At 60.1% G+C, this 51,038-nt stretch overlaps 2 protein-coding genes across 3 annotated transcripts in view; one reads left to right on the plus strand and one right to left on the minus strand.

The window, feature by feature from the left end:
• BRAT1 (BRCA1 associated ATM activator 1) overlaps window positions 1-7,379 on the minus strand; it is an 11,509-nt gene extending 4,130 nt beyond the window's left edge. Inside the window, exons 1-6 of one of the 2 annotated variants that reach the window (XM_087817028.1) lie at window positions 6,489-7,379; window positions 3,156-3,310; window positions 2,499-2,649; window positions 1,645-2,017; window positions 1,252-1,368; window positions 68-156 (exon numbers count right to left, since the gene is read on the minus strand). In XM_087817028.1, the coding sequence (XP_087673154.1) occupies window positions 68-156; window positions 1,252-1,368; window positions 1,645-2,017; window positions 2,499-2,649; window positions 3,156-3,310; window positions 6,489-6,663 (1,060 nt within the window). In that variant the 5' untranslated portion in view covers window positions 6,664-7,379. Of the gene's footprint in view, window positions 1-67; window positions 157-1,251; window positions 1,369-1,644; window positions 2,018-2,498; window positions 2,653-3,155; window positions 3,311-6,488 lie in introns of both variants that reach the window. The other variant, XM_016212986.2, reaches the window with a different exon arrangement.
• Window positions 7,380-10,718: 3,339 nt separating this feature from the next.
• IQCE (IQ motif containing E) lies at window positions 10,719-40,583 on the plus strand. The gene is made up of 23 exons (XM_087817029.1): window positions 10,719-10,794; window positions 13,534-13,581; window positions 14,847-14,892; window positions 16,525-16,653; window positions 17,197-17,331; window positions 18,054-18,124; window positions 19,728-19,841; window positions 19,935-19,985; window positions 21,645-21,715; window positions 22,717-22,789; window positions 23,026-23,078; window positions 24,270-24,433; window positions 25,700-25,755; window positions 26,648-26,865; window positions 27,801-27,905; window positions 28,922-29,012; window positions 32,294-32,464; window positions 32,925-32,948; window positions 35,444-35,554; window positions 35,978-36,099; window positions 36,931-37,025; window positions 38,031-38,096; window positions 39,559-40,583. The coding sequence occupies exons 1-23, from the start codon at window positions 10,759-10,761 to the stop codon at window positions 39,738-39,740; spliced, it is 2,232 nt and encodes a 743-aa protein (XP_087673155.1). The 5' UTR covers window positions 10,719-10,758; the 3' UTR covers window positions 39,741-40,583.
• Window positions 40,584-51,038: the final 10,455 nt, after the last annotated feature.

Raw genomic sequence — 51,038 nt, forward strand, 5'->3', positions numbered from 1 at the left:
CCACCAGCCGGCCCTGACCCAAGAGTCCCGCCCTCCGGTGCCATTCTGCTCCTCCCAAGTGGCATACCTGGGGACCCGGGGGCCTGAGCAGCCTTCAGGACACAGGCCAGGGGCTGCAGGAGAACATCGAAGGCCTGTGTCCTCAGTGCCTGCGGACTAAGGACAGAGGACGTGGTGAGCCCTGCTCCCTAACCCCAGGCAAGCTGGCTGCCCTCCTAATAGCTCAGCAAGTCGGACAGAGGAGCCGGTGGCAGCAGCTGGACCCTCCTGAGGAACAGCTTCCCTTTCCCTGCAGGCACCTAGACGGGTACCAGGCCACGGGCGTGGGACCATGGGAGCTGCTCGGAAACGCCCAGGACAGCCTGGCCACACCCACCCCGATGGCCAGTGCCGCTCAGGGCCATGGGGACAGGAGGCCCCACCTCCGGGAGCTCCCAGAGGCTTCACCTCCGCTCAGCCCAGTGTCCCTTCCTGCGCTCTGGACGACGGTCTGGCCCGCGTGCCTGGCCCAGGGTAGGTGTGGGGCTAAGCGGGCAGAGCTTCCGTCTAGGCCGGCTGCCTGGCCCTCTAACCTCGTACACCTCCCTCTCTGGGCATCCAGAGACCCTGGAGCCCAGAGCTGGGCTCTCAGTTTCCTCCACGCCCCTGGTGAGTGGGTCCTGAGACCACCTTCACCCTGGCCTGGGCCGGTGTAACCAGTTCTCATCTGCCTGGACACTGAAATGACCCTCATCTTCCCTGCCTCTCCGGACCCCACGCCCGCTACCAGGTGGACGCACATCCCTCTCCTGCCCGAAAGCTGTCCTGTCCCTCCTGCCTACTGGATCCTGTCCACCGCCCACGGCCCCTGGTACCCACCCAGGGTGTGCACATGATGGTGGTCTGGCACCCACAAGCTGGGGCCACTAGGAGGGGCAGAGGTCAGCGGAGTACATGGGTCTTGGGGACAAACCCAGCCCAACTCTGGCACAGAGCCTCCAAGTCTGTTTGTCTCTGCAGAGCCTGCAAAGCATCTGCTGGAGAAAGTGACTCTGTCTCTAAAGAGGACAGAAGCTGTGGCCTGTGCCACCGCCTCGGCAATGGCCCAGGCCGCCCCACCACGCACTGCCCAGCGACTCCCACAGGCCGCCCCACAGGCTTAGGCGGTGGCCTCTGACTGTCCGCTGACTTCTGGAGCTCCTTGGATTCCCTGACCACGAGGTCCAGGCTCTAGACCCCCGCCTGCTCCAACACCAGGAACCCCGTGCTCACCAGTCCTGCAGTTTCAGGACCCCCAGGGCCAGAGGCCCTGCTTGAGCGGGGCTCAGATGGCCCAGGGTCTGTGCCAACGTCTCCCACAGGCTGCAGTCAGCACTCAGCGCAGGAGAGCTGCAGGGAAGGACCCCAGAAAGAGTGTTATTCCTGTCCTGCCACCAAAGCCCACACAGCACTCAGCGGGACTGCTACGCGCCGCAGCTGGCATGCCCAACGGACTGGGCAGGTCTCTCCCAGGTGCCCAGGTGCTCGGCTTTCAGACCCCTCCAGTGTTCCCTCCGCTCGAGGCAATGAGACGTGGCCCCAGGTATAACAGCTGCCCTGAGGCTTCCCAGGGAAACAAGCACCCACTTCTGCCCTCCCCCCAGCTGCGCCCCGGGGGGACCTGACCGGGCCACGCTGAGGAGGAGATCCACCAGCGAGTGTGCGGCTGGGACAGGGTCTTTCTCGAGCAGACAGGCCACGAGGGGACTCAGCCGCACCCAAAGGACTTGCGTCCAAGGGCTCTGGCAGTGCCCAAATGTGGTGGTCAGGACGTTCAGGGCCTGCGTGACCTGCGGGGTGGTGGTGGAACGCAGGGACTCCTCGACATGGCCCAAAATCCTCTGGGCACTTGCCGGCCAGTCACAGGCCTGAGGGCTGGGGTGTCCCTCGGCCTGGTCTCGCATAGACAGAGCCAGGGTGTGTGCCAGGAGCTGCCCAGCTGCTGAGGCCACAAACAAGCTGGAATCTCCCTGCAGAGAGAAGATGGTGTCCAGGGCACCTGAGGAGGGGGAGGAAGACTGTTCAGCGGGGACAGGAGGTGGGGGGCAGAGACCCCAGAGACGCCACAGCACCGAGTGGCTCCATCAACAGAGTCCAGCACCTCTGGGAAGAGCCTGACACCACTAACTGCCGGAGGGGCCATCAGAGGCCCAGCTGTCCTGGCTGAGAAGCCGAAGAACCCGAGCTGGACCTTCACAGGGTGATCAGCACTGTTTCCTACCAGGCTTTCAACCCACGGAAGCCCGGACTCTTCCTAATTAGTTCTAAAGCCATCCAGCTGCTGGGTCTCACCGGCCAGTAAAAGGACGCTCTCACACTCTCGAGGGGCCTCTAACCCCCTAGGCAACCCAGAGTGTTCCTCACAACAGCTCGGGGCCTCACAAAGAGGCCCAGCAAGGTGCAGAGATCTCCCTGGGGCCACACAGCACCAGGACAGCAAGGCCACAGGGGGAAGGCGGGCAGGTGGGCAGGGCACTCACCGGAGTCAGAGTCGGCCAGGAAGTGCAGGGCGCTGGGGTGCTGGGCCAGGGAGCGCAGGCCCTGGATCCAGCCGCTGCGCACCGTGGGCACTGTCCAGGCTGCTCCGCCAAGGGGACCTGCCTCTCCGAAGAGCCCGGGCAGCAACTCGCCCTGCTGGAGGTGGAGAAGGAAGTGGGGCCCTGGCCGTGCTCCCAGGGACAGGCAGATGAGACAGGGCTCTCCTGCGGTGTGGACCCTGGGGCGGCGGTGCTCCTGGGAGGTGGCAGGTGGCCCCCAGGGCCAGGTTTTAAATAAGGGTTCATCGACCCTGTCACAGTCTACTTCAGAAACCCTCCCCCAAGGCAGCACCACCAGCGTCACCTCCAAAGGCCCACCTCGGACCATGACACACTGTGCTCAAGGACCCCAAGGGGTCTCCACCACCTACTGACCTCCTGACCCTGGCCTGTGGGGTCCACTAGGGCACCACCCACCTCCAGGTGTCCCCCACGACCGGTGGGTCAGGCCTCTCCCCCACCCCTGTGCAAACCCTTTACAGGACAAGCAACATTTCAGAAACTTAGGGGTGGTAACAGCCACTCTTCCTTTCTATACCTGCAGGAGGAGAAAGCCCCGTACCTCTCAGTGGCCACTCGGGTGGGAGGACCCGGGCTCACCTGAAGATACTGGAAGCAGTCTTCCTGGGCGGCAAATATGCCCGCAAGGCGGAGAGAGAAGGAGAGGACTCCGGGACTCAGGTCCTGGGACTTCAGCACCTGGAGCAGCAGCTCCACCAGGCAAGGGCTGTCCTGCAGCAGCAGCAGACTGGACCCTGGACACAGGCCCAGCCAGGGGGGCATCACCAGGGGCACAGCGCTACGTGTCCCCCAGAGGACCGCTCTTGCGGCAACTCCCGGGCCCCTTTTTCTCAAGCCTTTAAACTTAGCAGTCTAATGGGGAGAATATATTTGCAAAGTTGCAACCAAGGATTCATTGCTTAATGCAACAAGGGGAACAAAGTAGAAAGCCCACGCCTCAGACAGGAAGCACAAATGGCAAGAAACCGGAGATGCTCTGTCTTGCTGATTACCAAAAGGAAACGCAAGCTCAAGCGAGGGACCATCTTGCCCTCTCCAACGGGCACTTTTTTCTTAAACTGAGCGTCCTCGATGCAGGGAAGCCCAGTAGAAAGGCCGTTCTCACCTACACTCACCTACGCTGCCGTTTGCCGACGGGGGAAAGGCAACCAGGCTGAAGGCGGGGAGGGTCCTGGCTGCGAGGACTTCCCAACACTAAGCTTAGGGAAGAAGGCAACGGACGGAGCGCGAAAGAGGCAGAGGCAAGAAGCAGAGGCCAACGGCCGGGGCAAATCTGACTTTAAAAGTCAGGGAAAACTTCGGAAGGGTTTTAAAACAAGACGGGCTCAAAATACCAGACAACGACAGCAGGGAGGCTCGTGCTGGGCTGGAGGCACCGCGGTTTGAGCAGAGGACAGAGACTGTGATAAACTTGCAGCTCTTTTATCCAGCTTGGCGGGAGGATAGCCGCTAAGGAACACACGTGGGCCGTGCAACGCCAAAGCCAGGAGAAAGAGCTGAAAACGCCGAAAGCTCATCAGTCCAGTGGAGGGCCGAAAACCGAGGGAACGGGAACAAAGGCAGACGTGGGGAAGCACAAAAGAGTAGGGTGAAAACAGGTCCCAATGTAACAGTCAACTCAACAAGTGCGGCAGAATAACCGGTGTTAGAAGAGCTGCTCGGGGCCCCGGCCGGCAGCGTGAGTGGTCAGAGCACCCGCCCCACGCGCCAAGGCTGCAGACTCAGTCCCTGCCCAGGGCACATACGAGAAGCAACCGATGAATGCATAAACACGTGGAACAACAGAGCGGTGCTTCTCTCTCTCCCCCCCTTCCACTCTCTCTAATACCAATAAATAAATAAATAATAATTTTTTTTAAACCCTCACCCAAGGATATTTTTCCCATTGCTTTTCAGAGAGAGCAGAAGGGGGCTGGGGGGAGAGAAACATCAATGTGAGAGAGGCATTGATTCGGTGCCTCCCGCACAAGCCCCAACCAGGGCTAGGGATCGAACGAACCTGCAACCGAGGTACATGCCCTTGGCCGGGATCGAACCCAGGACCCTTCAGTCCACGGGCCGACGCTCTAACCACTGAGCCAAAACGGAAATTTTTAAGGAGCTGTTCAGATTAAATTTAGAGCCAGCACTGTACTGTTTACAGAAGACGGTGAAGTATGGCACAGGGACCGGCCCAGGCTGAGCAGTGAAAGAGAAAGTAGGCATATTCTAAATTTAATAAAGCTGGTACAGCAGGAGTAAAGTCAGACAAAACAGCTTCAACACAAAAAGCATTCTCAGCGCACCAGGAAAAGTCACTGTTCAAAGAGACGAGCCCCAGGAGATGTAACATCTAGGCCTGCTCATACCTAACACTTCAAGGTATATGCAAAAAAAATTTTTTTCCCAAAGGAAAATGTTGAATCCTTAATCTTAGTGTAAGATTTTTATATACTTCGCAGAAACAACCAAGCAAAATGAGCTGAACAACAGAAACCTGAACTCAGGAGCAAGTGTGGGACCATGTAGACAGAAGACTTGGGAAAACGGAGCACCGGCCGGCCAGGGGAGGGCCGGGGAGGGGCTGCCACGGGCACCCGGCTTCTTTTGGGAGATAAAAATGCTGCAAAATCAGATCGTGGCGATGGCTGCACAGCCCTATACATTTACTAAAAGCCATGGAATCGTACATTTTAAATGGATCAACTGCATGGTATGTAAAATTTTTTTATACTTCATAATGGAATATAAAGATGTAATACAAAAATTATCTCAATAAGGCTGTTCAAAAGTGTTTTTTTTAAATCTGACTACAAACTAGGCCACCATCGAGGACTCTGCAAATACCAAAAAACAGTGCCCTACAGCAAAATCTACAGGACACTTGCAAAAACTGCCTGTGTGGCGCCTTCCTCAAACCTCAACAGACTGAAAGAACTGAAGTGCCGATATTTTCTAATTCCGATGAAATAAATTAGAAATCAACAGGAAAGACCAAAAAGGAACCCATGTTTTGACTCTAAAAGATATCTTTTTAAATAATTTGTGGGTGAAGAAAAAAACTGGAAAGTATGAAATACCTGGAACTAAATGAGAACAGAAGGACTGCACAGGGAAGCTCGCCGGGCGCTGCTAACGCGGGCCTCTCAGGGAGGCGTGCAGCCTTGAACCCAAGGTGGGAGGGCAGTGAAGACCCAGCTATTCAGCCCGACAGAGGAAAGGTGAGCCAGAGTGAGTGCCCAACAGCAGAAACCGGTGCCGGGGAATTATTTACGGCACTATTTATAATAGTGACACATCAGCGACGGCATCATCTTACAACAGTGACGTAACTACATGAAACATTGTGAATGACACGGTCAATAAATCAGCGTGTTCCACGCAGAAAACACCCGCCGCGCCGGTGAGAGAGAAAAAGCGAGACACCAAACTGTATTACGGCGCCGTCTCGTTTTTATAAGAAAACACAGCTTCACGCTGCATTGGCAGAAAGGGCTGGCGGGAATTAAAAAGTTGATAGTGGTTTAATTTTCCTCTTTATTCCTCTGTGTTCCTGAAGTTTTACGTAAAGAATTCGTATTATTTTCATAACCAGAGAGAAAACAAAACCATAATAAAGAAAGAAACAACAACAACAAAAATGCACTGAGAACAAAAAAATAAGTGTGTCCACACCCTCTGCAGCCACCTCGCTGGTACTGAACCACGGGAGGCCGGAATCGTGGCCGGAATCGGAAGACCACCAAGCCGCAGCTCCCGCTCCCCGATCACCCCCTCAGGCTTCGGCCTGACGTGTCCCCAAGTCGCCAAGGGACATCTATCAGGATGTGAAGGAAAGACACTAACCAGATGGACACCCCTCCCTCAGCACAGGGGACCCCTGTGCACCCTCTAGCCTCTGGGGGAAGGCAAGAGCGGCACCCTCACCCTTACCAGCTTCAGTTACAGTTTTAAACCAGTCCAGCAGCTTCTCCAAACAGGTGTCATCTGCCACCGGCTGCCTGGGGTCGGCCAGGGCTGCGCAGAGGGCTGGCAGGAGCTGGGCGCACTCGGAGTCCATGGCCAGGCCAGGGGTTCCTGCAAAGAAAATGTCAGGGTCAGACCCCATCGGCCCCAGTCACAAGCAGCCCCCCGCCCGCTCAGGCCCCAGGACTGCTGTCCGGACGGCTGGACAGCAGGACGATCGCAGTCCTCGGGGCGCGATGCGGGGATGGGCGCAGAGCCGCAGCCTGGGTGGGGCCTGGACGGAGGCGTCAGGGGCACCGCGGCCCTGACGCCTGGCCACGGGGCAGGGAAGGGGTCAGTCCGGTGTAAAGCTCAAGGCCTTAGGAGCTCAAAGCTGCCAGCCTTGGACTCTGGTGGGAGCCTAAGAGCATGACGCTCCCCTGGGCTGCGGGGGGCCGGAGTCAGGGGTGCGGGTAGTCTGGGGGCAGCCACGTGCACGGGCGCGTCCGAGTCCCGGCTGGTGGTGTGAGTCCGGGGTCAGCGGGCCTGCATCCCACAACCCTGAGGCCAGCGGTGTGCACCTGCGTGTCCGCCTGCGCGGGGGGCCTGGGCAGGGCTGGGGCGCCCTCCAGGAAACGCACTAACAGGCGCCCCAAGTGCAATAAATGACCTATAAACAGCCCTGGGTCGGGGAGGGCTCTGGGGCAGGGGGTGGGGGTGGGGAGTGGCCAGTAGCTCCGTCGGGGTCAGAAGGTCAGCCTGAGCCTGGGTGTCCGTCCGTCCAGCCGCACGAGACTGGGTCCCTGCGGAAGAGCCGTCCCCGCAGTTCGGGGTCGGTCTTGGGCCTGTGGACCCCGCCGCGGGCGCCGGGCCCGGGCAGCGCGGAAGATCCACAGGATCGGGGCCGGCGGCCGGCGCGCGGAGCCCAGGCTGCCCCCCGCCCTCGCCCCGCGCCCAGATCGCGCCCCGCCGGCCGGAGACCGAGACCCCAGCTCCGCGCGCGTCTCACCAGCTCCGCGTCCGTCCCCGCCGAGGCCCCGCCCCCGCCCGCGGCCCCGCCCCGGCCGCGCCACCCGCCGGGCCTGGGGGTGCGGCGGCGGGGACGGCGGGCGCGGGGCGCGGCGGGGCTCCCTGGGGCCCGCTCTGGGGGCGCATGGCCGCGCGTGGGGGGAGCTCAGCCTGAAGGGCGAGGGGACAGCGCGGCCCCAAGCGGATCGCCCCGACCGAGGACCCCCCCGGGCGCTCGGTGGTACGTGCCTGCGCCCCGGCCGGCCCTGCGCCAGGGGGCGGGGCTTCCAGGGGCGGGGCTATTCCCGGAAGGGGCGTGGTCCCCCCGCTCGCAGACCCCGGGTTTGGGCTGGGGGGGCACCTGCCAGAAAGGGGCGGCGTCGCGGAGGCAGAGTCCGCGGTCGTTTGGCCTCCAAACTGGGTCCTCGGGGCCCTCGCTGCGCGCCTGGGGCTCTGGGGCCAGTGGGTGAAAACAAGGCGCGTCTTTACAGAGAACCCGTTTTTCGGTAACATTTTGGGGGGAGACAGGTACACGGAAATGGAAAGCAGAATTCATATGGGTATTAAAATAAAGGGGGAGCCCAGCTGGGCGTGGCTCAGCGGTTGAGCATCGACCTAGGATCCAGGAGATCGAGGTTCGATTCCGTCAGGGCACATGCCCGGGTTGCGGGCTCCATCCCCAATGACTCTCTCATCATTGGTGTTTCTGTATCTCTCTCTCTCTGCTGCCCTCTCTCTGAAATCAATAAAGATATATTAAAAAAAAAATTTTTTTTAAATAAAATAAAATAAAAATAAAGGGGGAGCTTTACAAACATTGATTTTGATGGGGGAGCCGCTTGGCACAGCCTCGCCCTCCTGGCGCCTTGGAACCAGCTGGGCGAAGAGGCTTGAGCTGCGCCCTCAGCGCCCTGCGCTGGGACCCCTTGTGCAGTGAGGACCCCAATGTTCGCCCGCCTCGGTGTGGGGGGACCTCACCCCGGGGATTGTGCAGCCACCCCAGGAGGGTGGGTACTAGGGCCATCCCCCCAGGTGGGGAAACTGAGGCACAGAGAGGCTCAGTGCTAGCGCCTCACAGCCAGTGAGTTGGCACCCCTGGACCCGGCCCCAGGCCGTCTGGCCCAAGGGCTGAAGACTCTAAGGCCCACAGTTCCTTACGAGAACTTTGGGGGAGATGGTTCAGATTTTAGGGAAGGTACGTGGCTGTGTGTGAGGTTACAGTCCCCGAAGGGCCTGGCGCTGCCCCCCACTCCAGGCATTCCCAGCTCCGAGGGGAACACAGGGCACACGCTCCTGCAGAATGAACACCAGGTAGCCACGGCGCAGACTTTTGTCGGCAAGTGAGCTGAGGTCAGGACGGGCTTTGCCAACATATGAATTACGGAAGTTTTCAGGTCGTAGACATGTACTGACTCTAATTAAACAAGAGAAAGTAAGCGAAACGGCAGATACCGGGAGGGCAGGGGGTTTGCTCAGCCCCAGGAGGATAGAGAAGCCCTGGTCCGCCACGTAGACGACACCCCAAGGAAGCAAATGGAAGTTGTTGAGCCGGTGAGTGGCCTGGTAAGATTCGCCATTTTTATTAATTTTGGAGACAAAGGGAGAGGAATAGACAGACAGAAACATTGATCGGCTGCCTCCTGCACACCCCCTGCTGGGGACTGAGCCTGCAGCCTGGGCATGTGCCCTGACCGGGGAATTGAACTCTTGGTCTATAGGTCCACACTCATGCCACTGAGCCACGCCTGCGGGGCAAGATTTGCCTTTTATAAACCACTCCGGTGGCAGCTGGGAGGAGAGCATGGGGTTTCTTTTCCCTTAGGATACATCGGAGAGCATACATCTAAATAAGGAACCAGAGCTTGGGGTGCAGCTCCTTCCGGACACCACTCAGGAAACAGGGCCTCAGAGAGTGGAGGAGGGGTGCCACTGAGTGAGATGGGTAATGCAGAACAAATGAAAGTTTACTGTCTAAATACCACGCAAGTAGTTGGGACTAGCTGCCAAGTGTCACCTGGTAGCTTCCGTTTTTGGAGGTGCTCGCCATGTGCCAGGCACTGTGCTAATGAGTTTCACTTCTGTTGTCTCCTTGGGTCTCCACTTGACAGACAGAGACCAGGGCAAGACCGCAAGACCTGGGCTCCTGCCCACTAGCCAGCTCAGTCTTGCCCACGCGTGGGGATTCCACCCCGCGGGTTAGGTGAGGAAACTGAGGCTGAGAGGGCCATGGGCCCGTGCCAGGTGGTGGTGCGGGCATGGGAGCTGTGCTAACCCCCCCAGGCATCCCTTCTGCCAGCTGCACGCCCTGCCCGGCGGGAGGACTCTCCTTCGGCCACCACTCCTCCTACCAGCCACTCTGCAGGACTGGCTGTCCTTCCAAGCACTTTACAGATACTGGCCCGTCGGGTCCTCACAACAGCCCTTCTGTCCACTTTACAGCCGAGGGAACAGGCACGGGGAAGTCAGGCGTCTCGCTGGACATCCAGGACCTGTTGACCGAGCACCTGCTGCGCGCCAGGCCCTGTCCCAACAGAGGGGACGCAGCAGCGAAGGAACAGAGCCCCCGCCCCACAGAGCGGCCGCCGGGCGTGGGGTGTCCCTGTGGGGAGCAAGCGTCAGGCAGCTGGAAAAGCCAGGCGGGGGGCGGGGGGTGCCCGCGGACACCTGCGCGGAGACAGAGCGAGGCGTGCTCGCTGAGGACCACCGGGGGAGGGCGCAGCGCGGCCCATCGCACGGTCCCGTCCGGTGCCCGGGGCAGAACGCCGGGGCCCAAGACGGGCCAGGAGGAGGCCTTTCTGGGCGCCAGGCGGAGCTGGCAGCGCGGGGCACGCTCGGACCCCGGCGCCCTTCGCGTTAACCTACCGAGTGCGCATCCTGCCCGGCCCTGGAGACAGGCGCACCGGCGGGTCGCGGAGCCCGCGCGGGGAGGCCCAGGGCGCGCGGTGCGCTCCGCTCAGCCAGGCGGCCGCGCGGATGCAGCTGCGCCGGCGCCCCGCCCCCGACTCGCCCCGCCCCCGACTCGCCCCGCCCTCCCCTTGGCCCCAGGGGCGCAGGCGCGCGGCCCGCCCAGGTTCCCGCGCACGCGCACAGCCGGCCGGCTCCGCGCGCGCCACATCCGGGGCTCGGCTGGCCCGCGCGGTTGCCATGGCAGCGGGGTCGCGGCCGGCGCGCGGACGGGCCGGGAGGCTGCGGGCTGCGGCGCGGCCAGCGGAGCCCGGGACCGGACGCCCGCGCCCGCCGTGCGGCCGCCATGTCGCTGGGTACCGGGGACCCGGCCTCGGAGACGGTGAGTGCGCGCGGGCCGCCTCCCTCCGCGCTGCCCGGCGCGCCGGGCCTGCGGGCCGGGTCTGCGGGCCGGGGCGGGGCGCACGGCCGGGCGCGGTGACAGCTGCCGGGATTGTTACCGCACAAGAGCGGCCCCGCAGCCCCCGTGCGTCCGGCCGGGTCGCCACCCCCCGCCTCGCCCCCGGCGCCGCTGGACCCCGCCCGCCCGTGCACAGGCCGCCGCCTCCAGGGAGCCCTCCTGGGCGCAGCGCGGCGCCTGCGAGGCCCAGCGAGCGCGGAGTCGGAGCTCACAGTGTAGGTGCCCGCGCACCCCGCGCCTCCAGGGCCGGGGCCACGGAACGGGCAAGGGGGGGCCCAGGCTCCGGACTGCGCCCTGCCCCGTGCCCATCAGAGGAGGCTTCCAGGAGGAGGTGCCCCTCAGCTTCCCCCAGGGGTCAGGACAGGCGGCCCTGAGCCCCCCGCTTTTTACCCAGGGCTTTGGCCCAGGACTGCCTGTTGGGTGTGTGTGCAGGAGCCGCCTCGCAGCAGGGGGAGGGCGAGGTGACAGAAAGGGGACGTGCCACAGGCTGAGGACCGGCAGGTGAGGGAGGGCGGTTCCGGCTGGGTGTGGGGGACAGTTGCTCTGAGGGGTTCGCAGGTGCCCTGGGAGATCCGGAGCAGAGGCCCAGCCAGTGCAAAGGCCCTGAGATGCGAAGCCGCAGCTGCCCCAGGGCCTGAAGGGAAGCCTCTGGGTCTGTTGTGGGGGGGGCGTGGGACGTGTGCCTGGGGCCTGGCCACGGAGAGCCTTGCAGACCATGCCGGGAGTTTGAATTTTTCTCAGGGCCCAGTGGGACGCTTCTGGAGGGTTCCAGGCAAAGGGACCTTTGCTCCCTTTGACAGTGCTCAGTGGCGCTGGCAGAGCTCACCCAGAGGAGGGCTGAGGGCCGCTGGCCCCAGAGCAGCTGCAGTTCCCTGCTGGTCCCTAAGGCCCAGGGTCCTGCCCCATCTGGAAGGCCTGCCCGGCCGTCTACACGGCTTCCGCTACTGCTCCTTCTTCCCTGAAAAGTAACCTCTTATACTGGGCTGACAAAAACGATGCCTGCCCGGTAGGGAGAATTCGAAGGACTTAGGACCCGCAACCTGCCTGCCACGGAAAACTGGGGAATGCTTGGTGTGTTTCCTTCTGATGTTTTTTCAGTGCCTCTTTTTTTTCCACGCCGGTTTAAAAAGTGAGAGATTGATATTGTCTGTAACCTTTGCCATCTGACGTGTTGTTGGCGTTTTCCCCGTGTCCACACGTGTTCAAGAACGTGATTTTAAATACTCTCACCTGTGGGCTCCTCCACTTTAGTGACCCGTTTTCCGGCTTTTGCTCTTTGGTGTGTTCTGTTGTTGTTTTGTGGGGTTTTGTGTGTTTTGTTTTTGTTGTCCCTCACCGGAGGATATTTTTTACGTTGCTTTTCAGAGAGAGAGTGGAAGGGAGGGAAGGGGGTAGAGAGAGAGGGAGAGACATCGATGTGAGAGAGGCACATTGATTGGTTCCTCCTGCGCTTGCCCTGACCTGGGGCGGGGAGTGAACCAGAAACCCAGCTGCATGCCCCCAACCAGGAATCGAACCCTCAACCCTTTGGTTCACAGGCCGACCCCCTAACCTCTAAGCCGCACTGGCCAGGGCTTTCAATTTCATTTCATTTTTTGGTATTAGAGTTGGCCTTTCACATGCGTTTACTAAGCCCCTTACACTTGCCAGGCTCTGAGGGCAGAGACATAATCCAGTCTGTGCCGAGCTCCCCGGGGACTTAGGAGGCGCAGTCCCCGGCCCAGGCTCACTGTGGCTTCTCGCTGAGCTGGGCTCTGTCTCACCAGACAGGAACCTCAGCAGGGCAGGCTCTGGCCAGTCTGTCCAGTCCCTCACGTTTCTCGGCACAGCCTTGCTCGTGAACCTCACACAGTGCCGACCACGTGGGGGGTGGGTGCTGCTCACCTTGCCAGGGCTGTGACAGGCCCCACAGGGCAGAGCCGCAGCATGAAGGGGAGCCTGCGGTGACCACCAGTGATCGAAGAGCCAGCACCTGTAAAAGGGCTTCAGTCTTTTAGCCTAACTACTGGGGTCCCCCATGGGTCAGCAGAAGCCACTCATTGGTCAAAAGCTGTGGCTAAGGCTCCTGGCCAGTCCGATTTCTGCCCTTTGCCATTGTGCGCACACGCGTGTGTGGCTCGCGGAGGCCGCTGTCACCGTCAGGAGCTGACGGTTTTCCCACCGTGCCGCAGGGACCAGCAGCCTGGTACTGGCATAAGCCAGTCAGATCTACGTCACTCGCTGGGCTGGGGCAGGCACTGGAACAGGAAGGCAGGGCCTTTATCAGCCCCCAACGCAGGTGTTCGTGGGTTTCCACATGAGTCTGACTTGTCGCCGGGAGACTGTCACAGGTTCCTTGGGCTTTGCTGTGACAGTGAATCTGAGGGCGTTTAGACCAGGTGGAAATGAAATACTTGTCAGGAGCTGATTCTTGATCAGAAGTCCCCAGCGACTCTGGAAATTTCACTGCCGGTTGACAGACGGAGGAGGGTTTGTTCTGTGTCTCCACCGGTCCCTCCTGAGGCAGCCGAGCGGCCTGCTGCCAGCTTCCAGTGCCCGCAGTTACTCCCGCGGGTGTTTGGGTTTCTGCCTCAGCGGCGTGGACGTGGACAGGCTGTGAGTGTGACTGTTGGGGGCCACGCCGGTGCCTTGAAGTTTCAATGTCTGCATCTCTTCCCGCAGGGAGATGACAGTCTGTCTGCGATCTCCTTGGACTCCGACCTCGAGACGGTGAGTGTCATCAGGAGGCCACCGCGCGTCCCGGTGCCGGTGACTTCCCTTACACACGTCACTCATGTGTGCGGCAGGCGCCCCTCGCACGGCTGGGTTTAGACCTGGAACACAGATTCCGGGTGCTGCTCCGCGTTTGAGCAGTAGCAAGACTTTAGTTGGAGTTGAATAACTGACCGTTCAAAGTTTTCATTCACAAGTTAGTCCTGGCAGAGTACATGAGGCCGTCAACAAGGACCTGCCTGCATTGGGTTTTGGCCCTGCCTCCAGCCCCCCAGTTCTGACACGTGAGGGGAGGGAGCGGGGCTCAGGGCAAGGTCCTCCGAGCGGCCGTGGGAGGAGGGATGCTCTCTGCAGCTGCTCAGCAATGTCCTGGCCGGCCCGGTCCCCACGCGAAGCATTGACAGCAGGCTGGGCAGGTCTGGGGTCCAGGGGCACACTGTGGCCCCCCTCGGCCCTCCCTCAGGGCTTGCTAGTGAGAGGAGGGAGCTGTCCTCCCAGCTGGGAGGATTCCAGCCGACGTGCGGTCTGCCCACCCGAGGGTGTCTGACACCCGGAAACCTCCACTCCCCCAGCTGTGCCATCCATTGTCTGAAGTGAGGGCCACTGCAGGGTTCAGAATTGTCCCTCAGCCCCACTGAGGACATGGGCCCAAGCCGTCCCTGGTGAAGTCCAGCCTGCCTGGGGCAAAGCCAGTGCCTCCACTGGAAGCCGAGTGAGGGGAAGGCCCCACCTGATGTGGAGCCGGTGAGGAAACGGTGGAGGGAGTGTCATTCCCGGCCACACGGCCCCATGACCTCGAGGTGGGGCATCTCCTTGGTGCCCGCTCTGGGCTTGGCATCCTGCTTGTCCCCAATGGTCCTCCAGACAGCCTCGCTCCTCTGCGGGCCCCTCCTCCTTGCTCTGTGTACGAGGTTTCAGCTGCTCAGTCTGCCCTCGGGGATAGTCACACCCAGTGCTCCAGGCCTGGGGACAGCCAGGGTGGATAGGTTCACCATTTGTGCAGTGTCTCCAGCTGAATTTAAGTTTCCGCACCCTCTGTGTCTGTGACATGACTGGTGCCACCAGGACTTGAGGGAACTCTGCTCAGCCCGGGCTCAGCCGTGGGCCCCGTGTTCCTGGCATTGCTCAGACCGGACTGTCTCCGTGGGTCAGTCCCCTCCCTCGTTGCCCTCACACCCTGGCCACTCTGAACACACCAGTGCTGGTGACGAGGCCACGGCTGCTCAGAAGGCTCAGCTGCTTTCCCTCGGTTCTCCTTTCAGAAAACAAAGAGGAAGAGTTTCCACAAACCTTCGCCCACATCACCGAGTAAGTATGATGAGCCGCCCGCCCGGGCCTCTCCAGTTCAGGTGGAAAGTGGTTGTTGGAGCTGCGCTTCCCGGTGTCCGGGGAGGGAGACCCAGAATGCTCTGTTCCTTGAACACGGAGGGCCACTGAGGCACGACGCTGCGGCCGCGTGGCCTCTGTGTGTGGACCTGGGGAGTGCGCGCTCCTGGGGTCACCGCCTTCCTGGTGGTCCCAGTGAGAGGAGGTCCAGCCAAGCGGGCTCCTGAGCTGTCACCGTCCCACGGAGCCTCCCGCAGACACTGGGCTCCTTGGCCGTTAGTTTGGTTTCTCCTTTGCTCGTAGCTCTGCTTTTACTATTTACTGACGAATCACATGCATTGAAGAGGGAATATCATTTGTGGGGTCTCCTGATCACTAATTTACTTTTAAAAATGAGCACTTGAGTGGATATTTGACATTTGGAAGGCCTTTAGGATATCCGGGAGGTGCAGTACGTGGTCCTGGTGAGTGGGACGCGGCAGGGGGGGTCTGATGTGTCCTTAGTCCCTCGTTCTGAGTGACAATGGGAACTTCTCCATGATCTTGAAGCCCTGGGAGAAACTTGGAAATTAAAAAATTAAATACATTAGACTTAGATTTTCAGGACCTTCTACAGATATGAATTTCTTGGCTATTTGATAGTAGCATGTTTTATAAATAATGTAGTTTTTGCATAGATTTGTCATATTTTACAAAATTAAAGATAAAACCCCAGACTAAAAAATATTTTTGAAATGTTTCCCCCATCTTCACGATAAACTCAGAAATACCCTGGAAAGGCATAATAATTATTATTATTTTGATGGTTGCTAATCCTCACCTGCAGATATTTTTCCATTGATTTTTAGAGAAAGTAGAAGGGGGGAGAGAGAGAGACACATTGATCAGTTGCCTCCCAGATGCGCCTGCCGGGGACCAGGGATCGATCCCTCAACCCTCTGCTGCTCGGACTGACACCCTAACCACCGAGCGAAAGTATAATTATTTTTATTTTCTCTAGATATTTTACATATTAAGTTCTAAGTGTTATTACTTACTATGTAGGGACATGAAAAAATGTTTACATTGTTAAGTATAAAGGTTACAAAATTTCTTTCGCTATGATAGCAACTAGTGAAAGTATATATTAATTGAATGAGAAATTCAATTAAAAAATTGAATGGAAATTAAATATTGAAATATTGGCAGAATTAAGGATTTATTTTTTTATTTTTTTAAAAAATATATCTTTATTGATTTCAGAGAGAGGAAAGGAGAGGGAGAGAGAGAGATAGAAACATCAATGATGAGAGAGTCATTGATCAAGCCCGCAACCTGGGCATGTGCCCTGACCGGGAATCAAACCCTAATCGCCTGGATCCCAGGTCGACGCTCAACCGCTGAGCCACGCCTGGCCGGGCAGGATTTATTTTTAAATAAATTTTCCTTTATGATATTTCTTTATAACCAAATTTAAACAAAGGTAAGCATGTGTGCCTGTCATCACTGTAGCTTTTGTGTTTGTCGGGCAGATTTTATTGGAGCCTTTGTGAATATGTTGTGTCACTTTGTCTTTCCAAAGTGCATGGGTGAGGGACGTGGGCACTTGGTCTAAAACCCTGCGTTGGCTTTTAGAGTCACCGTATTACTGTAAGCCGAGGACAGCGGTGTGCTGGAGGTCCCTGCGGACGGCCCCCAGCATGCCTCTTGGAAACCGAATGTCCTTGACGCCTCAGAAGCTGTGGCTGGGAAGCTCGAAGCAAGGTACGTGGGTCTCCACGGCGACCCTCCCGCCAAGGGGCTGTAGGCGGGCGGGCAGTGACTCAAGGTGGAGTTTTCAACATGACTTCTTTGGGTGATTCCTAGGACGCTTCTGAAAGATGTTGAGCCTCCTTGCTTTTACGTCACACATGGCATGGTTTCTGATGGTTGGCGCTTGTGACTCTGTTGTTTGGTTCCCTGGTTGTCAGTGCTGCTGGTGGCTCTGTGGAGTCGCTCCCGCCGCCTGCAGAGCTGTAGGTTGTCAGGGGTTTTGTGAGCTGGTGATAGCACACTGACTGGCGGCTTGAAGCCGCTCGTGGCAGGAACACGTGTACCACGGGAACGTGTACCGTGGGAACAGCAAAGGCTGCAAGGCGGGGCTTTCCTCTTTTTTGAGCGGCAGCTGCTAAGCGTCTCTAGCTCGCCACCAGTGCGGCGTCTGCTGGCTGCCAAGCCTCCTTCACGCCAGGAAGATAGAGGTGAAGCCTCCATTGCACTTGCTCGTAGCTCGTACCTGTCATATTAACCCGTGCACGTTCCAAGCAGGAGGTGTGGCCCACCCCCCGAAGCCAGGCCTCACCTTGGAGCATGCCTGGACCCACCCCCCCAGCAGCACCCCCGACTATCTGACGGAGGCACTGAGAGTGAAGAGGTCAGACCTCAGGCGTTCTGCCAGCAGTGGTGAGCACGTGGGCGACAGGCGAGACTGAGCAGGAGCAGGAAGGGGGCGGGTCAGGGCTTCCTGTACGAGCGTCCCGGGGACAGGGACCCTGAGTGTCCGTTCTGCCCCCCCAGGAAGCGGCACTCGTGATGAGACCGTGACATCGCCCAGGCTTCCCTTGCCCCTCCCTCCCGAATGTAGAGTCGTATCTACATCAATAGTTTAAATAATACTAGAAACGTAAATTGCAAATAGCACTGAAAAGCCCCAACCTCACCAGAAAGGATGGGTTTGCTCTCACGACTCTGCCTTCCTGTCTGGCGTTTCCCCACCTGTCCCCCTCCGCTCTCCCTGGCGACACCTCACTGCCCCGTGCGTCACCTTACACATTTGCTGGCCTGTCCTAGAGTCCTGGCCCGTGGGTGTCGGTGACCCCAGTGCTCTCCACAGCTTGGACATCCGGAGGGCGTTTGTTGTGCTTCTGTTGAATTGTAAACGTCGCAGCTCCTTTGACGCCTCCGCCAACCCCTCCCGGTTCGTCCCTCACACCTCCATCCTGCCCCGCCCTCCACAGCATGGCCGGTCTCCGAAGGGACAGCATCGTGATCAGACTAAAACCATTGAAATGTTTCTACTCTTTTTGTTTCAAGGACAATTATATTAACTTCCCTGTTTTTCTTAAGATAGAGCCGAGAAGTCTTTCTCCTTCCAGGTCCCTTAAGGGGCTTGTGTCTTCCCCCAGGTCACGTCCCGGGGACGCCGGTCTACAGAGAGAAGGAGGAGATGTACGACGAGATCATGGGCCTGAAGAAGGTAGCGTTTCCCCTGCTCTCGTGGGCTTTGAACAGTGGCCGCCTTCCCGCCGTGGATGGAAAATGAGGGCTGTGCTGGGGCGCAGCTGCGTGGAGAGCGTGAGCTTTAGGGTGACCCAAGCGGAACCCCGGCGGGTGACCTGGCTGAAGGTGGGCCCGGCGCCCGCTGTCTGTCTGCGCTCTGCCGGAGGACGGGTGGCCGTCAGAGGCCCGTGCGTCGCGGGCGGGCGTGACGATGCGGCCGTCCGGTGTTTTATTGTCAGTACCCGCCTGTCTGTGGAATCTCCGCGTGTCGCCCCCGGAATCCCGAGGCCCCAGGTAGCCTGCCTTCTCCCCACAACGCCCAAAGCTGCACAAAGCAGGAGCGAGGGGAAAGCGAGAGGGCTCTATGCTTCCGGGAGCAGAATTCCCACTGTCCGCTTCCTCACCTTGCCCAGCGCGTGTGCATCGACTGACTTGCCCACTGGACGCTCGTCCACGTGGGCTGACCTGCCGGCCCCCTCAGTGGGGTGTGCACTGGGCGGCGTCCTTCCAGGGTGGCTGGGCTGTTCAGACACTGTCCCTCCTCTGAGCCCAAGAACGCCTTGGGGGCAGAAGGTTGTTCCCTAGATAACTGGTGGCTCAGAAACAGGCTGGTGCTGGCGGCCAGGCCCTGTGGCATTGGCGACCTGTGGGCATCAAGTGGCGAGGCCTGGGCGCTGGGTGCACCTCGCACTTTTAGGAAAAGCCTTTTTCAAGAGAGACCATTGAAACACATCCCAGGCGCCCGACCGTCTCGTGTCATAAGAGGGTTGTGGGAGTTCAAAATAGTAGGAAGACTGTAACGTCAAAGTTCAGGACAGTCACCCTGGCCGGCGGTGCTCAGTGGTTAGAGCGTCGGGCCGCGAACCAGAGGGTCGTGGGCTCGATTCCGGTCAAGAGCATGTACCTGGTTGCAGGTTCCGTCCCCAGCCCTGGTCAGGGTGCACGTGGGCTGCAGCCAGTCGATGTGTGTCCCTGACGTCGATGTTTCTCTCTCCCTCCCCCTTCCACCCTCTCTGAAAAGCAACGGGAAGAATATCCCCAGCGCGAAGATTAACAAAAACAAAAACAGGACAGTTTTAGAAATCAAATAAGCTCCTGTGAAAAACTCTCGGTTCACCACAGATTGGTGAAAATTCCATCCGCAGATAAAGCCCCCGAGCCTTCGTTGAGAATAAGGATCTTAAATGGACGTGAGCCTTTGATGAGTCAGCAATGGGCTGACAGTGGCTTTCTCACCGGGACGCAGGGCACGGGACCCTGGCACCGGCCGGAAGTGCTGTGGGCCGCGGGCGTGCGGAGCCGCGCTTCCCCGGGGGGCTGCGTGGCGCTTCGGGTGGGAGAGTTCTTAGTTGCGTGGGGCGGTCCTGCACCTAGCTGGCCCTTACCCCAGTCTCCACCCACGAATGGCAGCGGCGCCCTCGGCGCTCCTTCCTGTGACGTCCGACTCCACCCTGCACCACGCGCAGCCCTGAGGGAGCCAGGCAGCTGTGAGCTTGGCGCCCGGGCGTCTCTGCGTGGTGTGCACCCGGGGGAGGTGTGTGCAAGGGTGTGTGCAGCGTGCGCGCCCTTCCTCTCTCCAGTTGTTGCACATGCAGAAAAGCGACTTGGATCTGCTGAGGACGAAGCTGCGGCGCCTGGAGGAGGAAAACGGACGGAAGGACCGGCAGATCGAGCAGCTGCTGGACCCGACCCGGGTACGTGCCCACCCGCGGGGGTGCCCGGCTGGAGGATGGACGGGCAGGGCTGAGCCTGACTGGCGTGTTTTCACGTCTCCCCCTCTCTCACAGGGCCCGGATTTTGTGTGGACTCTGGGAGAGAAAAGGCCTGACGCTGGCTGGGTAAGTAAAGCTGCAGCCTGACAGGTAACCTTTCTGCTGAAATCTGACTTTAGAAACAGCCTACAGTGCGACGCCTTTTCTCTAAAGCACCTGTACCCGTGTAGCAGGTACAGAGGAGGGGCCAGAGCTCCCTAACCGTCTCCCCGAGCCTCAGGGATCCCCGGACGTGGCTGTGGGGGACTGAGGGGGACGTGGGGGCCGAGCCGCTTCCACAGGCGGAACATCTTGTAGGAAACGCAGCCACACGGGGCTTCCCCACCACCCCAGGCAGACACGTCAGACCTGCCTGGTGACACTGGTGCAGAGCGAGCAAAGCAGGAGTGAACTCAGCACACACGCCTCCTGTTCTAATAACCGTACAGACCGAAGGAGACGGCAAGGTGGGCGCAGAGCCGTTGTGTGGCCAGCGCTGGGCAGTAAACTAACAGCCGGAGAAAATGCCCCTCAGTAGACAGATGCGGTCAAGGAAGTACGTTTTTTAAACTGAAATTCTGCAAGGAAACGGAAGGGACGCGGTTTGAGATTCTTGAACACAAAGAATGAAATGGTGCCAATGGTGTGATTGATGGTTTGATGACAGATTTGTCGTAAAAACCCCTAAGACTGCGGCGGAAAGGATCCAGACAGTGGGCAGGGGAGGACCGCGTTCAGTTTGGTCCATGCAGTAGTTTCTCCAGAGCCACGGAGACTGCGCTGCCCTGGGAAGAAGACGCCGGGTGGTCAGCCGGCTCCCTGAGCACAGCACCAGGAACTACCACACAGCGCCCAGGAGAGCCGCGAGTGCCCGGGAAGGCGGAGTCTGCGAGCAGGACTCACTTGGGCGAGTTTGTGCAGGTGCAGGATCTCGTCTGGCTTTCGTGACAGGGATGTCACCCCCCATTTTTAAAACCAGGAAGCTGAGAGATTGGCCCAAATTAGGTTTGCAGGGAATGACCTTGAGGCTGGGCCAGGGTCCCCCTCGGTCCCCAGCAGTGAGTCCTGGAGGGAAGACACTGTCCTAAGATGCCGAGTGTGAAGCCTCAGCCGTGAAGTAGCCGTGTAGACACAGACGATGGAAACTAGCACCACAGGGCCGGGAGGCACCACGTGCTTGGAGTAGGATGTGCACAGGGTGGCCTGGGACGCCAGGCCCCTCTCGTCCACTGCGCTCATTCTGGGACTGTCCCAAAGACCCAAGAGAAAAGGCTCTGCACTTACAGCTGCCGACTGGGGAGAAGCTTTTCAGATTGGGTCCCGCTTCATCAGAACTTCAGGAGGAGTTTTAAAGAATGTAAGAGGGTCCAGACGTGTTCCGAAACACGGGCGTGATCTGGGCGAGGATGTGGAGTCCTGACAGTAACGGGCACTTTTAGGGAGGAACCAAGAGGTCCCTGGTTCAAATCCCAGTCGGGCACGGACCCGGGTTCAGGCTCGATCCCGGGTCCTGCTGTTTGAGAGCAAGAGAGGCCTGCAGGAGGCAGCTGACCGTGGCTCGCTCGTCATTGGTGTTTCTCTCCCTCCTTCTCTCAAAGTCAGTAAAAACTTTTTTTTTTAAAGAAATTCTAGCTCATAGGGTGTGTGCAGATTATAAACAGGGAGGACAGTTAGCGGTGACCGTGCTGGGGGTGCTGCCTCCTCAGGGCCAGGGCGGGAGGCACCTGACGCGTGTCCTGCTGGCAGGTCATCAACGGGCTGAAGCAGAGGGTCCTGCGGCTGGAGCAGCAGTGCAAGGACAAGGACAGCACCATCAGGTAGGGGGCCGGGGCCGCAGACGCCGCAGGTGCCCCGTCCCTCCTGGGGCTGCGGCTCGGCGGGATCCTGCCTCATTTCCACCCAGTGCTGGCTCCGTGTCCCCGACGGCAGCTTTAGTCCCACCCGCCACCCTCTGTTCCATGTCCCTGGTCCCAACTTCATCTTTCTGCCAAAAAGAGAGTCAATATTAGCTGCCTTTTGCAGGCGTCAGTAAGGAACAGTGTTTTCCTTGCGCCTTTACGTTGCTGCCACATGTAAGACGGGCTCTCTCCTTAGCCCCCGTGGCTCCCTCTTCACCTCCAGCATGAACCTTGTGGGCCTTGGCACAGAAGCACTAACGCTTGGCTTGCCCCCCAGCCGCCCCTCGGCCTGCACGGCCTGCTGCCCTGGCGCGGCCGCCTGGCCACTGTCCTGCTGTCTGGGAGCAGAGGGGCCTCCCGGCTGCGCTTGAGCCGATTTACGGAAATCTCAGCTCCCACTTTCTGTTGCCCACCTTCTGCTTTACACAATAGTTTCCTGGCTCCTTGTTTCTTGCTGAAATTGTCAACTTAAAATTTTGTATTTGCTGATTTCTTGTTTCCATATCCTGAACTCTAACTTTCATTTCTCTGTCAGTCCCTTTATTTAAAGTCTGTTAACAGTTAAGAACAGATAATTATACTGACGGTAGAAAGAAAGACAATCCTCTGTCCTGCATACAACTTCCACCCACCCCAAAGGTGTCCAGCTTTAAGGACAGCCTCTTACTAGCCAAGATCATCATCAGGGAGTCTGTCACCCCTGGGACGTAGCCAGTCCACCTGGAAGGGCCCCCGTGGGTGTGAGCAGTTCTCCCATCAGTCGGGGGATCTCGTGTGAGGCCTGCAGCAGCTCTGGCGGCTCATCCCTTCCCTCCCAGCCCAGCTCCCCAGAGCATGTCCCGCCCTGAGGTCCAGGGGACAGGCCTCTGTCCCTGCCCGGGAATGCTGGCTCCGCGCACTAACTCGACGTGGGTTTTCAGCAAACTGCAGGCTGATATGAAGACCACGAGCTTGGAAGAGATGCGGATTATCATGGAGACGTACTACGAGGAGGTGGGTGCCCGCTGCCTGGAGCAAGCACAGGGCCGGAGGAGAGGGAGCGGGTCACGGCTCGTGGGGTGGCCACCGGCAGCACTGTGGGGACCCTGCCCTGTGTCAGCGTGAACGAGTCACAGCACCCAGCAGTTACCTCTCCCTGCGGGCAGACGTTGGCATCTGACTGCAGCTGTCAGAGGAGAGCGGCCGTGTGCTCGCTGGTACCTTGACACCCCTCACCTTGGTCTCTGCAGATCCATCGTCTCCAGACGCTGCTGGCGAGCTCGGAACCGACAGGAAGGACACGGTACGGTGGTCTCGGTAATCTCGGGCCGCAGCGAGCGCTGTCTCTGTGTTAAGCTCACTCCTTAGTGGTGTCTGCTGTGTTCCCGTTGCCATGGCTGTGGAGGCGCCTCACAGCCACTCATGCTCACCAGCAGCACGTGCCCCGTGCGGTCATTGTCCAAACACCTGCAGCCCCAGCTTACAGTCGGCAAGCACTGGCTTCCAGACTCCACGTGTTAGGGGGACATCGAGGTGTCCCTGTCACACAGGTTCCCCTTACCCCTCCCAGACGGTACAGGCCGTCAGCAGACTGTGGAAGCCTTGGTCCCTTCAGACGCGGCCTTGCTGCTCACTGCCTCTGTAGGTGACGCACGTCCCAGAGCAGCTGCACTGCCAGGCCGGCTTCCCTGTGCCCAGCTGGCACAGCGGGGCTGGCACAGTTTCTGTGAAGGGCGGGCGGTGCTGCCGTCGGCTGTCACTCGCAGCAGCTCTGCGCCTGGTCTGCAGAGCGCTGGGCCGTCAGATGCTAAGCGTGTGGCCCTGGGGACGGCGGGTGATTTCCTGCAGCCTCTGCCCACTGGGTGTGTGTTTAGGTGTTGCTGTTCAGGGCGCCCTCCTTGCTGTACATCGTTGCTGCGGTAACACTGACCCCAGGGCCCTCGAGGCTGTGTCGTCTCCAGCGAGAGCACTGGACGTGCTGCGCTGAGGGGCTGCTTGACACGGTGGCTCGCTGACGCCCAAAGCGTGAAAAGCGGGCCCTGGGCAGACTGTGAATGACACGCGGTGACATGAGGGCTGAGGCCCGGAGTTGGCCGTGGCCATGGCAACTGCACACCTGCCATGCATCAGCCGGGGTCACTGATGAACGGTGGCGAGCAGCAGACTTGGAGACACAGAGCCCGAGGGACGAGGGGGCCTGTGCTTTAGGCTCGGGAATGGGAGGCGACTCAGCCCTGGTTACAGGTGCTGATGGAGCAGGAGGTCCACACTGGCGACAGCACCATGGAGACCTGGGCATGGTGCTGGTCATACGGTCACTAACTGCAAAGACGGAATTCTGTTGGGGTGACAGCTTGCTTACGGGGTCAGAGCTCATGTTCCGTGTGACTCCCACACTCACCCGTGGCACCCCCGGGGCCGAGAGCCCTCCTGCCCCCACGCACACAGTTGCTAGGCCGGTGTGAACTCGGTGGCCTGGTTCTGTGGTCTCTAGGCCTGTGGTGGAGAAGAGAGCTGGTCTCAGGAGGCAGAAGAAGCTGAGCAGTGCCCTGCTGAGCCTGTCCCGGAGTGTGCAGGAGCTCACAGAGGAGAACCAGAGCCTGAAGGAGGACCTGGACCGCGTGCTGAGCAGCTCGCCCACCGTCTCCCGGACAAAGGGTACCTTCCCTTGGCCACCCCGGGGGACCCGCAGGGAGGGGCCACGCCCCTGCTTCTCTGAGGGAGACATAGGCCCTTTCTCCCCACCGCAAGGCCCCCCTAGTGCAGCCTCGCACCACTGAGCCATGCTGCGCTGAATGTGTCCCGGAAATTAGTGGGCACCTGCTGTGTGCCCAGCTCTGTTCTGGGTGCCAGACAGAGTAGTAAACAGAGGCACGCAGACGTCCCTCATGAAGGTCAGGGAGGGAGAGGAGCCAGCAGGTCGGGTGCGGGCCAGGTGGGGTGAGTGCCAGGGGCAGGATGAAGGAGTGAAGGAGGCGGCAGGTGGGGGCAGGTGTGCACCTGTGGTAGGGTCATCAGGGAGGGCCCACCGCGGCAGGCCCAGCCGAGCACAGGCCTGCAAGCTGAGGGGCAGCTGTGCGGGTCACCGGGAGGGCATTTGAGGCAGGAGGGTGTGAGCACAGAGGCCCCGTGTGTCCTGGCACATTTTGGGACCAGTCAGCGGCCAGCAGGAAGCAGAGGAGATGGTGGTGCTGAGGACGGAGGCAGTGAGGCCACGTGGAGCACAAGGGCTGGGAGGCCACTCAGACCGGGCGACGGGCTGAGCAGGCGTGGAAAGTGTCTGACCCGCTTCCTGAGGCCCCAGCTGCCGTGCTGAGCAGACCGTGGTGGAAGGGGGCCCAGAGGACCAAGCCCCAGTGTCCTCACAGGGGCTGCTGGTGTCCTGGACCGGGCGGCGCACAGTGCAGAGAGGAGCAGGTTTGGGGGAGGGGCGCCGGTGAGCTCGGGGCCGAGGCCTTGGCGGGACTGAGCGTGGTGGCCGCCAGGGAGCAGGTGACCCGGGCTTCATCAGGGCACCTGTGAGTGGTGGGGGGCAGGAGTGAGCGGTGGCCTGAGGGCAGGTGCAGGACACGAGGGCTGACCCAGGAGGCTGTGACGGGGGCTGGGCTGTGGGGCTGGCGCAGGGAGACCCTGGTGACCTGGAAGAGTCGTGTTGATGGGCAGGTGGGGCGAGAGCCTGATGAGGGCAGAATCGGGAAAGAATGTCCAATGGAGGCCTGAGGAGACTCTACAGTGGGAGGGATACAGACTCCACATGGAGAAGCCCTTTGGAGCAAGGGGTCTGCTGGCCTCACGGGCCCCACGGCGGAGCCAGCCTGGGAGGGGAGCTGCAGGCCGTCAGGCCACTGAAGACAGTGGTCTGGCCAAAGGGGCCTGTTGGGGGGTCGCAGGAAGTGTCTTTTATAAGCCCGTTGCTCCCACTAGGGTACATGGAGTGGAGTAAGGCCCGGCTGCTGAGACGGATCGCAGAGCTGGAGAAGGTGAGCGTCGCCTGCCTTGTCCAGGACCTGCCCGTGCTCGAGGAGTATGGGTGGCTGATAAAGACAGGGAGAGGTGCGGGGCTTTGCTCCTGGACTTAGGGGCTGAGTGAGGTGGCCCTGCAGATGGGCACGGCAGACCAGAGTGGGGCGGGACCTGAGCCACACCATGCCAGCCAGGACAGTGGTGGGTGCAAAGGGCCCGCGCCCTCAGGAACCCAGCCTCACCTGCACACCTGGGCTCCTGCTGCCCATCGCTTCCCAGGTGGTTGCCTCACCCACGTGCGCTACTCGAGCTCACAGAGAACTGCTTGTCCATGCCGTGGACTTTCCTCAGGTCCGAGCATGGATTTGCAGACTAAGCAGTCTGACTGGCGCAGTCAGAGCGCCGGCACCTCTGAGCAGAGGGTGAAATACTCAGCACTGCTGTATTGTTTGGCTGAGAGAGTAAACCTGGAGGGAAACACTTTAAAAATACAACTTCGCATATTTAAAAGCAGAAAACATAATAACTTCATAATTTGTGGGCAATTTTATTTATTATTTTAAATATGTCTATTGATTTCAGAAAGGGGAAGGGAGAGGGAGAGAAACATCAATGATGAGAGTCATTGATCGGCTGCCTCCTGCCCGCCCCTACTGGGGATCAAGCCCGCAACCTGGGCCTGTGCCCTGACCTGGAACCGAACTGCAATCTCCTGGATCCTAGGTTGATGCTCAACTGCTGAGCCACGCCCGGCCGGGCTTTTGTGGGCAATTTTAAATCAAGCTTGTTAGGAAAGGAAGGCCCCGGAGGAGGTCAGGGGCACAGTGGGCGAGCTTTCCCAGGCGGGGCGGGGCTGACGCCCGTGGGGTCTCTAGCAGTGACGTCTAACAAGCGCCCGTGTTGCCCCAGAAGATCAGCTCAGTGGAAAGCCCAGAACCTCAGGCTTTGGACGTGGTTCGGTCAGACCCGCTGGCTCTCCCCGCATCCAGCGCCTGGGCCCACAGGCAGCCCCAACCCGAGTGCCAGGAGGACAACAAGCGCCACGAGGACAGTGAGCGTCTCCGGGGCACAGTGCGGAGCCTGAAGGGCGAGCGGAAGGCCCTGCAGGCCCAGCTGCAGGAGAGAGAGTATGTGGTCCCCCCCCCCCCCGGCGCCCCAAGTTCCTGTTGGAATGTATTCTTGCCAGTCTTAAACCGGCCTCGTGAATTGGGGAGAGAGCTCAGCCCACAGCAGTAACTGCACAAATGTTTTAGGTGATTCTAAAACTTACATTTTGGTTGTGAAATACAGGCAGCTTGAGCGGTAAAACGAAGGCATTAATTGGCCATATTACATCATTGAAAGAGGGGTCATTTAAATCTCTCTACATCAGACCCTAGGGGGATTCCCAGATTCTCTTTTAGATCTATGCAGAGTGGCCTAGACTCAGTAATGTGTTCGTGACACCTCGTGTGTCAAATGGGACGTGCACTGTGAAATGCTTGTGGCGACCATGAGAGCGCTTACTCCCTGGCCTCTGCGTCCTGGCCTGCAGCCACCTGACATGCACCGCCCCCTGCACTTGGGGCTTCTCTAGTCTCGGTTCTGCTGAGAGTAATCTAAAGCCTCCTGAGACCCAGTATCTCCCTCAGACCCTGCTCCTCAGGGTGGCCTGGGAGGCCAGCAGCCCCGCACCACCTGGGGGCTGGTTAGAGGTGCGGCCCCTCGAGTCTGTGCCGGGCTCTGTCTGCTTCCTTCTGCCCCGCGTCCATCCACAGTCATGAGTGACGGGGTTGGGCAGCTGCTTCTTTTTCTTTTTTAGTTTTTTTTTTTAAAATTGATTTCAGAGAGAGGAAGGGAGAGGGAGAGAGAGAACCATCAATGATGAGAGAGTCATTGATGGGCTGCCTCCTGCAGCCCCCACCTGGGGATTAAGCCCACAGTCCAGGCGTGTCCCCTGACCGGGAATCAAACCTCCATCCCCTGGATCCCAGGTCAATGCTCAAGCGCTGAGCCTCGCTGGCCTGGCAATTACTGTGACCTTTGTTTCATAAACGCTGAATGTCTCTGGTTCTCTGTTCAGCTTGGAGGTAAAGCAGCTGCTCCAGACCAAGGCCGACCTGGAGAGGGAGCTGGAAGAGGTGCGGGAAGGCGAGGAGGCGAGGAGAGCGAGAGAGGAGGCTTTGAGGTGAGCGAGCCAGGCGTCAGAGTTACGAGTGGCCAGGACCCCGCTCTTCCTGCTGGGAGCGGCCCCTCCCCCTCCAGGCCAGTTAGCGAGCTGGCCGGGCACCTCCCGCGCCCCCAGCCCTCACCCCAGCGGCGCCCAGCCCACCGCTGGCTCAGAGCTGGCCCAGGTGTCCGTTCTTCTCGGACAGTGCCCCCCACACACCTTCACATCATTGTCCACCTCAGCCCCAAATCGGAAATAGCCCAGATGTCCATCCGCTGATGGGTCAGACACTGAAGTGTATCTGTACAAAGGGCTGCAGCTCTGACGCGGGACAGTGGGTGCGCCTCAAGCCGTGACCGAGGGAAGCCGCACGTCCTGTAATTCGGAAATGTCCAGGGCAGAGACAGAGAGGAGATTGGTGGTTGCGAGGGCTGGGGGAGGGGCAGTGACTGACTGCGGGGCTCCTGGGGGTCATGGAAGCCCCGGGGGTGCCAGAACCAGGCAGAGGATGGCGGCACAGCGCCGTGAACTTACTGAACACCCTGAATTGTACAAAATAGTCTTTTATGTCAATAAAAAATGCCCCCAAAAGTAGGTTAGAAATCTGAGCAGAACTACTTAGCACTCAGAATAACTAGTAAGACAATTGCTAAAATTCATGAACATTTTTGTTTTCAGAAGAAATGTGACTAGATGTGGCCAGAGGTCAGAACTGGACCAAAAGGGCAGGTGCACGTGAAGAGCTGTTTTTCCTTGGCCTTTAATTCTGTAGCAAGGACGAGCTTCCTTCTGTTCACGTTTCCTTAACACCCCACTGAGCACCTGCTGGGCTCCGTCACTGTCGCTGCGCAGTCAGCCTTTTTTCGGTTCTCAGGTGCCAGGAGTGGTGCCGGGGGACCCTCGTCCCAGCCCCCACGCCGCTCCGCCCCACGGGGTGCCGACAGTCGACGCCCCGTCGCGCCCCTGTGCTGTGGGTGGCGGCTGGGCCCACACGGTGTTGGCAGGTACGGTGTCACCTTCTCCCTTTCCCACAGGGAGGAAGTTCAAGCTCTGACCACAAAGTGTCAAGACCTGGAAGCAGTTAGGAAGGGAGAGGGAGACGACCCCACGGAAGTGACCCCTGAGGTATGGCCTGGGCGCGGGGACTCAGACGAGAGGGGACGGCCCCGGCTGCCTCCATCCCGTTTCCCGCCTCCGGCACCGACACTCATTTCTATACATGTGCCTGCTGAACCCCAAGGTTCTGGGCTAACTGGTCGTCAGCACTGACGTGAGTGGCAGGTCCCCTCTGCAGAGCCTGAGGGCAGGAAGGGGGTGAGTGTGGGCAGAGCCTGCCTGTCCCCTACCCTGGCTCCCTCCACTTACACGGACCAGGTGGTCTTTGTGGCCAGGAGGGTCCCTGCTGGCACAGTGCCACCTGCACTCGGACTCCTGGTGGCAGGGATGCGTCGCTCGCCCTGCCCTGCACTCTGGATTCTGGTGGCGGGGGCGAGCTGGTGTCTTTCACCATCAGTCGCGAGGCTGGAAATCCTGCCTGCTGTTCCCTGCAAGAGGGGCCTGTCCAGTAACTGGGACAGATGGAGCCACGTGGTCTGGTGCCCAGAAAGAGCTCACGTTAGAGCTGGCAGAGGGCGTGGGCAGCCCTGCGCGCGCTCTACCTGCTGAGGTCTGAGCAGTTCCGGACACCCGCCAGCATGGGGCCTCTTTACCTGGGGTACGTTTTAGCCAAGAAGTTCTGTTGCTTCTGAAAGTGACGTACTGTTTCAGTAGCAGTGGCCTGGCGGAGATTGGCACTGGCCACCAGAAGGGAGGCATGGCCGGCTGCTCACGGCTGACCAACGATTTGTTTTCTAATTCTGCTCTGGCTTCCTCCCCGGGGCGGCTCCGTAGCCGAGCCTGAGTGTTCAGGCCTCGTCCGTGAGCACGTGAACTGCGTGTGCTTGAGACGGAGTCAGGGCCCGGAAAGGGGCCGTCCTCGCGGCATATGCTCCGTGCTCGCTGCCCCCCCAGAGGCTGTGCACGGCCTGGCCCCCGTGTGTCCTGCCGGCCGGCGGCGAGGGGTGGACATGGCAAGTCCATCTCTTCCCTTCTGGAGCTGTTCTGTTTGATCAGTAGAGAGCAGTCTGTGTTACTGTGTGGGTGCATGTCAGTGGTGGCTTCCATCTGTGGGTGATGTTCTGAGGCCTGCAGAACCCCTATCCCGTGTCCAGGACACGGGCCCCTCTGCGTGATGGCCACTTCCCAGGAGGCCCTGCTTACCCGACGCCCATGCCGTCTGCCCCCGGTGGCTGTGACGCAGGGCGAGGTGGTTCTTGCTGCTGGCGGCCCGGTGTCCTGTGGTGGAGCCGTGCCGTGTGTCTTGTCTGGCGCCACGGCGCTTTTGGGGCGATTCTCACAGTCTCTTCCCAGTGGGGTGCTCCCGACAGTGAAGTTCTGGCTTCCCTGTGTGTGACTGTGTCAGGCCCTCGTGAGCCCTGGCGGCAGCCCCATGAGTAGATGTGTCTGCTTTTTCTTAAAACCGTCCCGTCAGCCGTGTCCCTCAGGGAGAAAGTATTTTCCACGTCCCGCAGAATTGGAAGTGACGGCTTTGACCGTGGAGCTCACCCGGCTCTGGGAGCCGCCTCCCGCGGCCGCGGAGGTTTCCTGTGGGCGCTCGGGGGGAGGGGGAGCAGCGCCCTGTTGGCACCGTGTGGGTGGAGATAGGACAGGTCCTCTGAGCTCTGACCTCCTCCCTGAGCACAAACTGGACACAAGTCCTGTGCTCGTCCCCCACCTGGCCGTTGGGGGATCCAGCTCGATGCTGCGGCACCTCCGCCTCGGGTTCTGCCGCTTTCTCCAGTGTCAGTAATTTTGGATCTGACTCGTCCACTGACTCCGCGCGGGGCCGAGTGGCCGTGTCAGTGGGCTGACCGGAGCTCGTCCCTCCAGAAGCCACACCCTTTGTCAGTCTCTTCAGGAGGTTGACTGGAGTCAGTTACACTCGGCATTAATCATGTCCCTGTAGATGGCAGGAACGGGTGGTGGGTCCCTGCTTTCCACTGACCACGCAGGTGGGCCAAGGGAGGTGACCATGCTCCCTGCCGGTTCCCAGCACAGGGACAGCCCTGCTCACGCCGCAGACGGCGCCAGGTAGGAGACAGCGAGCACGCAGGAGGGCGTTCAGCCTGGGCACCGCCCCCTTGCAGAGGCAGAGCCGACTCCGCTCACTGACGTGGGAAAGTGCGTGTGGCCTGTCGTCTGCTGGACACAAACCCCTCCCCCCAGGAAGGTCAGGGTGCTGGTCCCCGTTTATCAGGAAAACGCCTGTGGGGAGTGTCTGCAGGGATCCCCAACCCGGCTGCTTCCCTGTGAGAGTCTGAACACGTTTTCCTTGCTCTTAGTGTTGTCTCGAGTTTTCACAATGAGCGTGTGTTAGCTTTGGGTCTTTCCTGCCCGAAGGCACTTCCCGTAAAGGAGAGTGGGGGACTCGGCACGTTCGCGTCTCCTGAACGGGGCGCCTTCTGCACTGGGATGCGAGTGGTCCTTGTAGGAGAAGCACAGGAGGGGGCGGCTTTGACAGGACGTGTGCGTGTCAGAGTTTAAAGTCCCCCACCGCCTGCCCAGAGCTGTTGGAGCAAATGTCCCTCCATCTTCCAGGTCACTGACTACCTGTTTGCGTGACACAGGGCAGGGGTGACAGACTCATCTCTCAGGAGAGCAAAGGCCTGGAGATGTCACGATGGGGGATCCACGGCCCTTCTTAAGGGAACAGAAGCTGGGCACCGGGGGTCCTGGGGAATGTGACTGCAGCCCCCCGAGAGGCTGGTGGCCGGCTGGTGTGCTGGGACCCTGTGGCCCATCGGGGGCAGTGGTTTTTGTGGGTCTATAGGACCCGGACTTGTACCTGCTGGGCCTCCCTCCCTTGGGGGAGGGCTTCTTCCAGCTCCACGGGTGTGAAGAAAACGTCCACGGACTTGATTCTTACGGAGAGGTGGCTCGTAGGTCGTAAGTGTGGACCCTCAAGTGGCACAGTCAGTGCTGTTTCGATCGTCATGGTAGCAGCTCTGGCTTCTTTCTGCGTCAACACCCAGCTGGAAACCTGCTGCCTTTGACCCCAGAAGCCCCACTCTCGTAAAACAGCATTAGACTGAAAAGACCAAAGAAGGACCCTGGAAGGCAGGTCATTCTTGTGATGTCCAAACCGCTGAGCTGCCTGTCGGACGGAGCCCGCATCTCGGGAGAGCGCCCCAGGGAGCGCAGGGTCAGGGCAACCCAGCCTCCGTGCCCCGGCCCACGTGCTGGGTGGGGCGGGAGCAGCTTCTCCTGGGATTGACAGTCGGGTCTGATAGGCACAGCCTGTACCGAGGCAAGTGGTCCCTGCCACCTGCCCCGAGGTGCAGTCACCCTTACACCTCAATTCCCTGCAGGCCCCGGAGGAGCCCCGACCTGCCCGTCCTGCCAGCAGTCCCTCTCAGCAGGACTCTGAGCCCGACGCCAGCGAGGAGGGCTCGCCCCGGCCCCCCTGCACCTGCTCGGAGGAGCACAGACACGCGGCCGCCAGGGTCCTGCAGGCCCGGTGGAAGGTGTACAGACTCCAGGTGAGGGCTCCCAGGAGGTCCCTGCTGCGGGCCTGTGCCAACCAGGGCATGTGCTGAGCTGGTTCCCAGCTGCAGAAACCGCTCCGGCCACCTGGTCACTAACCCACACTCACTGAGTCTCTCTGAGGTGCAGGCTCCGAGGTCAGTGCAGGTGACAGGCAGGGGAATGCGGGAGACAGAACAGACATGGCCAAGAAATGCGTGCCTGGGGGAGGGGCAGACACCACACCGGGCCGGGGCTGTGGGATCCTGCTGCGGAGGGAGGCTCCCCTCCGGCCGTCCCGGAGCAGGAGCGGCCCCATCGTGACGGCAGAGGCCGCGGCTGGTCCCCGGGCTGCCAGCCCCCCGCCCGTCGGTCACAGCACCTCCCCTCCTGGTGACTGGTGGGCAGGATCAGGAAATGGACACGACTGTGAAGAGCTATCCTCGAGTTAATTCGTCCCCTGTCTCTCTCTTTCAGAAAAGAAAGGCTGTGCTGGATGAGGTAAGCAAGGCTCGGTTCACTAGTTCCAGGAGAGCTGCGTGGGGGTGTCTCCAAAAGTCTGTTAAATGCTTGTTTCCCTGAAATCGGACCCGACCCCAAGGCTGTTTGCACACAGAAGCGATACTAACCTGGTCAGTGTCTGGGTGGCCTCCGGCCTCCGCAGGTGCCTGTCAGTCAGTCACCCTTCCGCCCACCTGCTGATCACAGGCGGCCTGAGGCCACCTGGCGGGCCCTCGGGACACGGGCATTAGGGCAGACAGGTGTAAGAGTTTTTATGAGTTTATTTGAGCCAAACTGACAAAATGGCCCAGAAGCAAAATCTCGATGGATTGAGAAAATGCTCCGGAGACGGCAGTTTTGCCATGTTTTACGCGTTACAGTCAGGAGGCAGGAGAAGGGTTACGTGAAGTCCATTGGTGACAGGTTAGGGGGGCAGGAGAAGGCCAAGGGGGCCTCTGGGACTGGGTAGAGTAAAATGGAGAGACGGGCTCTTCCTTCACGTCGGAGGCGCAGTGTAGTAACAGCCGACGGCACGTGGGGATGGTGTGTGGGGCAGATAACAGTCGGGGCTCCTGGTCTGTGCTCTGGTGGGAGACTGTGCCCTGAGGGGCCTGGAAAAGGGGATCACTCAGATACCCCAAAGGTGTGTTATCTTAGATACAAAAAGACAATAGAGGCTCAGTCAAGGTAAAGATGGACCTTTGTCCAGGAAGCTGCAGGCCTAGGACTCGACTGCCCACAGGACTTGCTTTCAGTTAGGAAGTTTTAATTTCAGACCGTCCTTGTGGTTACTTTCAGTCTCTGAGTTTGTAAGGCCCGCACGCAGGCCTTTTCTGAGCTTGTCAAGTTTAGTGTGTGGCCCCTTTGCATCCACACGGGCCAACAGTCATCACAGTTCTGTGTGGAGGGTGGCGTTTGGGCTCCATCGGGCCTTGAGTGGGAACCAAGGGGACTGAGGAGTGAGAGAGAGAAAGGGTGTTCCAGGCAGAAGACTGGAGCAAGTAAAGCCCCAGGCGTGCAGAAGACTGTGCTTGCTGGAAGGAGAGCAGGTCTGTGTGAGCACAGGGGAGCCAGGCTGGAGCGGGAGGTGCCGAGAGGGACAGCACAGAACTGATGGCACAGGGACAGTGCCGATCTGAGCCAGGGACTCCTGCTTCTGTCCCCACTCAGCTGTCCCACCAGGCGATGCTTTCAAATGCTAAATAACACCACCCACACCGGGAACAAAACCCTAAGCTGATCCCTAAGGACCCTAGCAGGACATTCCTGCCCCAGGCCCTTTGTACTCGCTGCCCCACCCCCGCCCCAAAGGCTCTCATTCTAGAAATGTGCACGTCTTGCTCCCACTTTATTCAGGTCTCTACTGAATCGCTGCCTCCTGGAGACCCTCCTCTGAGCACCCCCCAGCCCTCCCCAGCCTGCCTGCTCTGCTATATGTGTCCTCAGAGCCTTTGTCTCCACCTGGCAGGTGCCATGGAGGCAGGGCCGTCTGTCTTTGCCACTGTGTTCCTGGCACCGAGAATGGTGCCTGCGTGTGGTTAGCGTTCTGTCTTTTGAATGAGTGAAAGATGACTCTGGGATTCAGGGCTCTAGAGTGAGCTCATAAACCAGACACCAGCCTGTGCTGTCTCCCAGGCCCTGCCCTTCCTCTGCCCATCCCCTCCCTAAGCCGCAGTTCCCTCCCCTCTGGGCTCAGGAGGATGGTGAGATCTCCATGGGGGGCTGTCACAAGGGCTCCGTGGACAGCGTGGGCCCGCATGGGGCTTCTGTCCCGCTGCCTAAATAGCGTCAGTGGTCCTTGCCCCCCAGCTGACACCGTGGCTCTGTGAACCTCCTGGGTTCGTCCAAATGTCCGCCTGCTCGGGGCCTCCCTCTTTCCTTTGTTGTGCTTGTTTCTTGACCGCATGCCTGTGGCATTTCCGTCACCTGGCCTTCCTGTGGTGACTGTGACCACGGAGCGTCTGGTCTCCAAGGACTCTCTGTCGTTCCCCTGACAGTTCCCGGAGCCCCGTCCTGCAGGAGGCAGGGCCATTCCCACAACATGCTGCCCCGAACCCAGGGCGTCGCGTTCACACCCACGTGTAGTTAAGAAAACCGTGAAGATGAAGGTTGAAGGACCGCTAAGCTTTGGGATAGAGTGAGATCACGGTCCCCACTTGACGTCAGGAGGGGGAGAGGGGAAGGGTAGGAATGGAATAGCGACCCCAGCAGGAAGCCAGCTGTGGTTACCGCGTGGACTTGCTGAGCCCAACAGCACTGACTCGACAGTCGTTTACGGTCCAGGACGTGCTTGACGGGGCCTGGCAGCTGTGCTGCCTCCCCGGAGGCGGTGTTTGTTGCCGTAGGAGGTTCTGGTGAGAGAAGAGGCTCTGTAAGTCCCCTGTGACCCTGTGGTCATACGGGACATCGGAGCTTTCCCTCTGGAAGCTCCCTTCATCTGCACCTGCCAGCTTCCTGGGAAATTAACCCCCATCTCTCTCCTTGCTCCCTGACAGGCGGCCACGGTGCTTCAGGCCGCTTTCCGGGGACACCTGGCCAGGGAAAGTCTGTTATCGAGCAGAGCGCGTAGGTCAGCGTCTCCCAGTGTGCCCGGCCTCCCCAGCCAGGTAACCCTCCAGGCGGGGCCCAGCCCAGGTTCTCAGATTTCATCAACCAGGGAATGCACAGCACCCCCAGTCCCAGTCCTGCCTCGCCCTCCCCAGGTTCCTGCAGGGCCTGGGTGGACGTAGCCTTGGGGTCCAGTTACTTCAAGGCGCTAGAATATCAAGTAGCAGGTCCATCTTGCCATTTAGACAGAAGCTTAGAAACACAGCACAGACTTGAGCGTCCTGTCCTACCAGCCTCTGTGGAAGTGACGGGGTGCTCATTTTAAGGATCCCTAGGGGCTAAGGGCTAAGACTGATAGTAATGAGGGAGCCCCCTGAAATAGAGCTGTGCCCTTCCCTGGCTCTCGAGGTCCAGGGTGCCAGCTGTGCCACACTGGAGGGCGGTGCAGGTTCTCAGAGGCTCTACCCATCGTTACTCTGCAGAACCCTCCCTCACCTCGTGCTCCGAGCCCCACTGTCCAAGCCGAGGGCGACCCCGGGCAGGAGGAGGCCATTACTGTCATCCAGTCTGTCTTCCGGGCACACATGGCACGGGTCGGGCACAGGTAAGCTGATCGGCAGGCCCGGCTCTGTTCTGCATCCCAGGGAAATGCGGCACAGACACTGCCAGGCTCGGTGCGAGAGCTGGGATGTCTTGCCAGTGCAGAAGTCCCACCTGGTGAGAAATTGCCCCCGTGCCGTCCAGGTGGGGTGGGCCACATGTCCTGGTCATATGGGGAGGGACAGATAGAAGGGTGAGACGCCGTGTGATTGGCAGGACCCAGTTTGTGGACTGGCTGCCAGTGCGTACTTTCTGAAGGAACCGTGGGGCCGTGCAGGGCTCGGGGGCCTCCTGCAGCCACACACGTGTCCTGAAAATTACCCATCTGAGTGAACTCGGGCCAACAGTGGGGTCCACAGTGAAGCCCTGAGAGCGTTGGGTATGGCCAGTGTCCACTGCCTGGGAAGCTCAGGCCCCTCCCGGTCCCACCAGCACCGCGCTCTCACCTCCCCAGACTCCTGCTGCGCAGCCTCCGTGGCGGACAGCGCCCGTCACGGTTAGGCCGACAGCTTCCCTCTGCAGCAGGGCCAGCCTAGTCAGTCGCAGGCCTGGCTCCATCTGATGGTGGCAGGTCCTCCCCTGGGCAGCTGGCCAGGGCCCGGAGGTGACAGCGGCACCTCAGCACAGAGACACGGCCGGGAGGGGGGTCTGAGGCCCAACCTCAGGACCTCAGTGAGTGTGGGCTGACCGAGGAGACAGCGAGGCCTGCGCGGCCAGCCTGCCGGGACCAGGGCTCGGCCGGGGGCGGCTGCGGTGCTCCTTGCCCTGTCAGGCAGCGGCTCCAGGGACCAGTGAGCCTGCCGTCGGGATCAGCTGGAGTCTCTCTCTCTTCCAGTCAAAGACCTCACACCGCAGCTCCTGCGAAGACCACGGCTGCTTCGGGCACGTGTGGCACGCCCTCCCCTCCCGGTCTCCCTGTGGCACCTGCTGGTAAGTTCCTGTCATCTGGCTGTCGGAGCTAGAGCCAGAGCGCCCTCGGAGGTTCCAGCCTAAACAGCCGCCCTGTCCCCGCGGCGTGGGGCGTGTGAGCACATGCAAGGGGCTGGGCCCACCTGTGGCCGCCTGCGGACAAAGTCACTGGGAGATGCCTCCGCCCAGCCTCCCTGCCACAGCTCCGGCCCTTTCCTGTGGGTTGTAGGAGAAACAGATGAGCCCAGGGTACTTCCCACAGCTCAAAGGGCCAGACAGTCCGGCGTCAGTGACACCTCGGTCTCCACCGTCACCTGCAGGCCCCCCGTCGGAGCTTCAGGGCGCCTGTGTCCTGACTGCCCTCAGCTCCAGCTGGGGGGTGTGGTTCCCTCCCTCGGGCCAGCGTTTTCCCCGGTGGCTGGTTTTGCTCGTGTTTCCTTTTCAGGGTCATTAAGGTCCAGACCACTACTGGGGAAACCTGGGGTGGCCGGACACTGAGGCCGGCCCAACCCTGCCCGGCTCCCTCCAAGGGCTGGCTCATCCCCTCGCATGCGAGGTGGCAGCTTGGGAGTTGCTCTCAGTCCCCAAATCTGGGGCCTGGGGCCGTCCTGCAGGTCCGTCCTGCCTCGTGCCTTCGTCTCTGCGCCGCCTCCTCAGCTCTGTAGCCTCGGGTCCCGTTTGGGAAGGTGCCGAGCGGGTGCTGCCACCGTGGCGGTTTCCAGGAAGCCTGTCGGCGCTGCGTCCTTAGGTGGGAGATGGAGTCGGAGCAGGCTGTGCGGGCGGCAGGGTCTTCCATCAGGGCGAGCGTACAAGGGGTTTGGGGCTTGAGGTGTAACCGACGGGTGACGTTGTTAGTTTCAGGTGAACAGCAGGACGACTCGATGTTTGTAAACACTGTGAAATGGTCGCCTGGAAGCAGTTTTTCTGAACCAAGAATGTCGGGGGGGAGACGGAGGATGTGACCGGCCCTGTGCCGGCCTGATGCCGACTGCGGACCGCCTGCTTCTCGTTTGCGTGTCGTTCCAGGTCAGGAAGAGGGCGAAGTGAGCAGTGGGGACGCCAGGGAGGGACCAGCCCCGCAGCCCTGTCCTGGTGAGTGGGAGGCCAGGCCCCGCGAGCAGTCGCCGTGCAGGAGCGGCCGAAGCCCTTCCCTGGGGCTGCCTGGGGGTTCTGGGACAGGCCGCACGCGGGGTTTGCCCCAGGCGTCACCCAAGAGCACCGCCTGGAAATCGCCTTTTATCTGCCTCGGCTGGTTTTCCAGCCTTGTCCTCGCTAGCGAGCTTCAGACTTGGATATTCTCTCCAAAGCCTCCATTTGTAGAGCTCAGCGGACAAATGAGCAGTCTTGGGACCTCAGGGACAGTGTGTAGATGCACAAAACCCCAGGGCCCCTGGGCTGGGACTCTGGGCTCCGCCAGGCTCAGCAGGCCCATGGGGCGGCCTGGAGGCAGATCCACCTTCCCGCCTCGCGCTGAGCGCCGGGGACGTTAGAGTGCGGGCTCCCCGCCGCCACCGACTCGGCGCAGGGCACGTCCGCGTTCAGCCTGCTTCCCCAGGCGACCGGGTCCATCAAGCCCCGGTTCCATCCGATTGTCTGTTTTCACAGGAGAAAACTTGACTTTAATGTTGAAAACTGATGTTTTTAATTTCATAAGTTTCCCCTTTAGTAAGAATTCTCTTGAAAGTTACAGGAAGAAGCCGATGCAGTTAGAGCATCTGCCGTGCGATGAGTCTTAGTTTCCTCCCCTTTTATTTCAAGTCCATGCTTGGTCACTTTTACTCTCACCTGTTTTGTTTGTTTGCTTTTTAATGCCCATCTGGGGATATTTTTTCCACTGCTTTTCAAAGAGTGGAAGGGGGGGGCAGAGAGAGACACCGATTGGCTCCCACACGAGCCCCGACCAGGGGCCAGGAATGAGCCTGCAACCGAGGCACGTGCCCTTGGTGGGAATTGAACCCAAGACCCTTCAGTCCGCAGGCTGACGCTCTAACCATGGAGCCGGACCAGCCAGGGCTTTACACTTATCTTTACAAAGCAGTAGAACAGGAGCTTTCTCTGTGGCTGTTGGTATAGGGCCTGCCCTCCTCGCCTCCATCACCCGGGTCCCAGGGCCCATCTGGTCTGGAGGTGGCGGCTCAGGTGTGCCTGTGGTCACAGCTTGGGTCCTGCCTTCTCCCCTTCAGTGGGTGAGCTCACTGGGAGCTGGTGGCCACTGGTCGAGCACCTCAGCCGCCACCGGCACCAGGCCCTGGGATGCCGCTCGAGGCCGACTCGGGTAGCACCCCCCAGACTCCGCCGCCTCCGAGGCCTGCCTGCCACACGCGCTTGTTTTGCTTCCAGGAAATGGCCAGAGTGTTCGGAGCTGGGCCAGGAGGCTGAGGTGGGGTGACTAGGGGGTGATGGGAGGCCATGACGGTGTGAGGCCGGTTCTGAGGTCGGCCTGTCCAACACTACTCTGGGGAGTGGCCTTGGGCCCGCCTACCCAGAAAGAGGTGCTGCACGCAGGGTCTGGGCGGCTGACGTGACCGCCTCCCTCTCCGGTTCGTTTCAGCAGAGCCCCCTCCCTCGGAGCCACTGCCCTCGGCATCTCCACGCTGGGAAGACGCCTACTCCGACGACTCCGACGAGGTTGTCGTGGCTCCGACTCCGCCCTTGAAGAAAAGCGCCCCCCTGCCCCTTGCCCTCAGTCCCTATGGGTGTGTCCCACGGGGCGACGCCCTGTCTGCGGAAGGTTAGGTTAAGAGGGCTCGCGTGAGAGGAGAGACCTAGAACTGCAAAGTGCTTTATCTCGTTAGGAAAAGAACGGACCTGCTCTCCACTCAGCATCCCCAGCTTCTCTCGCGCGGCTGGTTTGTGTAAGGACCCTGCGCGCCTTCCTCTCACCTTTGGGGGGCTGTGGTCGCACTGCCCCCTGCTCTCAGCTGCGGTTCACAGGGTGGTTCTCAGCGCCCGCACATCACCCGGGATTGGGGTCCACCAGGGAGCCCAGCCTTGACCTTGAAGACACTGAGCCAAGCCCCGTTCATTTAATTTTCACTCGGCCTGTGGGCTGCCAGGTCCATTTCCTTCTTCCTTCCCCCGCTGGGCTGCCTGGTGTCTCGGCTGAGCTGGGCGCTGCCCAGTGCTTTGTTTTATCCACTGGGTCTGTCCCAGGGAACCTGACCCGTCCACGCTGGGTGCCAGGGTCAGAGCTAAAGGTCAGCCCGAGCCAGCTGAGCAGGAAGTGTAGGGGCCACGTGCCTTCTTGATTGTGAGGCCACTCCTGCCCCTGGACCAAAAGTGGGCCTTTCTGCATTTCTGTTCCCTTAAGGAGCCCCAGGTGAGGGAGGGCACCCTCCCTGGGCCTGGAGGGCAAGCCCTGCCCAGAGTGGGGAGCAGGTCCTGCGGGGCATCCCCATCTGTGCACCGAGACCTGCGGGGGCCTGGCTGGTGGGCAGAGCTGAGAAGGGCAAGTTGAGCCCATGAACTTGAGTTTCCTGAGAACGTGCCCCTGCCATGGGGACATGTACGGTCGCCGTGCCCTGGGCCTCCTGGGTCCAGCGCTGCTGGTCTACCTCAGTAAACGACATACCTCAGGGACTGTCGATGTCCAGTGTGCAGCCCTTGGTGGGGAAGGCCTGCCTGCGGCCCTGGGACCCTCAGACACTGCGATTGTTCCTGGAGAATGCCCATGCCAGGCGCTTGCAAGGCTCGGGCCTGGGCCTGGGGACTTGAGGGCCTGCCTTCCACTGTGCCCCACGCTGCACCCAGCCGCCCAGGTGGGAGGCCCAGCAAGGGGTAGGGCCAGGTGGGTGAGCAGAGCTGGGGTGAGCCTCGGGGGTGGGGCTTCAGGAGGTAGCAAGACTGAGGTCTCTGGTGGGGGCTGGAAAGGGAAGAGAGGTCAGGAGCAGGGACCCTGACCTCCAGTTAGCCGCCGAAGGCCCAGGTCCTATTTCCCCGGGTGGGAGTGGGGTGGCTGGGTGGCTCACAGGGCGGGGCGGGTCCCCCCAGCACCTGCGCCTCACCTTCCCCTTGACAACAGCACATCTGTAACCCTCGGTGCCCTGGATCGGCAGGACCGGCGTGACGGCCTGGCTGCCTGGGTGGGGGACCGTCCGGAGGAGGCGCTGTCTGTCCCACAGGCTCCGGGGCACCCCTCAGGACCCCTGGTGGCTGGGCCTCCACAGGTGCTGTGTGGCAATGATGCGCATCCAGGTTGTGCCCTGTTGTCCTTGGCTCACATCTCCCACCAACGTGGGCGTGGACATGGACATGGACACGGACAAGCTGCGGGGGGGCTGGAGCTGGTGGGAAGTGGGCCCAGACTCGGCAGGAAGAGGGAGGCTGAACCAGGGCGGATGTGCGGAGCCGGGGGCGGGGAGGCGGGGGCCGTGTGCAGTGTGACCCCTGGGGGGCAGGGGCAGCCCCTCCGGGAGGCGGGGCAGAGGGCCCAGGGGCCGGCCAGACTGCAGTGCCCAGGCTTCCGTGGGTGCTGTACCTCGGGGTGCCGCTGGGCTGGCCGGGGAGAAGGGGCTTTTGCGGGTGAGGAGGGACTCAGATAAGCGGCCCTGACCGCACGCCCGGCTGTGCCGTCTGACAGTGTGCTGTCCTCCGGAGAGGCAGACGCCCGGCCCAGCTCTGCAGAGCCCCAGGCAGCATGGCTCTGCCCCCTCTCTGAGAAGTAAAGGTCTTTGTAGAAGCCGCTGCCTTCGAGCCCCAGATAAAATTGGGGCCCCCTCAGAGCCCAGCTAAGCCCACTGAGCGCCCCCCACGGCTCAGCAGCAGAGCCTGCGCTCGTGTGGCTCAGACGGGACGTGGGAGCTGACAGACCTGCCAGGGTCCCGCCTCCCTGAGCTCCTCCCGGGCCCTGAGAAGCTGACCACCACCTGGCCAGCATCCTTAGGACCAGAGAGATCTCGTCTGGAAGTTGGGATGTGAGGCCCCCGGCAGCTCGGGAGGGAGCAGCGCCCCTGGCCGGGCGTTTTCATTCGGACCTGTCCTGGCCTGTACGCTGCTGCTGAGTCTCGGGAGGGACAGGCTTTCCCTGCTGCTCATTGTCATTGGCCTTTGTAAATAAAAATTGTTTTGCAGCATATTTGTCATAATCGCCGTGAGCCTGGCACGTTTAATTACTTCCCGGCTGTGGTGTCAGCGGTTGAGCGTCGAGCTAGGATTCAGGAGGTTGGTTCGATTCCGGGCCTGGGCACATGCCCGGGTGGCCGGCTCCATTCCCAGTGGGGGGGCGTGCAGGGGCCGATCAATGCCCCGCTCTCATCCTTGATGTTCCTCCTCTCTCCCTCTCCCTTCCTCTCCCTGAAATCCATAAAGACATATTTTTAAAAAGAAATTAAAAGAGGAGGGAGCATATTTCTCCAGATTCTATTTCACTTTTGTTTCAGAAGCAGGAAGGAGTACTTTGCTTAGGAATCAAGCGCAGCTGCCAAGGACATAGAAAGTTGGTTTCTAGGAAACCTGTTTCTGTTCTGTCTGCTGTTTCCTCTCCGAGGAAGGGTTGCTTCCCAGTGTGTGTTGCACAGAACAAGGTGTGTCTGTGGTTTGTCTGCATGCGCTGCTTGCCCAGCCCTCACACCCTGGGCAGAGTTGGTCTGAGGCCCCTGTGTGACCCCTGTTTTTTGGCCACAGGCTGCGCCCAAGCCCGTCCTGGCAGCCCGGTCACCGCGCGTGGTGCTAGCAGCGGGCACCGGGAGACTCTGCTCTGCAGAGGAGCGGCGGGGCCTTCTGGGCCTGTGGCGGGCTCCCAGGAGGCTGGGGCCAGGACAGAGGCAGCCCCAGGGATCTCAGGGCCTGGGGTCCCGGCTGAGATGGCCGCAGAGAATGGGGTAAGGCCCAACCTCGGGCCTCCCCCAGTGGTAGGAAAGCCCTGTGTGAACCCAGAAACATGCGGCAGACGCACTCACACGGGCACACAATCCTCTCCCGGTTTCCGTGCCCTGGGGAAGTCTCCATTTAAAAGCAGCACCTGCTTGGTCTGCAAGGAGCACGGGGGCCTCCCTAAAGCCTGGGGACTGAGTTACCCCAGGCCTTTGCCAGGATGGTTTAAATATGGGGTTCCCAGGGAATATGGGAGAAAAGACAGAATCCACATCTGTTCCTTTAGTGCTGCTGGGTGTGGCGCAGGACAGCAGGTGGCATGAAGGGGACGAGCAGAGGGTTGAGCTCCCTGCTTGGGGCCAGCTGACGGCCTTGGCCACACCTTCCGTTAGCACCCTGGGAGCCCAGCGCACACTCCTGGAGGGGCCGCCCCACTAGCTGTGGCCCGGGGACTCCACGGGAAGTCTCCATGGTGCTGTGTCCTTTCTGAGGGAGGGGTGCCCGAGCTGTTAATTAAGCCCACAAAGCCTGGGACTCAAAGGAAAGGCTCTGAGCTGTGCCAAGGCTCTGGGGCTGCCAATGAGGCGGCCAAGTTTGGGCGATTTCTCTCTCCCTGGGAAGGGCAGGGTGGGCGGGAGGGGGGGAGCATGTGCCCCAAGGGCTGCCCCGCTAACGTGCGCACACATTTGAAATCGCCCATGAAATAAAGAGAAGGCTGGGTCCGGTGGGAAGGCCAGCAGCCCTCCCTGTTTCTCATCTCCCTTCTGGCCGCCCTGATGCCGGGTCAGGCCCTTCGGCCCTTCCTCCCCACACTGCCACCAGGTCCTTGGCCAAGAACCACTGTGAACACCCACTTCCTCCCCCCACACAACAGACACGTAGGGTCCACGGAGCACTCAGGATTCCTGGCACGCCCCAGCCTGTCCCCCTTCCCCGTGAAGCCCTGACCCCTGCCCTCCAGCCACACAGCCCGGTGACCTCAGCCCTCTCCAGAAACGAGGAAGGGCTGGCCCCTCACACATGCTGCTTTCCCACCAGGAACATCCTTGCATGGAGCCAGCCCACGCGGCCCGCCGCCCAGCGGCTCTGGGACCGGCCCCCCTCTCTCTGTGTTCTCACCAAATGAGTTCATTTCATCGTTTTAATATTTGCTGCACGTCTGCAGTGTGCCGGGCACTGAGGGAGGGTTGCTTGGCGCAGAACAGCAAGGTTCACTCCGTCTGTTTGCCTGCCTGTCTCCACCAGGCCGAGCCCTGTGCAGACTCGAGTCAGTTCCTTCACCCAGGAAACACCCCCCTGCCTAGGTGTGGGGCCCCAGCGGGCAGACCTCGGGCTGAGCACAGGGTGGCCAGGAGCCAGGTGGGAGAGGCTCAGGGACACCACGTGCGGAGGGGGCAGTGGCCAGCGGCTCAGGAACATGCTGTCTCCCCCAACCCCCAGAAAAGTGAAAGGGGCTGGGGCTGAGTGGGTGGGCAGGTGGAGACTTCCTGGCCATCAGCTCCACCCCATGGTGCCCAGGGACTGAGCCACAGGCTCAGGAGAGCAGCAGAGGCCGCGGGGGTCTTGCACTGGCTGCTCTGCTCAGGATTTCAGCCCCTACCCCGGGAGCCGTGGGAACAGGGAAGCTGTTGGCAGGAGAATGACAGACTTGGATTTGCATTTGAGAAGGTGGAAGGACCCGCTGGCAGCTGGGAGGGTGCACAATGGCCCCCAGGCTGGTGAGGAACCCTGGGAAGGCTGCCTGCCCCCCACTCCAGTGCCTAGGAGCCCAGTGGAGCCGGCCCCTCCCAGCCTCCCAGAGAGGAGAGAACTTGGCATTGTGGGGCCCTGGAGAGAAGGGCAGAGAGGGGGCAGCCTCGGATGGGGAGCATCTCCGGCCACCCCTCCTCTGAGTGCATTCTGGGGGCCCTGGTGCAGCAGGGAGGGGAGCCTCTTGGAGCTCAGCATGCCATGGAGTTGGGACCTCAGCCCTGGACAGATGGGGAGGGAGCCCAGTGGGGCTTCCTGCTCCCCAATGTCTCCACACACACACCCCCAGCCGTGCTGCAGGGCCAGCTGAGCTGTCTAAGGAGGAAAGGGTCCCTGGGTTGAGGGTTCTAGCTGGCCCATCCTGGCCAGGCCCTGGGGTGATCCTCAGTTTCCCCACCTACAAACAAGGGAATGAGTATGGCTATGGCTCTGGGTGGCCTGTCCCAGCCAGGAGAGCACCCATCAAGGGCCCGGCCACGACAACACCCACCGTCATCATGGCCTTGCCCCTGTCCTGACCCCTGCCCACTCAGCGTCGCTGGGAGAGACAGGTGGAGAGGGCAGGTGGGGGCGACCCTGGACTCAGTCCTGAGGGCCTGGGAGCCAGGGAGGGGAGCAGGGGAAAGACCGTCAGAGTCCCTCAGGAAGGCCGGGAGGCCTGACGCCTGCGCTCCAGGTGACCTCGAGGAGGCTGGGAAACATCTCCAGGGCGGCCCATCCTGGGAGGGAACCAGGCTTACCCTGCCCCCCGCCAGCAGTGAAACAGGCCGCCCTGCGAGTGAGGTTTTATACCGGGGAGACAATGAGAACTCGGTTCCTGTTTTCTTGAAGGAAAGATTTCAATCAAGAGACAAAGTGTAGAAAAGTAATTAAGAATTTATTGGCCGCAGCAAAAATATACTCAGGACAGTGAAACAAGGAAGGTTATGGAAGAAGCGACAGGAAGGGCCCAGGCTGGGCTGCTCTGGCTCACTGGGAAGTCAGAGAGAAGGGGCCTTAGAGACAGATTCGGGGGGTGAGCCCGGGACCGGCCGCCGCTGCCCATCTCTCCCCTGGTTGCAAGTCTTGTGGGGACCCTTAGAGGAAAGAAGGGGGAAGGAGATGGTGTTGGTGGCTCCCCTCTTGGGGAGCATGCAGTGGGTCCTTTGTCCTGAGCTATTTATCTGTTTCTTGCAGGTAGGAATCTTAGGGGAGATTTCAGGGGAGGGTCTTAATAGAATATTCACCAGCTCACCAGGTGAGCTCTCTCAGGGTCGTGGTCTCCACTGATTAGTCGGAGCCAGGGCAGGGTCATTAGTCAACGGATCTGGAGCAGCCACAGCACCAATTGTCTGTTTTTCTGCTTTTCTGGGCCTGGAGCTGAAATATAACAGAGGCCTAGACGTTACCTTTAGGGAGGAAACTCTCCGGGGATCTAAACCGCAGGACCAGCGATATGCTAGGGGAGGAGAGGTTGCCCTTGGGGCGAGGTTCTTGTTTTCCCAGTTTTGCCCCTTGCTAGGCACCCGGGGCACCCTGCCCTGGTGAGTCTCTGTGCCTGGCCCACCTGGCCCGTCTTCCTTGCGCTGCTCATGTCTGTCTAACTGCCTATAACAGTTTGTCAGAGCCCGGCTCTGAGTCTGGGCCCCCAGGGCCCCCACATGGGGATGCAATGGTTGGCCTCTACCAAGGCAAAGCAGAGACCCTGCTGGGGGGGAATGACAGCCCCCAAGGGGACCTGGGTGAGCCATATGGGGACAGGTTTCAGGGAGCGCAGGAAGCTGGCTGTGAACGTTCCCTTCCCTGAGTAATCCTGGCGCCCACCAGCGAGGGAAGTCTGACTTCTGCTTTTGCGGATGGGCGACTGAGGCTTGGAAAGGTGCCTGCTTGAAGGGCCTCCACCCTTGGAAGGGGACACTGTCCTTGGGCAGCCCAAGCTCAGAGCAGTTGGCAGGGCTCTGGAGGGGAAGTGGGGGTCAGTCCCTCCCACACCCGGGCCAGTCCCTCCGGTTCCTCCGCACTGCTGGCCGCTTCTGAGGGCCCAAGAAAGGCAGCTTCTCTCCCCAAGTGCAGGGGCCCTGCGATTGGCAGCCTGTTCTTCCCACAGCTGCTGCCTGCCTTGGTCCCCAACGCGGATGGAGCTGAGGTTGGCGAGGCCGCCAGGATGAGGCCATATGTACCTCGGACTCTGTGCTCCACCATCCAACCCAGCCCCTGCCCCACGCCTGCCGGGGAGCGAGGGGGTTTACTGGCTGATGAAAGGACACCCCTTGAAGGCACCAGACGTTAAGAAATCTTTCCTTGTTTTGTAAGTCCACAGAATCAGGCTTGTCACAGCCACGGTCTGTGTCCACACCTCCCTGTGTCTGCGCCTTGGCTGGGACGGCTTTGGCAAATGAGGGTTACTAAGTGGAACCCAGGCAGGCCTCTCTTGCTTGGGGCTCACACTCTCTTGCCTCCCAAGATGCCAGGTGAGGATCCCAGGTGGCCTGCAGGAGCCGCATGGCCCATGGAGTCAGCACCAACGGCCGGCCACGAATGAGGCCCAGCCCCTGCCGAGCTGCCATGTGCCTGCAGGTGCCTGTGAGACTTCAGGTGACAAGAGAACCATCCGGCTGAGCCCAAGCTGCCACCCCCCAGGGTGGTGAACAAATACCATGGGGGTGGTTTTAAACCACTAAGTTCCGGGCAGCAGTTGGTAATCGATCCATCAGCTTTTTAAAAATGCATTGGAGGGCTGCACAGGAGAGAGACCAGAAATAAGATGGGTTTCCGTCTTGTCTCTGCACCTAATTCTCTGACCTCTGTCTCCTCCTCTTAACACGGGGCTGGCGGTCATCTGTGTCATGAGAGTGAGGCTCTGGGCGTGAAGGGCACCGTGGCCACCTGGAGGTAGCTAGATGTCTGAGGGCGCAGTCCCCACACCTGACTCACTCCTGGCCCCAGCTACCAGGTTGGAGAGTCCCCAAGACCACCCTTTGTTCTGATAATTTGCTAGAAGGATTCAACTCACAACTGACACACTCAGGGTTACAGTTTATTACAGCAAAAGCTAAAGGTTAAAATCAGACGAAGGGCCCTGGCCAGTGCGGCTCAGTGGCTGGCGTGCCGGCCTGCGGCACCAAAGGGTCTCAGGCTCGATTCCGGCCAAGGGCACGTACCTGGGTTTCAGGTTCAATCCCTGGCCCCAATCGGGGCATGTGCAGGGAGCAACTGGTCGGTGTGTCTCTCTCACATCAATGTTTCTCTCTCTCCCTCTTTCCCTTCCTTCCACTCTCTCTGAAAATCAATGAAAAAAAGTATCTTCAGGTGAGGGTTAACAAAAAATAATAATAAATAAATATATATTTAAAACTCAGATGAAGGAAGAGATGGGGGCAGGGTCTCGGGGGTGCAATGAGAAGCATTGTCATTGCACCCCTGGGGGTGGCACTGGTTTGTGACAAAATGCCAGCAGTCGGGCATGGTGGCCCCAGCTTCGGCGTCCAAGGTTTTTATTGGGGTTCTGTTTTGCAAGCACAATTGATTGATTTATTGATCGCCCAGGTGGTTATCAGGTCAGCTGATGCTGCGTGACCCTGAGCCCGCATCCTAAACTACATGGCTGTTCTCTCAGGTGTGGACAGACACGCCTATTAGATGTGATAGAGATGTCTTCCCGGAATCCAATGGTCAAGGCCAGACCTCGATGCGACCAGGCCAGGGTCTTCTCTACACAGCGCCCTGTGGTGCCTGCTGAGAGGGCCACACTGTCTCCACCTCCCCAGCTCAGGACCCTGGGCGATCGCTTCGCCCTCGAGCTTTCATGGCCTCGTCAGTTAATGAGGGTAGTGTGGTTCTCCTGTGCTTGGGAAAGACCAGCTGCCTAGCCCAGAGTCTGGAGTGTTTGTGCAAACGTCTGTGCACACACAGTCCCTGTCCTTGAGTGAGGAGAGTGCCTGGATCTAGCTGCCTGCTCTCTTGGTGAATTGAGGGGAGGGGTTTGGGGCCTCTGTTTCCCCAGCTGTGAAATGGGGAAGCTGGGCTGAATGAACACTGAGGTCCCAGAAGGTGACATGGGTTCCCAGAGGGCTCAGAGTTGGCAGGCCGAGCCTGAGATGAGCCCTGGGTCCCCTGACTTCTGGCACAGTGCTCATCACAGCAAAACCCGCTGCCAGGTTGGGCTGGGACGCTGGGCAGGAATGAGGGGCTGGGGGAAGCCACTCCCATGGGAGGAGGGTGTCTGTGCTTCCATTTCATCCGGTGCCAATCTCCTTACACATCAGTCCTGGCCTCCCTCCCTCAAGGCTGTTGATCTCAGCGGGCTTGGGACCCAGAGACCAGCCTTGTCAGTGCTATGTATTGAGTAAGGAGGTTCTGAGCGAGAGAGCACATTGCATGCTTGGACTCGGGACAGTCTCCTTGGCAGCTCGGAGGCCGTCCCTGCTGATCTGCTGTTTCCAGGGGCTCTTCGGAGAGGTGAGGCTGCTGGCTGGCTGACCCCAGACAGGGGAGGCCGCTCACATCTAGTTCTGGCTGGCTCTGTGTTTGGCCCACTCCGTGGACCTCTCGGGACTGTGTTGGCTGGCACCACTCCCAGCCGCCAGAGCCACGGGGCCGATTCCACTGTGGCCAGCTTGAGAGCAGCTCCGTGGTTTTCCTGTGGCCAGGACCTGCGAGCCAGGTATCTGTGGTGAGCAGGCACTGGGCTGGCGGTGGGGCCAGAACGTCACCCGGCCACATCTTGGCGGGCGCCAGGGAAACCCAGCCCCCAGCTTTCTCATGAGTTCTATCTCCACGGAAAATATGAACCTCTCTGGACCAGGTCCAAACGCAGGGGATTCCATTGTTCTGGCTTCCGCCCCAGCGTTGGGGGACCCAGCCCCGGTCTGGCCTTTCTCCAGGCTCCCACAGGTCTTGGGACAACCGTGCAGGAGCCTCAACCCAGCCACCTCCCGGCCTGGGAGATGGACCCTGAGCAGGGCCTGGCCTGGCCTCCCCCTCCTTTGCAGATGCTTCCAAGGAGCTCAGACCTCGGTGCTCGTAGGACTCCCTCATCCCTGCGCTTCACTCACAAACTCTACATCCCTGGAGAGAAGGAAGGAGCGAGGGTGGGAGGGATGGAGGCCCTGAGGGAGGCCCTTTCACATGCAATCATATTTTGAGGGTGTGGGAGAGATTTACATAACTCTTTTAACCATTTTTAAGCATACAATTCAGCTGCATTTAGCACATGCACATTGTGGTGCAACTATCACCACTATCTTTTGAGGAAATCTCTTCATCACCTGGAAGAGTAACCGCATATTCACCAAGTACTCACTCCCCACCCCTCCCTCATCCCCTGGCAACCACTAACCCTCCTTCTGTCTCTAAGGATGTGCCTGTTCTGGACATTTCATGGGCCTGGAACCACACGATGTGTGGAGGTCTGCGTCTGGCTTCTCATTCAGCACCCTGTCTGAGGCTCCCTGTTGCGGTGGGTCAGCACCTCAGTCCTTTTCATGGCTGTATAGTATTCCACTGTGTGGCTGGACCACAGCATGTTTCTCTGTTCACCAGCTTGTGGACATGTGGGTTGTTTCCCCCATTGGGCCGATGTGAATAGTGCAGCTGTGTCCCAATATTTTATATACTTCTCTCATTCCTGGAAGCTAAGTATGACTATCCCTATTTTAGCTGAGAGCAGGGCAAAACTCACAGAGGACCTGAGATGTGGACATGGGATAGTTCATGTAAACAGAAGAGAAAGGAGAAGCCCTGATGATTTCGAGGATGGGGCCCAGGGGGGTGGAGCAGGCGCAAGCCCCAGGCACTCAGGGGCACCTGGCTCAGGGCTCCTGGCTGGTGACAGCCAGGATTGTCCTTCCTGTCCTCTTGGGTAAGCAGGACTGGGGCCTTCTGGTCCCCACGGTAGGTGGGATATCACAGCTCCTTATCATCGCCTGGGGCTGCTTCTGTAGCTGGGAGAGATCTAGCTATTTCCCATCTGTCACTTCCTTCTGAGTCACCCCTGAGTCATCGAAGGCTTATCCCCTACACCCCAGTCCATGGCCAGCACTGCACACCAAGTCTTCTCTGACTTGGGGCCACTGGGGCCGGCCCTACTTCAGGTCATCCTGTCTGTGGCTGATAGCTGGAGGCTGACCTGTGCTTCCCTAACTGGGTGTCGATCTCATGCCTCTTGAGCGATGGCAGGACCTGGGCCTCAGTTGCTCCATCTGCAGAGTGGGGCTAAAGGCCAGCCCCCAGCCACATGTCCAGGACAGGCAGGAAGAACCACACAGCCAATGCCGCCAGGTAAAAGGAGGGGGGCAGGCTTCCCTCATGCCCTGCCCCCCACACCTGGCATTTTCTCTCTCCCCCTCACCCTCCTGGGGCCCCTGAACCCCATTTTGCAGTTCAGGGGCAGGAGTAAAGACACGTTCTGAGGCTGAGAGGCAGGATGGGCTCCAGGCCTCTCTCCCAGCTTCCCGTGGCTCTGGCATTCCTCAGGGTTCTTTGACTTGAAGGCGC

This window comes from Miniopterus natalensis, chromosome 4, assembly GCF_054644295.1.
Source record: "Miniopterus natalensis isolate mMinNat1 chromosome 4, mMinNat1.hap1, whole genome shotgun sequence".
Taxonomy (NCBI): domain Eukaryota; kingdom Metazoa; phylum Chordata; class Mammalia; order Chiroptera; family Miniopteridae; genus Miniopterus; species Miniopterus natalensis.

Coding starts and splice junctions, on each gene's coding strand:
- IQCE (XM_087817029.1), top strand. CDS start 10,759: ATGTCGCTGGGTACCGGGGACCCGGCCTCGGAGACG. Junction 18,125..19,727: donor AGATCATGGGCCTGAAGAAG/GTAGCGTTTCCC, acceptor TCCTCTCTCCAG/TTGTTGCACATGCAGAAAAG. Junction 32,949..35,443: donor GAAAGGCTGTGCTGGATGAG/GTAAGCAAGGCT, acceptor GCTCCCTGACAG/GCGGCCACGGTGCTTCAGGC.